Here is a 72,089-nt window from a genome sequence, read left to right as displayed (position 1 = left end):
TTTGATTATAACGTGCCTTGGTGTGGTTTTCTTTATAATTTTCCTCCTTGGAATTTGTTGAGTTTCTTGGATCTGTGCGCTCAGAGTTTTCATCAGATTTGGGAAAAATTTGGCCATTTTTCTTTAAATATTTTCTACCCTCTCCCTACCTTGCTTCTAGGATTTCAATTCTAAATATGCATCATCTCCTGACATTGTACCTCAGGTCATTCATGCTCCGTTCCCTTTTCTTTCAACCCTTTTCCTCTCTGTACGTCATTTCTATAGTTTCTATTGGTCTGTTCTTTTCTTTTGCAGTTTCTACTCAGTTTATCTAGCCCATTTATTCTTCCTTTTGGGTACCTATTTTTTTTATCTCCTGATGTTTGATTTGGGTCTTTTTCATATTATCCGTTTCTCTTTTCATCACATTCTGTTTCTCCCTACTCTTGTGCTAATATGAAGTAAATTTATAATAACCAATTTTAGTTATTCTATCACCTCTGTAATTTCTAGTTCTATTTATTGACATTTTTCTTGTGATTACAGGTCATGTTTCTGCCTTTGTGAATTTCTAGTAATTTTTACTGAACACTGGACATTGAGACCTTACATAAATAGGTGCCATATTTTGTTGGGTTCCTTTTAATAGTGTTGGGCTTTCTTCTGGCAAACAGTTAAGTTGCTTTGAATCAGTCTGACTCTTTTGAGGCTTATTTTTAAATTTCGTGAAGGAGACTCAGAACATCCTTTAGCCTAGTGCTAATTTAGCCTCACTACTACTTAACTACTAAGGTACCCTTCTGAGGATTCTCTCCAATGCCCCACACAACACAAGGTCTTTCCTCTCTGACTGGTGAAAATGATCCCACTGAAAATCATCCCAGTCTCATGTGAGCTTTAGGAATTATTTGGCTTATTGCTTTGCAGTGGTCCTTCCCCCTGCCTGGGGTAGTTGCCTCTCTCACATGCATTTATCAGTACTCAGACTAAGGTCAAGAGGCCTCTGAAAATTTCTGAATCAATCTTTCTCTCTCCCTCCTCCTCTCTCTCTGTCTCACTGTTTCTCTTCCTTCCTCCCCCCACCAAAAAAGATTCTAGCCGCCTTAGCCTCTCTGAACTCCTATCTCTATTTCCTCCATTCAGTGAGACCAACAGGCTTTGTTTGAGTTTTCCCTCCCCTCACTGAAAACTGAAAACTGAAAATTGCTTCCAGATGGCAAGCCAAAATAGGGCAATAAGGTTCACCTTGTTTGTTTTTCCTTCTCTCAGGATCCCCAGTGCCTGTTATCCAATATTTTGAAAACATCATTTTCCAACTTTCTAGTTCTTAAAGGTAGGAGAATAATTCAGTCCTTGTTAATCTATCATGGCCAGAAGAAGTAGTTTTCTCCTGAAGACTTTATTTAAATATCAAACCACTCGTTGGACACCTCTATCTGTAAATCTAATAGGTGTATCAAATTTAACATGTACAAAGTTTAACTCTGATCTCCTATGCATGCCCCACATCATGTCCCTCTTTCAATATCCCCTGTCTTCAAAAATATATCCAGATTCTTATCCTACCACAACCATCTGATTTCACTCTTGTTTGCCATCACTCTTTGCCTAAATTATTATACTAGTACCTGCATGAAGCAGGCTTTACTGCATAAAAAAGATCCTTCCAAATCTCAGTGGCTTCCAACATAATTTACTTCTTGCTCATAAATCTACAAGTCTGCTGTGACTTTCCTGTGCTTGGCTGAGCTTTGCTGGGTCATCTTGTCTTGGCTCTAGGCTGCTGGTCAAGTTCCTATCTGCTCCATGTCTCTCATTCTGGTGCCCAGGCTAAAGGAACACCTGCTACTTGGGCTACACTTTTAATAAAGCACAACAGGGCTGAAGAAAACCAGCTGTGTCTTTTAAAGCCTCATCTCTAGATTGGCATACGGTAACTTTTCACTCACATTTCATTGGCTAAATCAAGCTCAATGAGCAAATCCAGTTTTAGTGGGTGGGTAAAATTTACTCTACCTAATGTAGAGGATAGGAATGTGAATATTTGTTGAATTGGTCTACGGCAGCCTCTTAGTTGGTCTTCCTGTTCTTTCTCGGGCCCTTTCCAGTCTGTTCTTAACATAAGATTCAGAGTGATCTTTTTAAAACATTCCAGGTCCCCTCTTTCCTAAAAACCCATCAATAGCTACACATTTCACTCAGAGTCCACACAATGGCCTATAATGTCTTGATCAGTCGAGCACCCAGTCACCTTCTAATTTCATTTTCTACCATTGCCTCCTCACTTTCTCAGTCCCTGTAACATAGGCCTCCTTGCTAACCTGGAATACTCCGCACATATTACTTTCTCACATCATCTCACACCTGTTAGGATGTCATCATCAAAACAACAAGAGATAATAAATGGTGCTAAGAATGTGAAGAAAAGGGAAGCCTTCTACACTGTCAGTGGAAATGTAAATTGGCACAGACATTATGGAAAACAGTAGGGAGGTTCCTCGTAAAATTAAAAATAGATCTGCCACAGGATCCAGCAATTCCTCTTCTGGATGTTTATCTGAAGAAAACAAAAACACTGATTCAAAAAAATACCTGCACCTTTATGTTCATAGTGGCATTATTTATAATAGCCAAGACATGGGAAAAACCTGTGTCCATCCATAGATGAATGGATAAAGAAGTAGTGATATGTGTGTGTGTGTGTGTGTGTGTGTGTGTAAAAATATTATTCAGCCACAAGAAACAAGGAAATCCTGCCACTTGTAACAACATGGATGAAGCTTGAAGGCATTATGGGGATTTTTTTTTGACTTTTTTTTTTTAATAAATTTTTGTTTAACGTTTATTTATTTTTGAGACAGACAATGAACAGGGGAGGGGCAGAGAGAGGGAGACACAGAATCGGAAGCAGGCTCCAGGCTCCAAGCCATCAGCCCAGAGCCCGACGCAGGGCTCGAACTCACAGACCCGACCGTGAGATCGTGACCTGAGTCGAAGTCGGACGCTTAACCGACTGAGCCACCCAGGCGCCCCTAAAGGCATTATGTTAGTGAAGTAAGTCAGGCAGAGAAAGAAAAATACTGTATTATCTCCATTGGAGAAAGGGGAGGGTCAAGGTACAAACTCCCAGTTAAAGGACAAATACTAGGGATGTAATTAATATACAATATGATGTAATTAATATACAATGTATTAATATACAATTGCTGAATGATGTACAGGAAAGTTTTAAGACAGTAAATCCTAAGAATTCTCATTACAAGAGAATTTTTTTCTTTTATTTTTTCCTCTCTCTATTGTATCTATATGAGATGATGGGTGCTAACTAAATTATTACTACAATTATTTCACAATATATGTAGATTGAGCCATCATGCATACACCTTAAATTTATACAGTGATGTACCTCAATTATTTCTCAATAAAACTGGAAAGATAATTTGCCTCTCAGAGCCTTTGTGCTTATATTGCCCTCTATCTAAAACATTATTCCCCCAGATGTCTCACATGCCTCTCATCTTTACTCAAATATAACCCTCTTGGTGAGCCTTCCCAGAATGCCTTATTTATCATTTCAAAGCATTCAATGCTCCCTAGCCATCATTTCTGCATTATTTTTCTCCATAGGACTTATTATACTTTACATTGTTTATTACCTGTCTCTTCCCACTAAAATGTGAACTCCAGGAAGGTAGGTCATTTTTATATGTTTTATTCATTTCTGTATCCTCTGGAATAGTGCTTTACACATAATAGGCACTCAATAAATATTTATGGATTGAATTAACAGTAAACTAGCATGAGTAACAATGCTCTATTATTATAAATAAATTGTCTTAATAGGGAGAACCATTCTACCAGGAAAAGTTTAATGTTCAATCTGCATCTATCCTTTGAATTCAGAGACCACATCTAGACTGATGAAGAAGTTCAGGAATCCCAGGGTAGCATTTTAAAAAATAACAACAACAACAGAACTTTAAGGAGTTTTTAATTATAAAGAATATCTTTGAGGACCTTATTGCAAATTTAAAACTTGTACAAACAGGAATTATACAATCTAGGAACCTCTAGAAAGAGTACACATTAGGGCATTTGATCATTTAGAGGAGGTCAACCCCTATTCATTTTGGGTATACACACACACACACACACACACACACATATATATATATATTCAATATATATGATAATTCAATATATATGATAAACTGACTTTTCATCAATTTTAATATGCCTCTCTCCTATGCATATGGAATATAAAAGATGCATATTAAAATTGAAGAAAACTCAGTTTTATGGTCTCTGAAGGGAGTCTATAGAAAGTAAACTTTGAGGACCAATGAAATAAGGTATACAAAAAATGCTTTGCAAAGTTTAAAGGAAATTAAGTTTTAAAAATGCAAAATACATTTTTTCATGTTTATTATGATACAAAAAGTAAGTCAGGGCGTCGGGTTTACCATGGCACCTGTGCTGTCAGGACAGTAAAAGTTTCGGTGCCCACCAAGAGGACACATAGACTACCTTGGCCACTGCCATAGAGGGCACTGATAGCGATGGAGGCGTGGAGAAGGGAAAGGAAGAGAAGGGAGCTAAGGTACATAGTTAATTAGGGATAGAAAAATGCTGCATGTCTCTAAGCTAGTGCTCCTCCAACTTTAGTGGGCAAAGGAACCACCAGTTCTTGCTACAAACCCAGATTCCCCCTCCAGTGACACCAATCATGTTGAGTATGGGCTGGGGTCCAGCAAACTGCATTGAACAGGCACCACAGGCTATTGTGGTGGTGAGGCTGGGGTATCAGACTTCAGAAAGCACTGCTTTCAGGCTCAATTCACCCTCTCCCATGCTCCTGTTTCCCACCTTCATTTTAGATGTGTTCTTAATAATGGCCAGAAGGTGGCATGCATAACACCTAACTCCAGAAATGTAGAACCAAATATTCTCACAAGAATTGAAGAGTTACATCATCCAGAATACACACCTCTGTTCCCAATGGAGACAACACAAAAAGACAAACGTTTACAAAAATGAGCAGCAGAAAGAAGGTATACACCACAACTACTATCTCCACTTGACCACTAACACCACATGAGATAATACACATTCTGAGAATCTTTTTCATTTTGAAATTGTAGTGTGTAACTCTTGGAGCACCTGGGTGTCTCAGTCAGTTAAGCATCCAACTCTGGGATTTCAGCTCAGGTCATGGTATCACAGTTCTTGAGACTGAGCCCCGCGTAGGGCTCCGTACTGACAGCACAGAGCCTGCTTGGGGTTTCTCTCTCTCTCCTCTCTCTCTCTCTCTCTCCCCCTCTCTCTCTGCTCCTCCCCTGCTTGTGCTCTCTCTCTCTCTCTCAAAATAAATAAACATTTTTTTAAAGAAATTGTCGTGTGTAAAAGTATTGGCTTACAGATTATTCTGGATTTTTTAAAAAGATGCCTGTTGTTTGATTGGTTGCTTGCTTTGAGCCTAAATGACCGTCAACTGACAAATGGATAAAGAAAATGTGGTTTATACATACAATGGAATACTACTTGGCAATGAGAAAGAATGAAATCATGCCATTTGCAGCAACGTGGATGGAACTGGAAGGTATGCTGAGTGAAATAAGTCAGTCAGAGAAAGACAGATATCCTATGTTTTCATTCATATGTGGATCTTGAGGAACCCAAGAGAAGACCATGGGGGAAGGGAAGGGGAAAAAAAAAAAGTTGCAAAGAGAAGGAGGGAGGCAAACCATAAGAGACTCTTAAGTACAGAAAACAGTCTGAGGGTTGATGGAGGGGTGAGGGAGAGGGAAAAATGGGTGATGGGCATTGAGGAGGGCACTTGTTGGAATCAGCACTGGGTATTGTATGCAAGCGATGAACCACAGGAATCTATCCCCAAAAACCAAGAGCACACTTTACACACTGTATGTTGGCCAATTTGACAATAAATTATATTAAATATATATGTATAAATATAATGTATAAATTATATATGTACATATATGTATAAATATGTATATATGTATAAATATAATGTATAAATTATATATGTACATATATGTATAGATGTATATGTATACATATATGTATATATGTATAAATTGTATATGTATACATATATGTATATATGTGTATATACATATATATAAATTCAATATGTTAAAAAATAAAATTTAAAAAACTTCTTAATTTTAAAAAATTTTAAAAAAATTAAAATAAAGGAGCTAGATTTGCTAACAACTATATAAGGCTAAAAAATAAATAAATAAATAAATAAATAAATAATAAATAAATAAATAATAACATAAAATACTCTAACCTACTCAGTTTTCCCTTTGAAAATGGCAGTAATAAACTCTCAAGGCATTTTATTTCAGCAGTTCCCATAATGTAATCTTTACTAGGCTCCTCCCCTCGTAGCAGATAAGCCTCCCAGTTCAAGGCTGTGAAGAAGTGATTTTTCAATCATCAGAGAACTTCCTCCTAAGTCTGCCAAAGACAGAAGGGACAGCATCCTGAGAAGACCAAAATAAAGAGACCGTCCCAAATTGTTCTCTTCTTCCCGGTAGTCTCTGGGGATTGGGGAGGTGAGGTGTGGGGGGGGGGGGGTGGTGATAATGGGTTCTGTGTGCTCTAAAGAGCAAGGCACATACAAGCAGTTTACCTGTATCTCATTATATTGTAATTCTCTGTTGTTAGCCCTGAACCTCTGGTAAACATTGTTGGGGGCTCAGCTAGCTGTGGTATATTCCCAAAGGGGTGTGTGTCTTTAGCTAGGCCTGGGTGAGAATGGCGGCAGGTGTCAACATCTTCCCTGAGGGCAAGGGTGGTGCTGGCAATGATGATTAGTGAGATCCTCAAGAGACAGAGGATTTAAGGCCTGGGCACCTGGTCCCATAGTCCCTTCCCCCACAGTTGAATTGTTTAAATCAGGTGAAAGGTTATTTTGTGTGGAACAACAACAACAAAAAATTACTCTTTAACTAGATATCCAAATATTCCAACTTTTGACACAAGCTGCTTTGTAAACGCTGATTGCAGTGACTTTCTTCATAATACATAATTAAAATAAGATGCATCAAAATCTTTTCCTTTTCTTTACAATCCCAAATATGGGCTTTCTTTTGAGAGGAAAACTCTATTTTCCTTGTGGAAAATTAAGGAGTTCCTGTAAGAAATTGGAATGACATACCAGAAGGGATATCCTTAAAGGGGGATTAAAGAGGAAGTTCTTCACAAACCTAGACTGCAAGATGGATTATAATGCAGCCAGTGTTACAATTGCAGTCATGCATCAAAGACTAAATGTATATTCTTTAGCTTGTCAAAACTGAGCGGAAGTAGAGCCAGGGACACAATGGAAGCCAAATGAAACTTGCCAGCATGACTGACTGGTTTGCTTACTTGGAGCCCATTGAAATGTAGACTAAAAATACTTTCTCTTTCCTTCCCAGACTCCTTCCTTCCCCAAAACCCTCCTTCCAGTTCTGCCTTCATTTTGTCACTTTCTACTCTTGCTCCTGTCCAATTGTGCCACCTCACCTCTTTGAAACTTACATTTTTGTCTTTAATTTCTTATTCCAACTCATTTCTTGTATGTCTTTCATGCTTTTCCTTTATCCTGATACCCTCTCTTCACTAAGTTTTTTTTTCCTACTTCCATAAAGATTACTCTAAAGCTGTCTACAACAATTAAGTAAATATTGTCTTACTTATTGTTGATGTCTTGTGGAAATTACATATGTATCTTTACAAGGACAAGATCTTTAATTATTTGTTTGTGGTAAAATGCATCCAGTGCTATATGCACTAGGTATTCATTGAGAAGATCAGGGAGAGCAATTTTACTTAGACCACATTATCTCCTGAGACCCTTCAAATATTCTATCTTGTGCCACTATACCTATGGTGCATATGGGTTAACAGCATTGGCAGTACCTGGGAGCTTCTTAGATCTGCAGGGTTTCAAGCCCCACCCATTCTTGTTGAATCAGAAGATTCCCAGGTGATTCATACATGCAATAAGGTTCGAGAAGCACTACGTTAGAGAACATACAGAAACCTTCGAGGCTTCTTTTCTGCCAGATGATTGTAAATGTCCAGAATTTCGTAATTAAATCCTACTAGCTTAGTATAACAGAGCACAGAACTAAAGGCTATCTTGGTGGCTTCAAAGACTTAATGTCATGTAATATACATGACATTACAATCGAAGACGATGACTCAGACACAAAGGAGAGTAAAACATGTTAAATGCTTAGTACTATTGCAGTAGGGGATCATGAATAATTGGATGTTGTTCTCAATAAAAGGTACCCGTTTTATAGCCCTGTACAAGTGTGCATAAACAACATACATATCTCCCTAGTCTTTATTTGGATGTCTGACTAGTTAGAGAAGTTAGACATGTATAACCAGTTTAGTCATAACAATCATGTTCAGAAAACAGTCTCTAGACTTCCACCTAATTCCTCCTCTACGTAAGACCTCCCGTGAGCTGGTAGGAGTCCAAATTCTTGTGGTGCCATTGTGAATCACTTTGCTTGATTCATATATGTATCTTCATGTAATGGCTTTTAATAATAAGGGATATTTGGAGATGAAAAGATTAGAGTAACCGAGCCCATTCCATTGGTAGGTTGCCATTTTTTATAAGGATTTACTTTACTGGTATACCATGTTTTCATTACTGGTTTTTTTGTATTCTTTTTGGCTTAGATTCTGAGTCCTGTATTCATGAAAAATCAAACGAAGTCCTTCAGCTATGCTGCTTTGTAATTAGGAAGCACAATGTGAATGCTTGTTATCATTCTCCAGTCACACACTTGCCTAGTGGGTAAAGGGTAGAATTCAGTCCATAATTTGGTGATCCAGGCTTTATTGTCAGGTAAGTTGACTGAAAGATTATAGTTTTGATTAACTAGAAAACTACTCTGCTCTTTTTGAAATAACTATTCAAAAAACTATTCAAAAATTATGGGAAACACATAGGGTGTTAAAAATGCAGAATTTGCATCAACCTTTAAGAAATTTTGTAAATGGGGGACCTGGGCGCTGAGTCAGTTAAGTGGCTGACATCAGCCCAGGTCATGATCTCACGGTTCATGGATGCAAGCCCACATTGGGCTCCCTCCAGTCTCAGAGACTGGAGCCTGCTTCAGATTCTGTGTCTTCCTCTTTCTCTGCCCCTATCCCTCTCATGCTCTGTCTCTCAAAAACCAACAAAAGTTAAAAAAAATTGTTTTTTAAAGAAAAAATTTCATAAAGAACCAATGGCACCTGGGTGGCTCATTCGGTTAAGCATCTGACTCTTGATTTTGGCTCAGGTCATAATCTCAGGGTTCGTGAGATTGAGCCCCATGTCAGGATCTGTGGTGACAGCACAGGCCCCTCTTGGAATTCTCTCTCTGCCCCTCCCCTAATTGCACACCCATGCGTGCTCTCTCTCTCTCTCTCAAAATAAATAAACAAACATTTTTTTTTAAAAAAAGAAATGTTGTGGGGCACCTGAGTGGCTCAGTCGGTTAAGCATCTGGCTTCGGCTCAGGTCATGATCTCACGGTTTGTGAGTTCGAGCCCCGCGTTGGGCTCTGTGCTGACAGCTCAGAGCCTGGAGCCTGCTTCATATTCTGTGTCTCCCTCTCTCTCTGCCCCTCCCCCACTCATGCTCTGTCTCTGTGTCTCTCAAAAATAAATAAACATTAAAAAAATTTTCTAAGAAAAATAGAAATTTTGTAAAGAAACAGAAGTATGATTCTCTTTACAAGGAAATATAGGAGCTTCCTTACTCACTAATAATTTGACCCTCTGTGATAGGCATTGGAGAGAGGACCTGTAAGGGGTAAGCCAGCACCAAAATTCCAATACATAACTCCTTTCGAATCCAGAGAGGGAAAGAATTGAGGCAACATCTTTTTACCATCGTTCTGTCTTTGAGAGTGAGAAAAGCAATTACAGAACATGAGGTATTAGAGACATGACATGAGGCCTTCTTGGAGAGGTTTAAGACATCTCTACCTCAAAAGGAGAACAATCTAATTCAGGAGATGCCAGGACACCATTCCAAGAAATAAGGACTCTCAATCAGTGCACATTGCAGGAGAGAGAGCTAAAAGGTTCTCAGCAGCCCCACCAAAAGCAGTTTTCCTGCAGGCACAGACCATAAAGGCATGAACTTTAAGGATATTAGTGTTTATTAATCTGGCTATTTCTGGTATCTTATTTGGCAAATAACGCATACTTAACGAATAAGGAAAAGACCCAAGACATTAAGACCTAAGATCACAGTAGATGCAAGTAAATTAAAAAGTTAAAAATTTTTAAAAGATGAAAGTGAAAGAAAATAGTACTGCTTTACAACAAAATAGCAGATGTATTTAGTAAGGATACCTAAAGGGTACGCACATTCATTTGTTTTATCTTGTCCTACTTTATTCTTCCATGTTTATGCCTAGCAAATATTTTAAACAGTTAAATACACATACTATGTATGTTTCATGTTCAGAGAAAAAATATATTGATATTGATTGGGTAATTACTGATACTAACATAAAATGCTACCAATGGCTATCTTGTAGGAGGTAGAAGGAGTGATACTTTGAAAGTTGGGGAGGGCTTTGGTTTATTCACATCTGTTGAATTTGTATGTACAAATAAGACTTTTTATTGGAAGGAAACCTCCACTCCCTAGCTTCATGTATTTAAGTAAATACACTATACTAAAATTCCTTGCATTTCTCCCTCTCTGGCAGGCTCCTTCCTAAGTATTATCGGATAGGTGAATTAGAACAAGACACTGAGACAGTTCTCGGGCCCTTTCTCAATCTTTTCAGAGCTGGTCTGTCAACCAGAAGCATGTATTTCTTTATTGTCTCTGCTGCCTGTGGCACCCTGCTTTACACCCATTCCCCCACAAACAGAAGTAAAAAACATACGGGAGACCAAGGATTTTGCCTGTCTTATTCACCACTGTGTCTCCAGCATCTAGAACACCATCAGCACTCACAGAGTGCACACTAAATAAATACTTTTTTGACTAGGTCAGTAAATTCCTCTACTCTTTACTATGCGGTGAATTGCCTGCCCTGCAAAAGAGGCTGGCAACTGTCCAGCAGTGCTGAAGACGAGCCCACTCACCGAATTCAGAGATGAACTTGAAAAGTCCGCTACGGCTGCACCAAGCCTTGTGTTTGTGTTCGATCCCTTGCTGCTTAGCACGACAGTTGCCATGTGATACCTACCTGCTGACCACTGAGCTCAACTCTTACTTGACTCCAAGTTCAAGAGGAGAGGAAAGATATTGTTTGGTGGGTATACTCAAATCACAATACTTTTATCATGAAAACTTTTGCTTTGAAATGGACTTAATTAGGGAGCTATATTACTTTTTAAAAGCAATGTCAACTACACTGTGTGCTTCTACAACTCTCTAACATGCATGAGTAAAGAGCCTGCGTCCAATAAGCAAATATACACGTCACTAAATGCACTGTGGAAAGGGGGCCCATGAGGAATGAGAGCACCACCTCCTTCTCACTTACCCCTCCAGGCTCTCAGAGTATCCGTGGTCCAATAAAACATCTTGACCCTGAGACAGCAGGTGTGAAAGGATACTGGGTTAACAGAAAGAAACACTAAGCTCCACCTAAATAAGGCCAACATACTTTTGCTTTTTCTGTATTTTCACAAAGCCAGTGACTCTCCAGCATATTTCAGAGGATCAGAGACCTCCACATGTATCTCTGTAAGGCCACTTGCCCAATCTAGAACTACCCACTAAGGACCAATGGGGCAGAGTTGAGCTTCTCTAGGCTTTTTACAAATGCCTCCTAGACTGGGTTGCAGAAGTCTGGGGTCAGCTGCTGTAAATACATGCTTATCAATTAATAACCAGCTCTACACAATGCCTTGCAAAACTACACCTGCTAAGTGGCCACACATACACATACTTATTTGTTTAGGCCACTGCTGACCTCGAAGATTGTTCATAGACTTAAAAACACAGAGAGGGTAGGGCACAGACACTTTTGAGGATGGTTTGGAAGTTTCTTACAAAACTAAACATACGCTTACCATATGATCCAGCAATCGAGCTCCTTGATATTTACCCAAAGGAGCTGAAACGTTTGGTCTACACAAAAATCTGCACATGGATTTTTATAGCAGTTTTACTCACAATTTCCAACATCTGAAAGCAATCAAGATGTCCTTCAGTAGGTGAATGGATAAAAAAACAAAAAACAAAAAACTGCGGTATATCCAGGCAATAGAATATTATTCAGCTAAAAGGAAATGAACTATAAAGCCATGAAAAGACATGGAGGAAACTGTAATTCATATTATTAAGTAAAAGAAGGTAATCTAAAATTACATATTATATGATTCCAACTGTATTATTTCTGGAAAAGGCAAAAGTATGGAGACAGTAAAAGATCAGTGGTTACCATGGTGGGGATCATGGGTGGGAGTGAGAAGAACAGATGACTTTTTTGTAATATTTATATTTGAGAGAGAGAACTCAAGCAGGGGAAGGGCAGAGAGAGAGAGAGAGAGAGATGGAGACAGAAACTGAAGCAGGCTCCAGATTCCAAGCTGTCAGCACAGAGCCCTATGTGGGGCTCGAATTCATGAGCCACGTAGCACAGAGCAGTGAAACTATTTAGAGCAGTGAAACTATTCTGCAGGATACTACAAATGGTGGATATATGCCATAATATATTTGTCCAAACCTATAGAATGTACACCACCAAGAATGAACTTCAATGTATGGATTCTGCGTGATTATGTACATTTATCAGTTGTAATGAATGTACCATTCTGGTGAGGGATACTGATAATGGGTGAGATTATGCATGTGTTGGGGCAGAGATATATGGGAAATCTCTGTACCTTTCCCTTAATTTTGCTATGAACCTGAAATTGCTCTAAAAATTAAGTCAAGAAAGGAAGGAAGGAAGGAAGGAAGGAAGGAAGGAAGGAAGGAAGGAAGGAAGGAAAGAAGGAAGGAAAGAAGGAAGGAAAGAAGGAAGGAAGGAAGGAACGAAGGTCATATTCTTCAAGAAAATAATAAGTGAAAGAGAGGTACATTCCTGTCAGGGAATTATTGGCACTATTTTCCCTTCTACTTAGTGTTCTAAGGCAGCAGGGCCATATATTGCAAAAAACATTCAAACCAACAGAAATGTCAAGAGGAGAGAACGGATGTGCTGAAATAGGGCAGGGGTGCTAAATATACCTCCTTCCCTTCCCTGCTGGTTCAAGACACTTCTGTCTTCTTGCCAGATCTTAGCACTCAGGTTGGATTCATACCCTTCCCAAATCTTAAAGCCTAGAAATACATCTTCCAACAAAATCTTAACTCATGACAAAATAACTACAGTCAAGCAAGTTGGAAGTGGCATAGAATGCATTTCAAGTTGGATATTGGCTGAACATTAAAATCAATAGTTTAAAGGCCCAGAATAATTTTTATCAGTTAAGACTTGGCTATAACTTGAGAGTCATTAACTTATTAAATTCTTAACATTTCCGAGACTATAAAAGCAATACAGCCTGGCTATATATTTCAATTAACATTCAGAGCACTTACCACCACATAGGGTCAAAACATTTTTAAGAGATTGATAAAATGCCTGTGTTGCCTGCTAGAGCAGAGGAGGAAACAAAGCAAGGGGGGAGAAAAGACAAAAACAAAACTGCAAAACAAAACCAGAACTCCAATCACTTGCTATGCTTCTAGATAACAGACCTCCCTCAAGATTCTTGTAGAATTCTTAGTTGATCTGAGTCCCTTGATATATGGTGCCCCTACAGAAAAGGTTTAAGTGAGACATCTGTTTGTTCTATATATGCCACTGAATGCCTTCCACATATTCTCTCTTGAAACTCAGAGAACAAGTCACAGAGTCTCCCTCAGGGACAAGACTGCCAACTAGGCCAACTTCCTGAGGAGACGTTTATTTTTAATTTGATGGAAACATTGTAAAGGGAGACTTATTTTGTTGTTTTTTATTTGTTTGTTTTGAGGAGACACCTAAGATAGCAAGAAATTGCCTTAGAATTCAGTCAAGGCTAGACTTTGTCAGAACAGGAATCTGCCCAGTTCTCTGCTTACTCGCTGTCTAGCATGGGGAAGTAAGATTAACCCAACACTATTTAGTAAGGCATTGTTCTAAGTGTTTTGCTTGGATTAACCCACCTAACCCTCAAAAAGATCTCATGAGATGGGACCCTATAAGATGAAGTAACAGAAACAATAAGTAACATGCTTAAGATCAGCATCACAGAGGTGACAAAATAAAGAATGGAGATTAAACCCAGGTAGCCCTGTGGCTAGAGACTATACTCCCAACCACTTCATTGGTGGTTTTTAAAATTTTTAAATATAGCCTACTACAAGAAATATTTTTACTATAACCCACAGAAAGTAAGAAATATGTTCTATAATACAAGCCAGTACATGCACATACATATGTGTATTAGATATATAAATATATATATGTAACCATTCTTTTATGAAAACCATTTTCATATTTTATGAAACCATTCTTACTCTTACTTCATGTGATGCATTGATATTTTCTACTATATTTTATTTTTTAGAGCTGCTGATCACTCACCACCAAACCAATTTCAGGATCCACTGCGTGTCATGACCTCAAGTTTGAAAAACAAGGCACTACCTTTTTTTTTTACAACCATAGGAATTTTGTGAGGATTACATAGGCACATGTGTGCAGAACATTTAGCACAAGGCCTAGTACATACTGTATGCTCGACACATGGTAGTAATTTTTATTGAACTTGTAAGCTAGCTGTAATTCTAGGAGGCAGAGACACTGAGGGGAAAACCATGACTGGGCTTCAGTGAGTATCTATCCCTGGCAGTGAGATAGGGAATTTCCCCAGTATTTTTAACTTGCTCTGTAATGGAAGTCCACATTGGCAAGAATGCTGACTGGTGGCCAACCCTGGGTTTCCTCTTCTCCACTAGAAGGGCTAATTTACATTTTGCTATGCCTTTCTGCTGGAACCTGCAGTAAACCTAAGTCACTGATCTATGTTTACATCCAGCACTATTCTGGACGCTAGGGGCTGCACAAAATTGGTCTTCGTAAAGGAGTCTAGCTGAGAAGATGCATTCACTTCCTACTGATGCTTTATAAATTACCACGTAGTGGCTGAAAGCAACACAATTTGATAACCTTCCAGTTCTAGAGGTCAGAAATCTGAACTGGGTCTCACCATGCTGAAAACAAGGTGTTGACAGGGCTATTCGTCTCTGGAGTCTCTAGGGGAGAATCTATTTCCATACATTTTCTAGCTCCTTTTTAGAGGCTATTTATATTCCTTGGCTCCTAGCCCCTGGCCCCCTACACCACCTTAAAGCCTGCAACAGCAGGCTGAAACTTCACATCAAACCATTCTGACTTTGACAATGACTTGTTATCTCATCTCCTTCTCTGAATCTTCTGCCTTCTTCCACCTTTTAAGGACCCTAGCGATTGATTACATTGGATCCACCTAAATAATCCAGAATAATCTCTCTATTGCCATGCAAGGTAAACTTCAGAGGTTCTGGAGATTAGGATGTGGACATTTGGAGGAGTAGGAGGGGCAACTACTGCCTCACTTGGGAGACAAACTACCGACAGCAAGATATAACAACAACATAATGACACATAATGTTTATTGAGCATTTACTAGGCATTGTGCTGAGTGCTTGACTTGTCTTGACTCATTTCCTTGTAGAGAAACCAAGACTCCAAGAGATAATGCAAATTGACTCAATTCGTACAGATAATGTCAAACTCTGACTTCAAACACCATGCTATTAACCCCTTCCCTACATATAACTAAATATTAAATATGTATATGTTTAGTGGTTAGCAACCTCTCCCCATCATGAACTCTTTTTACTCTTCCCCGCCCCCCCCCCCCCAGGGACCTTATTCTGGAAGATTTTGTATATTAAATGTTTTCTTCGTTAATCAAAGACAATTGATGTTACTTGTAACATCTGATAGCTCTGAGCTAACCTCTTTGCCTCTTTTTGGATTCATATAGTTCCAGACAAAATAATGCAACACAGTATTTGTTTAATATGTTTTGGCATCATTTTGGAATACTGAAGATGGGAACTCAAATAACCGTCTTTGTAGATGCTTTGGAGTTCAGAGAAGAAGGAAATCAATGGGGATGAAGAGCTGCCAGAAGAAATGGGGTCTGACTTAAGTCTCCAAGAAGCAGAAATTTAACAGACAGAGAATGGAGAATATGTATGATACCTAGGAAATGGGGAAAAGTCCAGGTAAAGATGAGATGTAGGCAGCTTGTTAGGGCGAACTGGAAAAAGAGACTAAAGGAGAATGTATAAAGCACCGATGCTTTGAAAGACATGTAAATAAGGAAAAATTTAACCAGGCAGGAAAATGCAGAGGCTGAAAAGCTTCTGAGCAGTAGCAATTCCTGGGCTTAGAGAGGTTAATCAGTTAGAACAAAGAACAAGAAAGAAGGAATTAAGAAACTGGCAATTGTATTTTAATTTACCTTTCAGGAGGGATATTGGATGTCTGGAAGGCATGGAAGGGGGTGGGGACTAAGTTTTCATATATCCCCTTTTGATTCTTCTAAATTTGTATATAATACACAAGTATTAGCTAGCAAAACACACACACACACACACACACACACATATATGTACACACACATACAGTATGTGTATAATCTATATCTGAAATGTATTGATATGGGTATATAAGAGCATCTTTACAGACTCAAAGTGCCATACAGTAAAACCAGGCTTCTACTCTCAGTACACTTAAGAGCTCAGGATAAACCACTTGTCATTCTGCCCCTCCCCGCCCCTGAGTAAAACTACTTCAGCAATTTTCTCATTGGCTTAAAAAATTGCTCCTTGTTTTTTTGTTTTTTTGTTTTTGTTCTTGTTTTTTAGGGGTTTTTTTGTTTGTTTACCAACCTCATTCTAAGCACTAACTCAAGGTTGGGCTAGTGCCCAGGTATTTTGCATTACTTTTACATGTTTGCCCAACATGCATGAGAACCTACTTCAGAACTGACTCAGAAATCTCACAGGATCATGTCATTTACCCCCACGATCCATGATCAGTAATAGAGTCATAAGGTCTACACATTCTGACCTGCCTCAAAGATAGTGCCTGCCAGCTGGTCTCATGCTCACACCTTAGACTCCACTTCATCAACAGTGGATTGGCATCAATACTTGTCTATTAAATTACTATGCAATTTAGGGGTACCTGGATGGCTCGCTCAGTCGGTTAAGGGTCCTAGTTCAGCTCAGGTCATGATCTCACGGCTTGTGGGTTTGAGCCCCACATCAGGCTCTGTGCTGACAGCTGAGAGCCTGGAGCCTGCTTTGGATTGTGTCTCCCTCCCTCTCTGCCCCTTCCCTGCTTGTGCTCTTGTCTCTATCTCTCTCAAAAATAAAAATAAACATTAAATAACTAAATAAATTACTATGCAATTGAAAGGAATTTTTTTTATTGCATAGATCAACAGGTACCCTATTGTGATCTTGTTTTAAAGAGCTAATGAAATAACTCCACCACTGTTTTTGTGGGAAGATATCGAACCTTTACACTTTATGAATAACCCATGCTTTCTTGGAGTATTGGAAGGCTCAATAGTCAAAGTAAGCACCCTATGATGCTGAGGCAGCCAACCTGCTGCATTTGTGCTACAAGCAGTAATGAAGGCATCTGAAGGCTTTGGAACACTTTAAATGTTTGGGGACTTAGGCAAAGAGTTGAATTAGAAAACAATTCCTTAATCAGGTTGTGATTTACCTGCACTCAAAGCCATTGTATTAAACTCTTGCTAAGAGCTTAGATATTACACAGGAGATTGTATGAACAAAAGACTTACAGCAGGCATAGGAGAGGTAATAAACCAAAATTGACTGGCACAGCTAGATCCCAAAGCCAGTTGGGTTACTCTCTGCACATTTTACCAACTTCCATCTGTAAGAGTACATGCTTTATTGTGTGAATGAAAGTGTTACATCAATTACCTAATCCCCCTGCCTTATGTTAGTCAGTGCAGAAACCTTTATTGAGGTCCCCACAGGAGAGAAATTTTAGAAACTATGTTAACAGGAAAAGATACAAGGGTGAATAATTGCTAAGGCTCTAAGAACTGTTGTCTCTTCTCTTGGAACTCCTTGAAGGCAGGAAATACTGTGTTTTTCTATATGTGCCTAGCACAGTGCTTGCCTTCAAATGACACTAAACTAGAATAAACAAAATCTTAAAGCAGAGGCATGATTCAAAACTAAAGTAAATGTGTCACAATTCAGGAAGCACTTCCACATCTCTTACCTCATTCACTCCTCTCCTAACCCTTATGAATAAGGACAGCAAGTTCAGAAAGGATAGGCAATGTGAATACTAAAATAGAGACTGAGCTTGAAATTGAGCACAATACTATTAACATGTTTTTATATGTGTGATTAAGGTCACACACACATTATACAGAATTAGAGCCCGTGACCATCCACCCATATATATAGATATTACAAACTCATATTATGGAACTCAACTCTTAAAACATTTTATTGTCCCAGAGTATAGTAGAGTACCGACTTGAATCACTACGGTTTTTGCTCCCTTGCATCCTGCAGGCCTATGAGTGGTCCTGAAAGGCATGGTTTTCACTCTTGGACTTTGTAGTCCTCTCTTAATGTACAAAAAGTTTCTGGGAACAGCTTTTCTCCTATCTATAATACCAAAAAATGGTTCCTTCCTTTGAACTGCACCTTCAGATCACCTCTTTACATGTTTTCCCAATCATTTATACTCCACAAAATAATAGTGATTCAATTTGTCATTCATTACCTATCTAGCAATCTCCATGTTTTAGCTTGAATATTACTGAATCTCCTGAAGTATTTCTTTTTTTTTTTTAAGTTTTTAAATGTTTATTTATTTTTGAGAGAGAGAGACAGAGACAGAGAATGAGCAGGGGAGGGGCAGAGAAAGAGGGAGACACAGAATCCCAAGCAGGCTCCAGGCTCTGAGCTGTCAGCACAGAGTCTGACATGAGGCTCAAACCCACAAACCACGAGATCATGACCTGAGCAGAAGTCAGACGTTTAACTGACCGAGCCACCCAGGCGCTCCTATGTTAAATAACTAACGTAATCACAGGCATTTAGTTTCAGATGCACCATTTGAGTACTCACTAAGTAGAAATATACACAATGCATTTATTCTATAGAATTCATCAACTAATCACAAAGAAAATACGAAGACAGATGCAGGGCCTCCTGGGTGCCTCAGTCAGTTGAGTATGGGGACTCTTGATTTCAGCTCGGGTCATGATCCCAGGCTCAGTTGAGATCAAGCTGAGCTGCATTGGGCTCCCCACTGGGCATGGAGCCTGCTTAGGATTCTCTCTCTCCCTCTGCCTCTGCCCCTCCCTCACTTGCACTCTCGCTCTCATGCTCTCTCTCAAAAAAGAAATAATAAAATAAAATAAAATAAAATAAAGATGGAAATTTATGGTATTTAGCTCTTTTTTATGTTTATGTCCTTGTTTTACTGTAGCTCTAAGATATTTATCAAAGACTTAATTAATAAGAGCTCTCTGATGCAATGAACTTGAATTAGACTATCTCGGTCACTCCCAGCTCTATCATCTTCTACTTGTAATACTTGAGGCCAGGAACTCTACTCTAAGGCTCAGTTTTTCCATCTTTAAGTTGGGAACTATTGAGTAAAACACTTATCACCCCTACCCCTATTCCAGTATTTCCTTCTAGGAGAAGAGTTCTTTCATTGGAATCACATACCTGGCCTCTTGCCACACCATTTATTCCCAGTACTGCTTCCTAGGGGAATAAGAGTATCTTACCTGACTGGTGAGTTTAGGAACATAGATGCTCATCTCCTTTCTTCCTTTTCTCTTTGGAATCTTCCTGCGTTCAGAGAGAATAGATTCTGCCTTACTCCTACGTGTAACACTGCCTAAAAAGGGGACAGGCCTCAGTTTGTTCTTCCTATGATTAAGTGGGTACAAGATTAGCAAACCCACTTGCCCAATATCTCTACATAATGTTCTCCAAATTTAGTAAAAGTAGGCAATTTGGCCTCCATCCCCACTGCTCTTTTACTTGCTTCTCAGTTGGCCTTGAACTTTGAGTAAAGAATATCATTTATTAGCCCCATGATAACTCAATAGGGATAATGGTTATAACATAAGATTGTCTTAATGATATTGTATTTTGTAGAATGTAAGACATTTTTAATGTATAAGTAGGCAGTACTGAAATTTTAATACTTCTTTTATCTATTTATTTCATAGTAAATTTTTAAGATTCATTTATTCATTCAATGAGATGACAGAGTTTTGACTAAATCTGCTGGGAGGAATAAGCTTAAGTCAATATCTAATTATGCTTAAAGTAAAATATCTTCCATCCAATGTTTTCATCTGTACATGGTTTATTTTTTTAATAGTTAATAAAATTTTAATTTTCTAAGTAGGTGACAGAAAATACTACTGCACTGGATACAGTCTAGAGTTTAGATAATTATTGAAATACTGGCTGCAAAGATTTTTTTAAAATCTGGTACTTTTTTCATAACTTTACCTCCACCAACTACAAGGATTTTTAAATGTGAACTTATAACTTTGAATAGACAAAAGCCTGAAATGAGCACATCAGATAATTCTGCATGCTTTTAACCAAAGAATTGCAGCCTTTGACTGGCTATAACAACATCTTTCCACAGCTTAAAGTGATAGTAGGTGAGTTATTATCACATTCATTCATTGTCCTAAGCACTGGTAAACAAAACAGACATGGCCGTTGTCTTCACAGAGCTCACATTTGAAACAAGAGCACGACCACATACTATACTTGTGGTGAGCGCAGAATAATGTATAAAGAAGTGGAATCACTATGTTGTACATCCAAAACTAATGTAACATGGTGTGTCAACTATAAGCAAATAAAAAAAAAATTATTTTAAAAAAGAGCATGGCTACATAGTTTTCAAATCACTTTTCAATTTTTCAAAAACCAGGCTTAATAGTCATCTTACAAAGTTGCTAATTCCCACTTAAACTAAAACTGGCTAGGTTCTAAACGCTTCATTTTGAAAAGGGAAACAAATATCTATTGGATACGACCTTATACACATAATCCTGATTTGATTCTTGTAACACCTTTAAGAAAGGTTCATTGAAATCACATGTTGCCAAAGAGGTCTTGCACACTGGTCAATGAGGAAGAATTTTAACTCAAAGCCATCAGATTCCAAAAGCCCTTCTTTTTCCTGCTAAAATGAATCAGTTAATGTCAATTATATCCCAAGTCAGAGTTGTTATTATAACGAGAAAGATTTTTTTTAATTTTTTTAACTTTTAATGTTTATTTATTTTTGAGAGAGACAGAGACAGAATACGAGTGAGTTGGGGCATAGAGAGGGAGCCACAGAATCTGAAGCAGGCTCCAGGCTCCAAGCTGTCAGCCTCGGAGCTGGAACTCATGAGCTACGAGATCATGACCTGAGCCGAAGTCAGATGCTCAACCGACTGAGTCACCCAGGCGCCCCGAGAAAGATTTTTAAAGGATAAAAATGGTGACCATAAAGACTTCAGTCATCAGCTTTGTAGGAAACGATGTAGGGAGCCTATTTATCTCTTGGTGTCCCTTATTATATACCAAAGATCCATTCACATCATCGACACTCAATAAATGTTGGATTAAATTGTTAATAGGTAAAAAGAAAAAGCAAATTATACTCAATAGAATTGGTTCCATAAATTCTACGTTATTCCTAACAGTAAGCTATTATTAAAGAGATACGCCGACATTTTTATAATTGTTAGACTGAACTGTTTTAAAAGATATTCTTGCTCACATATAAAATAACTCTTCATATAATAGTGTGCTGAGCTTTACCAAATCATTCACACTCCGTCTCTCAGTAGTCTAGTACCACTTTGTGAGAGCAGTTGAATAGATTCAGGATACAGCAATATAATTTTCTTTTTTTTTTTTTTTCAACGTTTATTTATTTTTGGGACAGAGAGAGACAGAGCATGAACGGGGGAGGGGCAGAGAGAGAGGGAGACACAGAATCGGAAACAGGCTCCAGGCTCTGAGCCATCAGCCCAGAGCCTGACGCGGGGCTCGAACTCACGGACCGCGAGATCGTGACCTGGCTGAAGTCGGACGCTTAACCGACTGCGCCACCCAGGCGCCCCTAATTTTCTTGATTCAGATCCAGGCTGTGCCACTTAAGTAATTAACATCTCTGTACCTCAGTTTCCACATCTTTAAAATGAGAATAACAACGGCATCTAATGCTCACAATGCTATATTAAATGAGTTATTATATATAAATTATTTGGAAAAGTTCCTGACACATAGCAAACATTAAATAAGTGTTCTGTTATGGCTATTGTTCTTGTTTTAGAAATTTGGCACCTGATGTCTACATCCCCATAATCCACAAAGGATTTGAAAGATGAGATTGTGGAGATCATGGCCAAAGTCTCTTCTTCAGGAGTTCTGGAGCACCAACACCATAGACAAGACACTAGAGAAGTCACAGGAGTCAGCTCTCTGACTGAAATGCAGATAGTGAGGACTCCTGGCTGGGTATAACTGCTGTATGTACTTATCAAGGTTCTCTGGCCAAAGACCACCACGATCACATCTGCAGTTCTAGAAAGCTGGGTATATTGACTCATTGCAAGGAGAAAGAAATGTGTATCATGGGGAACCATAGGACATCTCAGTAAAAAGATGTTAGAAAAAAACATTATAGAATTTGGCCTTGTGTTAGGTGATTTGTTGGGGTAGGGGGGCGGTATTCAGGAAAACAGTCATCTTCCCCACCTTGGATGCTATCTGCAAGTGGGGGCTATTGTCTGATTGAGTATCTCAATAATTCTTATCCATGAGAGGAATGAAGTTGAGCTAAAGTAATTAGTAAAAAAAAGGAGTGGTCACTCATTATTAACCAGGAAAAGAGGATGTTTACTCTCTTTTGTGGTTTCGACGATGCTCTATGTCTGTTTAGACATAATCATGAAGTGGTCCTATGTTGGTCTTGCTCCACTGAGTCACAAAGCAGTGTTGTCTGAGGTTGATCTTTAGTGAAAGTGCTTATACTCAACACGAGAACTTTACAGGTTCACTGTGAGTGCCAGGCCAGCTCCCAGTAATAGGGGCTGCCTTTCTCTTTCTCAAAAGAGAGGAGAATGTTTTGCTTGAAGGGCAGGGCTGGCCAGGAAAAGAACAACTATTACTATTATTATTTACACGTATTGACAGGTTTGTAGTTTATAAAGTCCTTTTATATTCATTGTATAACTTGAGCCTCTCAGAACAATCCTGGGAGATAAGTAGAACCTGGGCCCCCATGCTGCACAACTCCAGGGGGCCCATTCATAATATATTCCATTGACTGGTACCTCTCCAATGTGAAGTGTCCCCTAGAGTTGTGTCATATGAATACATCTGCCCTATTCCTTTTTGCAATTATAAAAACTGAGTCAGAGAAACTTCTTGAGTGTTCTCTATTTCCCAATAAACCCTAGAGTTCTCTCTGGCAACCTGTTCAGCTGCTGTTATTAGATCCTTGATTCAGTCATAGTTTCCATTTCCTCACAATTTCTTCAGCCTGCTCTGTACAACCTAGACTACGCTGGCTACTAAATAAGAAAAGTTCTGCCTTCTGCCCTCTTCCTCTACAACTTTGTGCCTGCCCAAAACAGGATGCTAGAAAGTTTACTGAACTTACAACCAACCTCTTTCACAGTCACTTCCTAGAGGGGGAAAAAAAAAGTGTGTGTGTGTGTGTGTTGCCTAAAGAGTTAATATATCATAGTATACGTTGCTTACAATATCAGAATGGCAGATGGAAAACATGATTTTGAGTTCTGAAGAAATTTTAAAAAGCAGAATATCCTGTTAAATTCAGGGGCTGAAATTTTTGAATGCAAACTGAACTGCTAAAAACATATCTTTCCACAGTTCTGAAAACCAGACAAGGAAAATGTCAAAGGAAAATGGAATTTCCCATGAAATGTCCACTTACAGTGAATTTTTGTCCAGCATTGTATTTCTGCAGCTGGGAATTTCCCTCTTGCTATTAAAGTTCTCTCCTGAGACATTATATAAAGTGAAACTGAAAATAGAATATTCTACTGACATATCAAGCAGTTCTCGGAAAGACTACGGGCTCTGATTCAGATTTGTTGAGGAAATCCTGTCACAGTAACTCGCAAGCCCTGTGACTCTGGGCAGTTCATCTAACCTCTCTTTCATTAAGTTACCGTGCATGCTTCTCTCCTCTATGACCTGAGAGTACCCTGGACTTCCCTATGAGAACATTTTATTTTCAGGTTTCTGTCCCACTTAGAACACTAGAAGCATCTAGAGGGTAGGCACCATATGTACTTTTTTTACCCTTGTACTTCCAGGACCTAACGTTATGGCACATAAAATATTTGTAAAATGTATTTGTTGCCTTAGGGAAAATGAACTGGAGACCTGGAGAATCAGGAAGGTTTACTTTTCTTTTACATACCTCTTTATAAATTTTGAATATTTTACCATGCCGACTTGGTACACGTATTTATTTTTAATGAAAAATAATATTTACATGAAAAGAAAAAAGGGAGAAAATGTTTCTTGCCAACAAATGTTGGTAAAGGAATAGTAGCCACTCAGTACTGTTCAGTTGCCTTTCTTGTTTAAGCATGGGATCAAAGTCGGTGATTTTAGGCAAATTATTTTCTCTATATTCTTCTACATAATAAACCATATGTATAATTTGAGGACTAAAATGTAAATTTACGTGGATGTAATTTTTATTTTATTATGAAAAAGTGACAGACCAGCCAGTTCTGTCTTAAATCCAGAACATTCCAGTTTGAGGTTAGGTGTAGGAGGACAGTGAGGGGAAAGATGAATTGCATCTTTTGCCTAGTGCTCCAGTCAGCTAATCAGAGCCTTGAAAGTATAGTATGACTTTTCCTTCTTTGCCACTGTTCTTTGTGTATTTGGCTTCTATCAGGGCACCTTATGGAACAAGATAGCTGAGGCATGATATAGCTACTCTTGAGTCTCTTTTCCAAATACTATGAAATAGCACCAAAATCCCTAACTCCACCCACTAGCAATTTGCACTTTTTAGTAACCAATTTTCCCTGCATGGAATACTTCCAAAGATTTTCGTCGCTGATCATCTTACTCTGAATGACCACAATAAACCCTTTAGTCTTTCTAAAGGGCTTCTGTTTCTTTAGCCATACATATAAGATCATGCTGATGTCAAAAGATTTGAGTCAGAATTTATACACTAATTGAATATTTTCTGCCAAGTCATGCTTTATATTTTCACTTTTAAAAACAGAACGATAAAATAAAATGAAGTCTTAACAACATGATCTGTTTCAGTGAGCAAATAAAACAAGCAATTTTCCCAGGCTATAATCTAAAATGTAAAAGATACTTTCTGTACAGCATGATCTAGAGGTTTGTGGGTTTGAGCCCTGCATTGGACTCTGAGCTGGTAGTGCAGAGCCTGCTCTGGATTTTTCTCTCTCTCCATCTCTGCCCCTTCTCCACTTCCACACTCTCTCCTCCCCTCTCTCAAAATAAATAAATAAACTTAAAATAAGATATTTTCTATATAGTAATTTATCTGGTTAATTAATAAAGAGAGGTCTCTAGTAGTTAACCTCTAGATTCTGACCTTGTTTTGTTCTGGTCTACGTTTTTGTTGAACTAAAAACACAGAAGGGAATGAACATAGCATCTACTGAAGATATGCCATACACTAACCAGTTTGTATACATTATCATACTTCATATTTTAAAAATGTGTTACAGCAATAATTTCACAAAGGGAGAGAATAAGTCTTAAAGAATTTAAACAGGCTACCCAAAGTTACACAGTTCATAAATAAAGAAGCAGAGAACTGAGTCAGATATGTATAATTCCAAACATCAAGTTTCCTGGAAAAGATTGCCAATATGGCAAAGTACACATTTAAGAGAATCATGGAAGGGCAGAAGAATTGACCTACAAAGATATGATAAAACAATATGATTAAACTTAAAAATTGAACATGGGTCTACAAATGAGATATTACTATACACTTATTAGATAGCCAAAATAAAAAAATAGAGAAAATACAAAATGCTGGTAAGGATGAAGAAAAATGGAGTCTCTCTTATAGCACTGGTGTGAATGTTAAATGGCATAGTCACTTGAAAAGTAGTGTGGCAGTTTCTTTAAAAATACTCAGAAATAAAAATATATATCCAAACAAGAACCAGTACATAATTATTCATAGCAGCTTTATTTGTAATAGCTAAAACCTGGAAAAGTGAAAATGTCCTTCAATAGGTGAATGGTTAAAGAACTTTGGTATACCTATACTATGAAATACTGTTCAGCAATAAAAAATCATCAACTACTGATACAAGAAAAAGTTGGATGGATCTCAAGGGCATTATGTTTAGTGAACAAAGCCAGTCTCAAAATATCACATAGGTATCAATAACATAACATTTGTGAAATGACAAAATTATAGATATGGAAAGCAGATTAGTGGTTACCAGGCTTTAAGGATGGAAGTGTATGGGGAAAGGGAGGCGGGGGTGTGGGGGGTGTGGGAGGGAGATCTTTGTGGTAACGGAATAGTTCTGTATTTTGACTGAGGTGGTGGTACAGGAATCCATGTATGTGATAAAATGACACAGAGCAACGTACATACACTGGATGAATGTTTAATTTTTGGGTTTGATATTACATTGTAATTATGTAAGGTGTAATCATTGGGGGAAACTGGGTGAAGGATACTGGGACCACTCTGTATCATCTTTGCCACTCCCTATGGATCTATTTTTATCCCAAATAAAAAAAAAGTCTTTAAAAATTGTATCTGTTAGTGTCCTGGGGCTGCCATAACAAAGGACCATAAACTTGGTGGCCCAGACCACAGAAATGTATTGTCTCACAATTCTGGAGGCTAGAAGTCAATATGTTAACAGAGCTGGTTCCTTCTGAGGACTATGAGAAAGAATTTGTTCCAAGACTGTCTTCCTTTGGCATTCCTTGGCTTATATATAGCTTTCTTCCTGTGTCTTCACAATATCTTCACTTTATATATGTCTGTCTGTGTCAAAATTTCCCTGTCTTATAAGGGTCATATTGGATTAGAGCCCATCCTAATGACCTCATCTTAACTGATCAGCTGCAAAGATGCTATTTCCAAATATGGTTACATTCACAGCTACTGGGGGCTAAGACTTCTACATCTTTTGGGGGAATACAATTCAACCCCTAACTCTGTGGTTAAAAGAATCTACTGCACAAATGCAGGAGAGAAAACCTGGCCTAAAGGCAGTTTATATCAAAAGGGAAGCAAAGAAACAAGTTAACAAACAAAAATCTCCAGTTTTAGTTGACCACAGGTCCAACCTAAATTAATAGTTTAATAAGACTGCTTTTAAAAAATAAATATTGTTTTTCATCGGACTAATAGATTCAGATCACAGACAGGCATAGCCACATGCCCCTCTCACCTATGAAACTTCATATGGAATTTTCTAATCTATATGGATTTTGGAGAATACTGATGAAGTGAAGTAGATTCATAGGAAAACCACCATGAGTCTGAAAACCAAACTGAGGTAAATGAGATACATTAAGATACCAAAAACTAAAGATGACAAAACTGTTTTCCAAGTATTCATTTTTTAAAATCCCTCACATCACCTTAAAAAGTGGTATCCCTGTGGGGCGCCTGGGTAGCTCAGTCAGTTAAGCCACCAACTTCAGCCCAGGTCATGATCTCATGGTTCTTGAGTTCAGGTTCTGCATCGGGCTCCTTGCTGACATCTCAGAGCATGGGGCCTGCTTCGGCTTCTGAGTCTCCCTCTCTCTCTGCTCCCCCCCCCCCCAGCCCACGCTCTGTTCCCTCTCTCTCTTTTTCTCTCTCAAAAATGAAAACAAACAACAAAAAACATTAAAAAAAAGTGGCAGCCCATTTGTGTTTGTTTAATGAATGACAAAACTCAAATTGTCTAGGTAGAAGAATTAGGGTTATTCAATACAGCATAAACAGCTAATATGAAGACCAGAACTTCGTAAAACTCAATGTTAGAGAATTTTAATAATAGAAACTTATAACTAACAAAAACATCTTGTTCAAAATGTAGTTTATTCCCTACTGCCAGGAAACGCTCAAAAGAAGCTGGACAACTCTTTCCTAGGTGTTGTTTAGAACTTTTTTCTTTTTTTAAACTTTTCAGCACTTTCACAGAAAGGTATGTTAACTTTTTAGGAATTTGTAAAAATCATTTCACTTTTCTCTGACTGCTAAATGATAAAGATGCAAGTTTAGATTGAAAAATGTTTGAGAAAACTATTATCTATATTAACTATACTTATAGGTTGACTTTAATGTTCTTTATTAATAATTCTAGTGTGAGAAATGCTTACTTTTTTCCAATTGAGATGAAAATTTTGTTTAACTTAGCTTAATTACCAGAAAAAGCATCATCTTCAACAATTTTAAAATTACATGATTGAGCACAATTAGAATGCTAAATGAGAAACATGATTATGCTCATTAACTGCAAAAACGTGTATTTTTCTGACTTCATAATTACAGACTCCATGTCATTACAGAGTTTATCAGGTTTGTTTTTGAGATTTTTGGGGGGGAAGATATACTAAACGTGCCCTAAATGTCAGATTTCCCATGCAAAACTTACTAGGTGCTTTCAGACTGAAAAAATTAGAAAAAAATTGTATATGAGTTGTTTGAAATTCTTGGATTTAAGTGGTTTATTTTTCAATTTTCCATCTTTTTTCTAATTAAAGAGATATTAGAGATTTAAACTGCTATTTCCTAAAATAGCACTTGCAGTATAAATAACCTTAATTCTCAGTTAATGGCAAAACAATTCTTAATGTGATTTTACAGAATTTTGAACAGATGAATTCAACAGACAGATGTGATACTTGTCTTCTCATCTAATTTGCATAATTTTTTTTCACTTAGTTGATGTAATTCAGCATCAGTATTCTTTAAGTTTTCTGTCTTTAGCCAATTAATTATGGAAATTAATTTAACAATATACATGACTAAGAATACATTTTTAAACCACATAATGGTGAACACTATCATGAAAGCTAAAGGCGTGTGGTCATGACAAATAAATTGAACCCAAATATTTAGAAGTTTTGCAAGAAAAAGAATCTTAGCATTTAAGATTAAGCACTGAACTCCAGCAATCAACAGGCCAACATTGTAGCATCTATCTCAAAAGAAAATGAAAGCCACTGCATGGAGGAACAGCACTCTTACTGTTTGTAGGGAAAAAATTGGTACAACCTCAGTGAAGACAAATTCAACAGAAACCAAAATTACACATAGGCTTAACTCTTTGATCCAGCAATTCAGCTTCTAGGAATTACATATGTAGATATTTGTGAATGATATTTGTGAAGATTATTTATTGCAGCATTATTTGTAATAGCAAATATGTGGGAACAATCTGAGTATCCACCAATGGGGAATAAATTATGGTATAGACACTAGCCATTAAAAACAAAGGATAAGGAAACATCTTATGTATTTGCATGGAAAGATATCCAAGATAGATTGTTAAGTAAAAAACAAGCAAGGTGAACATAGTGTGAAACTAATTACATAAAGTGAGAGACAGAATACATATCCACATATATAGTTATTTTATGTTGAAACCTATTAACTTTTTGTTGAAGGATAACGATATACAAAAAAGTGCATGTTAAGTGTAACCCCAAAGAATGTTCATAAAGTGAACACACCCATGTAACTGGCACCTAGAGTCCACGTCCTAGATCCAGAAACAGAACACTACAACCAACCCAGAAACCTCATTATGCCCCTTCTAGTCACTACACTTCTCCCTACGAGAGTAGGAGTAGTGATCAGTATCCTGATTTCTAAAAGCACAGATTAGTTTTATTTTTATACTTAACAGAAATGGACTCATACAATCTATTCTTTTGTTTTTTTCATCCAACATTATATTTGTGTGATTAACTTGTTGTACATTGTTCAATCTCATTGCTGTTTAGTGTTCCACTGCATCAATATGCCGCGATTTATTTACCCATTCTACTGTTTATGCGTATTTAGGTAATTTCCAGTGTGCGCTGTTATAGATAGCACTTCTATGAACACTAGCATTTGTGTGTCCACATAATTAAAGGGAACCGCTGAGTCATAGAATCTGCACAGCTGCAATTTTAACAGAAACTGCTCTACAGTTTGCAAAACTGGTTGTACCACTGACACCCGCACTAGCAGTATACGAGTTCCAACTGCTATAAGTCTCCACCCACATTTAGTATATTCTATCTTTTTGATTTTAGCTAGTATTTGTATAGCGGTATCACACTGCGGTTTTAACTTACAGTTCCCTGATGACTAACAGTGTTGAAAGAGCCTCAACTCTTTTTGCTATTTGCTTTTTGCTTTTAAGATACTCTCTTTTGTGAGCTGTCTGGGTCTTCTGTCCAGTTTTCCATGGGATTATGTTTTATACTCTTAAATGTTGAACCACATGATTACTTTTTAAAATTTTTTTTAATGTTTATTTTTGAGACAGAGGGAGACAGAGTGCGAGTGGGGGAGGGGCAGAGAGAGAGGGAGACACAGAATCCAAAGCAGGCTCCAGGCTCTGAGCTGTCAGCACAGAGCCCGACACAGGGCTCGAACCCACGAACCGTGAGATCATGACCAGAGCCAAAGTCGGACGCTTAACCAACAGGCGTATTCCAGGTGCCCCTATATTACCTATTTTTTAAGCAATGTAACTAAAATATAAATTTTATAGAGTTCTATGCTTCATACTCTCTCCTTCTTGGACATTTGTAAACTACTAGCATTGCAAAAGCTCTGAAGTCATTCTTTTCACCATCACTGAACAGTCTGTAGAAATGTTTTTGTATAATTTTTATTTCTCAACAAATTGCTGCCTTTTCACTTGGAGTTTTGTAAGTTCTTTTTCCAATTTTATCACATATTTCATTTATCAAACATCTATAATATAATTTCCCCAAAACTCAAAATTAGATAATCTGTAAATTCAATTTTTTTAACTAGAGTCTTTCTCTTGGGGAGTCTGTCATCTCCCGCTCCAACAAAAAATGATTGCTAATTCTGCCACATCCTGGGCTTACCTTCCTTTTCTCTTGATCCTGTTTTCCAGATCCCATGTCTTTCTCTTTGATTTAGTCCCATGTTTTGTTGGAGCACATCCTCCAGTAGCTTTCTTTATTAAAAAAAAAAAAAAAAAAAAAAAAGTCGATGGAAGGAAAGGAAACATTTGTATCCTTGTATATGTGGAAACATTTTTTATTCTGCCTTTATACTTGATAGTTCGGCTGACTATAGAATTGTAGGTTGGAAGTTACTGTCTTTCAGACTTTGAAGAAATTTCACTTCACTGTGTTTTAGCATTAGTGTTATTGCTGAGAAATCTAATGTCATTCTAATTCCCATCACTTTATCCTTGTTTCTTCTTTTTGAAAACCTTTAGAATCTTCTATTTATTCTCAGGGTTTTGACCTTGTTAATAACGTGCTTACATGTAGGGTTTTTTTTTTCATTCACTGTGGGTACTTGGTGGCCCTTTCCATTTGGAGACCCGTGTCCTTTGATCCTGCCAAAATTTCTTGAATTATTATTTTGATCATGTCCTCCCTTCCTATTTTTTGTTCTTTTTTTCTGGAATTCTTAGTTTGTTAACTGACTGGAAAAAAATGAATGAATGAATGAATGAACGGGAAAAGGTTTCTGAGCACTTTTTGTAGAAAAAAACACAAAGCATCAGACCATATCTTTAAAGCTAAGCATTTTATTTTAAATGACCAAAATTTTAAAACACGGTGTTTTCAGGGCATGTGGGTGCTTCAGTCTGTTAAGCATCAGACTCTTGTTGATTTCAGCTCAGGTCATGATTTCAAGGTGGTAAGATAGAGCGCTGGGTCCAGGGAGCCTGCTTAGGGTTCTGTCTCTCTCTCCCCCTCTCCCTCTGTCCCTTTCCAGCCTGACCTCTCTCAAGAATCAAAAACAAACAAACAAAAAACAACAACAAAAACACAGTGTTTCATTACAACTTCCCAGTATTGTAGTAACATTGCTACTCTCATCTCAGGCAACACAAAAATACAGGAAACACTGGTTCTCTACAGGCAGAAACCCCCTATTCAAGTCAGGTATTCCTTATTACTGTGGCCTTAGAATTCATTAAAAAAGACTAGTATGGGGGGCGCCTGGGTGGCTCAGTCGGTTGAACGCCCGACTTGGGCTCAGGTCATGATCTCCCGGTCCGTGAGTTCGAGCCCCGCATAGGGCCCTGTGCTGACAGCTCAGAGCCTGGAGCCTGCTTGGGATTCTATGTCTCCCTCTCTCTCTGCCCCTCCCCCACTCATGCTCTGTCTCTGTCAAAACTACATTAAAAAAAATAAAAATAAAAATAAATGACTAGTATGGGGCCACCTAGGGGCCTCAGTCCGTACAGCATGGGGACTCTTGATTTCTGTTCAGGTCATGATCCCAGGGTCATGCGATTAGGTCCTGAGTGGGCTTCGTGCTGAGGGAGGAGCCTGCTTAAGATTCTCTCTTTCTCTCTCCTCCCCCTCTCCCCCTCCCACCTTCCCCTACTTGCTGTCTCTCCAGAAAAATAAAAATAATAATAAAAATAAAGTAAAATGCCTAGTATGGACTTGGTATTGTATATAATATTTGCACTTGCACTCTACAAGAGCGTCATCCCAGTAGAAAAGGTGTTTCGTTCTAAGGTAAAAAAAGAAAAGATTTCTGGTTGCTTTGGGTTGACATTCAACGTTAATTGCGTTCCTCCCAGATGTGTGAGAAGGAAATTTTTGCAGTCTTACCTGGAATCAGAGGGATCGACTCTTCTCCGTTATTTTTCACCCTCTATATAGTTATGGACAGCAAAGGAGAGAAAAGTAGGTCCCTAGCAGAAGAGCACGGAACAGGAGCTCAACCCGCGATTTGTTGACCGAGTTCAACCGCGACAAGCTCTCTCACCCACCTGTCCCTCCTGACGCACCTGGAAGCAACACTGGAAGTGAGGGTAGGCAGGTGCATTTACACCCCCATGGGGTTCTCCCCACTCACTGAGGGGCGCTGGGCGGTCACCGCCACGCCTCCTCCCCACCCAAAGCGTTTCCTGTGCAGGCGCAGAGCGAGGAACCCAGGGCCCTCCGTCCCACACCCTGCCGCCTGGGAGTGAGAAGAAAAGCTCGTAGAAACGAGATAGAAGGGGCCAGCCAGATGGCCGAGGCTGGATCCTCTCCTTGCATTCTTTTGGCTTCTATAATCGTTTGCCTCCTGTGTCCACCACCTGGCCGAAGCACCGGTGATAAGGCTCCCTCCCCTTTTTCTCGGGTCTCTCAACCCCCTACCATCCCAGCCATAAAAGGAGGCCGATGCCAAGGTTCGGGGGCTCAGCCTTTGGAGGTGACTCCGCTGGGAGGGCACACCAGTGGCCAACACACAGTTTTTTGTTGTTGTTGTTTCTGATTCCCCGAGTGCGCCTGGCTTGTTTGTCTCTTCCCGGGCACCGAGTATTTGCTGCAACATATGGGGTCGGGCCACTCCCCCAAGACGCCATCTCAGAGGAGATTCCTCCCTGGTTTGAGAGCCCACAGACCCACCGGACGGCAGGCTACTGAAAGGAACTTTTTGCCCTCAGAGAAAACTTTTCCAAACCTGGGAGCTGGGGGGAAAGAAGACAAATAGCCTCTCCGGCTCCCTTCCCCGCCCCAACCCCCCGCCCGCGCCCCTGCGGGTGTCGCCCAGAGCAGCGGGGATCCCGGGGCCCGGGGCGGGGGGGCCTCACCCCGCCTCAGTGTCCGCCGCTGACGTCGCCCGAGAAGTTCGGGGAGGGAGGAGCTCGGACCGCCGGGCTCGGGCGGCTGGCGCGCCTAGGAGGGCCAGGTCGGGCGAGGAAGCTCCTCCTCGACGCGTCGCCGCAGCCCAAGTTGACCCCGGCCCCCGGGAAAGTCCGCTCCAGCTCCAAAAAGCAGCGGCTGGCGTGGGCCGCGCGGGCGATGGGCTGCCTCGTGACCTAGTCCCTGGCGGCTGGGAGGGCCCGGCCGCTCCAGCTCGGGCACGGGGGGCGGGTCCCGGCGCCCGAGCGCGGCCGAGGAGCCCCGGAAGCCTCCGAAGCGGCGGGCACACCCAGAGCCGGCCGGCGGCCCGAGCGCCCGCGCCGCTCGCGACCATGAGCCGGGAGGCCATCTGCAGCGCCCTGCCCACCATTCCCTACCACAAGCTCGCCGACCTGCGCTACCTGAGCCGCGGCGCGTCGGGCACCGTGTCGTCCGCCCGCCACGCAGACTGGCGTGTCCAGGTGGCCGTGAAGCACCTGCACATCCACACCCCGGTGCTCGACAGGTAGGGAGCCCGCGCGCAGCCCCGAACCCCGGACTCTGGAGCCCACACGGCGGTGACACTTGGGGTCGGCCCCACCTCTTCGTCGCCTCTGGGCAGTCCTTCGAGGCTTGGGGCCCGCGTGGTGGGGAGAACTGTGCTGTGTGGAGAAGCTGCAGCCGTCGCATTCCTCTGCTGCTCACCTCTTCCCTCCACCGCCCTCTCCTCCTTCCCTCTTACTCTGGGCTTCGTCCCTCCCCACGCCAAAGTCTGTTCAGCGTGGGTTTGCTCTTGTTCTTGTTTTGTTTGCGGTTTACTACGTGTGGTCGTGAAAGTTTAGATACCAAACTCGACTTGGCTTAGTTTCTCTTCTGACTCCGGCGGGAAGGCCTGTCCCCAGGGGGTGTGAATTATTTGGCTAACAGTAAACCGAATCAGAAGACTATTACACGGCCAGAAATTTTGAATGCCTCTCACATCCTGGAACCATTTACATGCACTGTCTAGGTTTCAGAGGGGAAGGCTGGCATTAGTTTCTATTAACAGGAAAACATTTCAACCCTATACCATTGACCTGTGAGCGAAGGGACTGGTCAGTAGGGTCTAGTCGTTAGTCTTGTGTACTCTCCCTTCCAGTAGGGATATAACTGAGTCCCGCAATCAGTGAGTTAACATCCATGATTGCAACATTCGCCTCACCTCCCGTGTATCTAATGTCAGAATTCATCATGCTAGATGCCTGATTGGTCCGAGGGGGTTAGTATCCAGTGTCAGATAAATTCCTCAGTTCAGCTCTGCCAAAGTTACTGTACTTTCATCTGCCTGTGGCTTTTCTTTGCTGTGTTGCTATCAGGCTTGGATGGGCCACTCTCACAGTAGATTCGAGACTGTTCTCGCCTTTTGTATATCCTAAGCCAGGTCTAGTGATTAATAAGATGTGGTGTCTGTTTCAACGGGGCCTTGAGTTCTGTGGGGCAAGTGCTGGGCACACGTGGGTATATACATGTAGTCGACTTTGAAGAGTGGTCGTTGGTTAGAAGGGGTGAATCGAGTTTAGAATCAGCCATGTAGATTACGGATATCTGGCCCTAGTGGACCCTTGTGGTATTTTAAAGCAAAGTGATCTTCCCATCTTGGATGCAGCTGCTCAGGATTTTCGTTTATCCAAATTTTGTGCTATTTGAGAGCAAAGGAATGAAGAGGGAGTTCCCTTTCTATTCTTTTTAACAATTTTCATAACCTAAAATTCTTCAGTAGGAAATTCTGTTGTCAAAGAAGCCATAAGGACCAGTTAAACCCTCTGGCATTACTGCATCACGTTCTTTCTCACACTTGTTGCCTATGATGTTAACATTAGCAGTATTTATGTAATCTGAGCATAGGGCTGGGCTATGCAGTTGACTCACAGGGTGTCCATTTCCTCACTTACAAAGTGGGAATAATAAATACATGTACTTCTTGAGCTCTGGCGTGGAAAATGTTTGCATTGTTCTCTGAGACCACCTGGAAGAAAAACGTGTATTTGCAGTTACGTGTTCTCATTTTAATGATCGGTGGTGAGTCATTCTCCCAAGCCTGACTTCTGCTCAATGAGTGGGCCTTCCCCAACAATCTCCTAACTCCGTATGTGTAGATGAGTCTGATTGGTTGTTCAAACATCCTGTGTGGATCACATAACTGTTTTGTGACTCAAATTTTGATCTGGGTGATATTGGTGATGTACCTATAAAAGCTGTATTTTTATTTTACATTTTTGTTTTTTTTTTTAATAAAAACCTACTTTTGACCTTTTTTCTGTTTTGCCACTCACTCAATCTTCCTGAAATCTGACTTCAAAAACTTGATTCTTTCTTTTCTCTGATCAAACACCAGAATGGAAAGAACACAGGCTTTGGAGTCCTACAATTGTGATTCAAATCTGACTCCAACTCTGCCACTTAATGTTGGCCTATTAGAAAATTATTTATCTGAGCCTCAGTGCCCTCATATGTAAGGTGGTGATATAAAACCAGGTTTAGAGGGTTGGTCTTTAGATGATAGTCCATAAACAGTGGCTGACACATAATAGGATGATAGTAGAAGGAAGAATGCCTGATACTCTTAATGGGAGAATGAACAAGTGTATTAAGTATCACTGAGACTTCCCCAGCATGCTCGTGCTCCTTCGCGCGCATGTGCTCTCTCTCTCTCTCTCTCTCTCTCTCTCTCTCTCGTTTTTTTTTCAATGTATCCAAAAATCTTTAAGTCCATCCTCTGTCTCCCTGCAAGAGTGCTGAACAATATGTTGTTCTTGTTGATCTACGTCTCTTGAGGCAAACACAGAACTGTTTAACTTTAGGGAAGATAAGTTTAATTAGGATAAGCTTCATAAACTGATATAACTGGTTGCCTTACGGTTGGGGTCTTAAGAAGGGGGCTGAAGGAGTTGGAGGCTGAAGAACAGGGAGAAGTAAAGTTTTTTTACTTTATGATAACTTGTAACTCTTGAATTTTAAAATATGTAAGTAGATTACCAAAGTTTTGCTTTATTTTGCTTTTTGTTTTTAAAGCAAGCCTTGTAGTCTGGTCTGGAATGTCTGTTGTTTTCTTATTTCAACAGCCATTCATCTAGGGCTTGGGTGGTTTAAGCACTAACTAATCATCATTGCTTACTTAATAAGCTTCTCCTGGAGATGTTTTTATTATTGCTGCTACCAACATACATCCATCCAGGGTAAAAACGGTGACATTTCCAATTCCTTTGCCTTTTTTTTTTTTCTTTCTTCTTCTTTTTTTTTTTTTTTTTTTTTTAATATAGCCACCTTAGTCAGTCACCACAGCCTGGGCATTCTATTCAGCTAGTGTTTTTCTTCCCATTTTCACTGTGACCTGTATAGTTTCAGACTCTCATTGCTTCACATCTTCATTAGTATTATAATAATCTAATATTATAGAATATTAGAATATTCTGCCCCTTTGTGCTGATCCTACATCTTTTTGCCAACTTAATCATCCTAAAAGTTTGTTCTGCTGATGCCATTACCCTGCTCGAAAACCTGCAGTCATGATTTGGTGACTACCAAATAAAGTGTAAACACCCTCACCTGGCTTTAGGCTCTGAGATGAGGCTGTAGCCTACCCTATTCACCTTCATTCCTTTCACATGCTCTGTTACATATCCTGATTCATATGAAACAATTTGCCATTTTCCAAACACAATCTTCACTGCAACTCCCTTGAATACGTTTGATACATATCTATTACATATCTACCAGGTGCCAGGCCCTGTTTCAGGTCCTGGGGACACACAGGTGAAAAAAAAAAGTCCCTCCCCTCTTGGAGACCACATCCATCTTGACTGCCCATTTACCAGTAGTTGGTAGTCTATCCATCCTTAAAGTACAGTTGAAATCCCTCTCTAAAGACTGACAACTCCTCTAGCCCTCAGTTTACTCTTTTTCCGAGTTTCCTATAGTTATTTGCTTACTTACTTATTTGTTTTTGGCAGCACTTACCACATTCTACCTTATATTTCAAGTATGTATTCTCTTTCTTTTATATGCTTTCCTTTTTTTAAGTTTATTGAGGAATTGACAAATGTTATTATATATATTTAAAGTATACAACATGATTTGATGAACATATACATAACATATACATATTACCAAGATCAACATAATTAACATATCCAAAGAAGACCTACAAATGGCCAATAGGTATATATGAAAAGGTATTCAACATCACTAATCATCAGGGAAATGCAAACCAAAACCACAATGAGTATTTGTTTTTCTTAAAAGATTTCTGGGCAGCTTGAGGACACAGACCATGTTTATCTTTATATTCTCCATAATGCTGAGCATAGTCCTTTATTCATAATAAATGTTCAATACTTATTTATTTGTTTTGTGAATGAATAGGCAAATCAGCCTGAGATCCAGAGTTACCCAGGGATCTGTTACAAGCATTTACTTGTTCTAAGTGTTCTTTTCCTGAATTCCATTGTATAATTTCTAAGTATTTTTGACCTTTATGCAACTATTATCATCTAGTCATTTAAATCTACATCTAGTCATTTAAATTATATTGTTTGAATATCTGGAAAAAATTTACATGGTATGCAACCGTAAAATTTAATATAATACTGTAATACAACGTAAACTTTAATTCAAACAGCAATCATGCTAATATAGACATTATAAACTTACTAAAATATTGTGTCCTTTCCCTTTCCTAGGAAAGTATAATAATAATAATCTGTGTATAGCACGTTTTTTTCTGTCAGTGGCTTAGAGAAGTTATTCTGATTTGTAAACAGACCTGTGAAATATATTGGACAGGTGTTATCCCTTCTTTAAATATAAAGAAACAAAGGGACAGAGAAGTTGCATAATTTACATGAGGTCAATTAATGAAAAAAAATCTAGGCTTAATTAATACTATAGATATGATTATTGTGTTTTTTTCATTACCATGAAATAATTATGCATTTTCTTTTTAGCGAAAGAAATGATGTTTTAAGAGAAGCTGAAATTTTACACAAAGCTAGATTTAGTTACATTCTTCCAATTTTGGGAATTTGCAATGAGCCTGAATTTTTGGGAATAGTTACGGAATACATGCCAAATGGATCATTAAATGAACTCCTACATAGGGTAAGTATTGTGTATTTTCAGTAGCTATAATTCTGTTATTCAAGTTATCTAGTGTTTTGGCTTTACATATGATCAGATTATTTAGAGAAATATAGATGCATCAAAGTAAGAATAATGGAATACAATTACAGTAGTAAAGTTACACAATTTATGTCTTCTTTTGTTTTGTTAAAAATACCATAGAGTCAGGTCATGCATTCTACGGGACCTAGATTATTTTGCTTAGGTTACTGAGTTTGAGGTTTAAACTGAATTCCAGTATCCACATGTGTATATACAGAGAAAGGAGTAGGAGAGAGAAGAGATAAACCTTGCACACTATATAATACCCTGTTAGGTAAGCCAGATTTTATTTTATGTTAAAAACAATTTAAGATTCAGATTAAGTATTAATAATACCAGCCTATTAAGTTCTGAATAGGCCAAATAAATCTGTCTCTGAGTACCAAATATATTAGTTTTTCCAATAATAGACAATGGCATGTGCCATTTACCTTTCTATCAAGGTACCAGTTACTCAGGCTTTGATTGCAAATCCCATCAGTGAGCCAACTAGATGGGCAAATCCTACCAGTAAGCAAATTTGGATCCTTAATCTCAAACTATGTGTATTCATCTATTTTTGTTTGCTTGATCTTATATTATTAATATTATCTGCGTGAAGCCTGCTTAACATTGTCTCTCTCTCCCTCTGGCCCTCTCCCCCACTGGCACCCCCCTCTCTCTCTAAGGGGAAAAAATACATATATATACATGTGTATATACATATACGTATGTATATGTGTGTATATGTGTATATATATATACATATATATATATATATATATATATACACATATATATATATATATTCTGATATTTTCTTCCCACACCCCAGTACCCATTAGATACTCTGGTACCCAAATTTGGAGCCCATTAGAAATTATAGAGCCTCCTTCAGTGGACTGCCAACTCCTAGAAGGAATCAGAACATATAGAGTGAGTGCTCTTCTATTTCCATCTCCATGATCAAAACCCTCCATATGATACCGTACTGCACAGAGGCCTTGTAACTCCTTTGAACTACATAATTTTCAGAAAAAAATGACCTTTTATAGATTAAAAGATTCAGTTACTCACCAAGATGGGGGTCTGTGTATACCAAAGGAAGTGATGTTTTATGTCTCTTTTGGTTTCCTGTGTTGTATTATTAGGGTGGGATTTACCTTGAAAGTATTCTTCCCACAACCTCAAAAAAGATTGTTGAAAAAAATCAAAGTGCAATGTAAAACCGAGTATTTTGAGCCTGTCAATGAGTGGATTAACATGTGATGTCTAATCAATGAGCTATAAGCTTACCCATTTGTAGAAAAAATTCTCAAGAACAGATTTGAGCTTTTAGTAAAAGCATACTTGTTCATGTCATTTAAAATGTATTCAGTAGCTTGGTGCCTGATGATTCATTGTCAGATCTTCCCAAATTACCAAATTTTTCTGAGTTTATTCATTTTCCTTGGAAGCTACACTAACTTTTATGTTCTAAAGTTCAGATTAATATCACTTGTAAGTACAAGGAAATATAAAAGATTCTATTTTAAATATGTATTATATATGCTTAGAAATGGAGATGATCTTTGTCTCTTTCACAAAAGCAAAATGTCCAAAGGCTAATTTTTCGTTAGAATACAAAAATTATATAAGAAGCATGAGATATTAATATGTAGTAAATATAATATGGTCCTAATTTTAGTCAATGTAATGATAATTATAATAAAGTATGATTTCATCACAATAGGAAAGTTAACATATAAATTCTGTATTAATGGTTTGTTAGGTACTAGAAGCAAATTTTGTTGGTGTGTGTTTGTGTGGGTACATGTAGGTTACTTGATGTAAACCATAGAATGAAGAGATAGGTGTGAGTATATGTGTTCAGGTATTACACAGAAAAAAATTGAAACTGTGTTAAATGAAGAAAGAAGAGCCTATACCAAGTAGTTATATTACTGACATAAACCAAAAGGAAATACCAGTATTATAAGGCCATTATTTTCTCTAAAAACTGAGGGAAATAAGATACAAGAATGTTAAATAATAATTGATAGCATGATACTATGAAATAAAAATGAGTATATGTTTTGACCTGAGTTTATGCTGTATTTCCACATGGAATATTTAATTTTCTAAGTGGAAATGTAATGAATATGGTCACTTATTTTGGTTTTATTTTCATACATATGAAGAAAATGGAATATCCTGTTGTTGCTTGGCCACTGAGATTTCGCATTCTGCATGAAATTGCACTGGGTGTAAACTACCTGCACAATATGAATCCTCCTCTACTTCATCATGACTTGAAGACTCAAAATATCTTATTGGATAATGAATTTCATGTTAAGGTAATTTGGAAAAAAGTTTATCTGCATCCTTGAGTTTACTAGTGTTGAAGACTTTTTAGGATTTTTTTCATCCTACCTAGCTGATTTAATATCTCACTTTTCCATAGCCCGCAATTCTTTTCTTCAGTGCCCCTTCTTCCTGTTGCAGTGGCTTAGTTCTTTCTAGACTCCAGAGGTAGATAGAATTATGGTACGAAATACAAAGTCATTATGTCCTTAATTGAAATTGTCATGTAAACCTTTTTTTTTGTTTTGATTTTGAAGTTCTTACAGATTCATGTATGTAGTTCTATGTCACTTTATCACATGTGTGACCACCATAACAATCAAGATACAGCACTGTTCTGTCACCACAAAGCTATCATTCCTGCTACCCCTTTATATTCATACTCACCCTCTTCTACTATCCCTAACCACGGACAACCACTAATCTGTTTTCCATCTCTATGATTTTGTCATTTTGAGAATGCTGTATAAATGCAGTCATGCAGTATGTGATTTTTGAGATTGGCTTTGTTTACTTAGCATAACACATTTGAGATCCATCCAAGTTGTTGCTTATATCAGTAATTGGTTCTTTTTTATTGATGAATGGTATTTCATAGTAGGGGTATACCAAAGTTGTTCAACCATTTACCTACTGAAAGATACTTGCATTGATTCCAGTCATTGGAAATTACAATAAAACTCCTATGAACAATCCTGTGCAATTTTTTGAATGAACATAAGTTTTCATTCCTCTAGATAAATGCCCAAGAGTGCAACGGCTGGGGGGTTTGTTTAGTTTTTTAGGAAACTACCAAACTGTTTTCCAGAATGACCATACATCCTACCAGCAATGTATGATTGACTCAGCTTTTCCACATTCTCACCAGCATTTGGTATTGTCACAATTTTTTATTTTTGCATTGTAATAGGTATTCCGTGATAACTTACCATAGTTTTAATTTGCACTTTTCTGATGGTTAGTGATATTGAACACTTTCTCATTTGCTTATTTGCTCTCTCTATATCCTTTTCAGTGAAATGCCTCTTCATGTCTTAAGCCGTTTTCTATTTGAATTTTTTGGCTTTTTACTATTGGGTTTTGAGAGTTCTTTAGGTTTTTTAGAGGGAAGTCCTTCATCAGATATGTAGTTTGAAAATATTTTCTCCCAGTTGATGGTTTGTTCTTTTCATCCTTTGAACAGGGTCTTTCTCAAAGGAAGTTTTAATTTTGATGAAGTCCAGTTTATCAATTTTTCCCCTTTATGACAATGCTTTTCTGTCATATCTAAGTAGCCTTCATCAAGCCATAGGTATTGAAGGTTTTTTTCTATGTTACCTTCTAAAAGTTTTAGAGTTCTATGCTTTATATTTAAATCTAGGATCTAGTTTGAATTTTTTGTATAAAGCATGAGATTTAGGTGCCTAAAGGCACCACATGTAGTGATTCCATAGTTTACATCTAACTGATGACAGCAAATAAAAAGTAGTTGCTAAGTAGCTAATACTAAATGTAACTTGCTTTGTTTTTATGTTATTTTGCTATACCTCTTACGATAATATATATAATTGAAGATCATTGTAAATATCAAAAAAATGTTCAAAGAAAAAAAGTAACAGGGAAGTTGGAACCATAGAAAAATTAATACAAAAAGTGTGAGAAAAGTTAAAGGAAAAACTAAACCTCTGTTAAAGGCATTTCCTCTCCCTAGAATAAAATGGGAGCAGAAAGGAAACAGAAGCTAGGTGCTGCCTCAGTACTACTAAAAAAAAAAAGAAACTAATCTGTTACAACAGTTATAAAACCATGCGGGTAGAAGTGCCTTAATGGTCAGCTAGTCCCCTGAATCCTCACTGTGATAGTCCCTTATCTCCCAAGGCAAATATCCTATAACAGGGAGTCTTAATATCCATCCTTAAATGACTGTGACATTTTCTTATATGATCTATCAAAACACCTTCCGTTTGTTTCCGTCCATTGGTCCTAGTTTAACTCTTTGTGATAACCTGAGTAAGTCCAATTCTACTTCCACGTGACAGCCCTTTCAATGTTTGAAGATGACTCTAATCCCCCTGCCCCCTGCCCCTGACTTGTGTTTTGTTCTCCTTTCTAAACATCCTTAGTTCTTTCAACCAATTTCCTTATTACATGGATTTTAATCACAGGTGCTGTCTAGATGCTTCTGTAGGTAAATCTCAATTTTTATCCTCACAAAGAAAATACTCCTGATGTGACCAATGAATGTACTTTTCGATGGAAGTGTCATTTCCCAGGTCCCTAAATAGCATTAACAACAAGTCCTGAGAGGTTCTTTTTTTTCAGGTATTGTTGCTTAAGCCATATCACATACTTTGCAGAATACTTTTGAACATCATCACATTTTGTCTTGTTAGATTTGATTGATTACTTCAGCCTCTTAAGATCTATTTCAGTTTTACTTTTCTAGTCCAAGCGTTTTAATTTTATTTCCCAGATTGGTGTCACCCTCAGATTTAATTAGCTAGTTTTTGTGTCTTTAATGATTATGTATTAACCAGTACACATCAGATCAGAGCTGCACAACATGCTGCTAGGACTCACGCTCTAGGTCACTATCAATCTTTAATTAGCACTTTTGGAGAATAATCATTAATTTTGTTTGGAATACTTCTAAGAGAGTTGTTATACAGCCCATATTTCTCCATTTTGTCCTTAAGAATATTATCAGAGTCCTTAGTGGACTGCTTCCCCAGGTATCCTCCTGGCTTATTCCCTCACCTTCTTCACAGTGGCTTTCCCTGACAACTCACCCAATTTCTCTATGTTTGTACCTTGATTTATGCTCCTTCATATTATTTTCACCACCTGTCATAATATTTTTGTTAATGTATTTATTGACTGTCTCCCCCAATTAGAATAGAAACTCCATTAAGACTGAAATTTAGTCTATTTTATTAACTGCCACCTGCTCAGTACATGCCATATTGAAGTATTAACTATGTATTTGTTGAATAAACAAACGAGTGAATTCTAGATCTGCTCTGTATACCAGATAGGCCTGATAACTTAATAGTCAAACATGTTACTTTGAATAACAAAGTGTTTTGTAATATACAACTGTTTTAACATTTATGCTTTGACAGTCGTACTGCTGTCAAAAAAGGAAATGAAATTGGTCATTGTTTTATTCAGTAAATATTTATGGAGCAACAGTAGTATGGCAAGCATTGTGCCAAGCACTTGGGATATATCAGATTAGATTTGAAATTGACCACCAATCAATATAATTTGTTTTTCATGACTTCTTGCTGGATCTTCCATTAATTACTCATAACATACCCCTTTTATTAAATTTTCTAAATTTTTTTAAACAAGGAGTAAGCACAGTCTCTACCAGTATGTAGATTTGCAAAATCAACATTTTCTTTCCTTTTTATTTTTTTATTTTTTTTAATTTTATTTTTTATTTTTTAAAATTTAAATCCAAATTAATTAGCATATAGTGAAACAATGATTTCAGGAGTAGATTCCTTAATGCCCCTTACCCATTTAACCCATCCCGCATCCCACAACCCCTCCAACAACCCTCACTTTGTTCTTCATATTTATGAGTCTCTTCTGTTTTGTCCCCCTCCCTCTTTTTATATTATTTTTGTTTCCCCTCCCTTGTGTTCGTCTGTTTTGTCTCTTAAAGTCCTCATATGAGTGAAGTCCTACGATTTTTGTCTTTCTCTTACTAATTTCACTTAGCATAATACCTTCCAGTTCCATCCACAGCGTTGCAAATGGCAAGATTTCATTCTTTTTGATTGCTGAGTATTTCTTTCCTTTTTGAAAGTCAGAATGACATTTAGTTTTCTCATATACTATCCATTCTGTCCCACAAAGAGCACTAATAGCACCATGGAGGTATTTGCAAGTACCGTAAAACCTTGGTTTGTGAGTAACTTGTCCTGCGAGTGTTCCACAAGATGAGCTAACATTTCTAATAAATTTTAACTTGATAAATGAGCAGTGTCTTGCAATATGATTAATACATTACATTGAACGTCGCATGATCACAGCTTAGCCAATGGTTCTTGAAATTTGCTTTGATATACAAGTGCTTTGGGTTATAAGCATGTTTCCAGAATGAATTATGCTTGCAAACCAAAGTTTTGCTATTCTCAATAACCTGAAATATATATATAATAATCTGAGATTTGCCCTTCTTGACCTTTTCAACATCCTTGAACTTGAGTTTCTTCATCTCAGTCTGGAAACTAAATAGAGAAAACAGAAGCAAAGTACTAGGTAATGATTCCTACTTTCTTCTTTTCACTGATCAATAGGGTATCCTTTCTTGGTCTTTCTTTGATATGAATAGAATTTAAAATAGTTTGACTTTGTTTAGTTTTGTAATTTTTATTAATTTTAGTACAGAGAGCTGTGACCTTTCTAATACTATTCTTATAAATTAGTAGCATTCTTTTACATGTATCCTATATGTCTCTATTTTTTACTTTATAAATGTTCCTTAAAAGTCACAGTTCGGGGGTGCCTGGGTGTGTCAGTTGGTTGAGCATCCGACCCTTGGTTTTGGCTCAGGTCACAATCCCAGGGTGGTGGGATCAAGTACCACATCAAGCTTTGTGCTGAGAATGGAGCCTGCTTGATATTCTGTCTCTCTCTTTCCCTCACTCCCTCCCTCTCTCTGCCCCTCTCCACCCCTCTCCCCTGCTGGCTCACTCTCATGCTGGTGCGCGCTCGCTCTCTCTCTCTCTTCCCCTCCCCCTTCTCCCTCTCCCTCTCAAATAAAAAAAAAATTCAAAGTTCATCACTGACTCATAAAAAAGTAAGTTATTTAACCTACCTATCATCTTGGAAAGGCATTTAAATGAAGTACGTATCTTTAAAAATACTCAATAAAATTAAATGGATGTTTACACCTTGCTACCATTTTCTGAAGTAAGTTTTTTCATTGGAATGCTGGCCAGAAGCATAATAGCTGAAAGAAAAATATTTACTACTGATTTAGATCAACTGAGACTTTTCTACTTTAAAAAGAATACATTAAGTTTGGTTATCTGTCAGGTGTTCATTAGTGTATCGTATATACAAATGAACCAGTGATAGGCTTCTTTGAAATGAAAATATTTATATGTACCATACTTGCTTTCTCTGCTATTCTGTCAGTCTTATGTAGAAAACAGAATACTTCAGGATTAATCTTCAAAACATTTTGCTGCTGCTGATTTTATAGTTTTATAGATAATGGATAGTATATGTAAATGAAAGTAGCTATTCTAGTAGGGTGGTAGGATTGTGGATGATTTTTATAGTAGTGTGTTTTAATTTCCTCTAATTTTTAAAATAACCTTCTTATTTAAAAAGAAAGCCTTTAGCTTTGAAATGCATGTTAAAATCTTGCATAGTATTGGAAAGTTCTTATTCTCTGTCTTCATGGCTGAATGATTGATTTATTAAGACCTTCAAGAAATCATTCCTTCCCTCACATTGTTCACTTTTTTCCTGTTGAAGATCCAGATTTATTGCATCATGCCTTTTGTAATGGTATTGTTTGTAATAGAGAAAGGGGAGAAGTATAGCTCCACGTGAAAACCAAACTAAATCAGCTCAGAGAGAGAATTCTGATTTAGGTTTTTAGGTCAGGTTCGAAAAGAGGAAGATGAAGATCTTAGGTGAAAAAGCGCATAAGGAGGCAAGCTCAGGAATACATTTTCTGTAACGCTGTGTTCAAACCAACATTTATCCCAGGAGTTTGCAAATTATGGTTCACGTATAAGGTGAGACAACATCTCAGATTTTTTTTTAGAATTTTTCACTTGTGGCACAAAAATAAACTCTACTTATAGTAATGCTTATTACTCTAGCAAATGTGCAACTGGAGTGCTGTTTTTGCTCTTAGAAGGTAGGTGGGAAGAGCAGACTGTATTGAATAAGAGCAGCCTATATACAAAACACTAATATTAACACATACAGATCACTTGTTGTGTGCCAGATATTGTTCTGAGGGCTTTGCTTAGAATAAGGCATTTAATTTTCTCAAACCTATGATACAGTGTTGTTATCCCCACTGCACATGTGTGCAGATGGGTCATCTGAGGCAGGGAAATTTAAAAACTTGCTCGAGTTCACACATAGTTAATTAAATGGTAGTACTGGAATCTAAATCTAAATAACCTAGGCTCCAGAACCCGTGTTCTGAACCCACATGGTATATTGCCTTTCAGTCAATCCAGCGTAGCTCTTCATGTATTGGCACCATATTTTCTCTGGATCTTTTCTACTTTTTTTTTCCTTAGACTTACCCTTTTATTTTAATAATGTATGGAAAAATTCATATAGTCTACCCCCTCCCTTTTTAGAGTGGAGCCATAATTTTTTTTAATAACGAATTTAAACACTGAACAAATTGTTTCTTCTATTAAAACTGGTAAAAATGGAAGAGTTAAGTAATTGAAACACAAATGATGTGCTGGATAGAGCTCATTTCCCTCTGTTGATCCTAAATTATGCAGTGTGAAGGTCTAAGTAATTCAAATTAAATGTTTTTAGAGTCCTATACCCTTTTGTCCATAAAATACTATTTCTGTTATTATAGTTTGTCTTCCATTTTTTTAATTTTTTTTTTTTAACTTTTATTAGTCTTTGAGAGACAGAGAGAGACAGAGCATGAGCGGGGAAGGGGCAGAGAGAGGGAGACACAGAATCCGAAGCAGGCTTCAGGCTCTGAGCTGTCAGCACAGAGCCCGATGTGGGGCTCAAACTCACAAACAGATCATGACCTGAGCCGAAGTCGGATGCTCAACCGACTGAGCCACCTAGGTGCCCCTTTTGTCTTCCATTTTTAAAAAAAAATAAGGAACCTTTTAAATAGAAAGTTATAAGGTGTTGTAGAATATCTGCATAAAATTTACTGGTGAAGCAAAACTTTAAAGGATATATCAAAAGCACAGAATGTCATCCATAATTCTTCAAGCAGTCCTTGTCATGGACATAAATATGCTTTATATGCTAAATAGACTCTTGCCAACAGATGTGATTCTTTTAGCAGTAAGCATAAATCATATAATAATGACCTATACTATATCGAAATTTTACTTCACAATTGAAGCTTACTATTTTTAGGGCATTATAAATAAGAACATATAAATCTGAGTTGCAAACAATACCCAGTGGCAATGATATTAGATACCAGTAGTTTAGCAGTTCTTTGGGGTGTGGGTGAATTTTGAAAGCACATGCTATAAAACTACTTGTCTTAAAAAGTAGTGTTTGGTGTATATGCTCATTCAGAATTTAAGGCACAAAATATTCCTGCTTAATTTTTCAAAACTCATTCTCCATTTTAAAATCTGTAATATTATGCTGAACTTCAAGTCAGTATCTATTGCTTCTAGAGTTATTGGGCTCAGCACTCTAGAATTAATAAAGAAACTGATAGAATATATAGAAAGAAAATATTAATATAGAACATTTCCTCTAGTGTCATATCTCAATACAGTGAATATAGACAAAGAGAGTCAATTCTTGTTTTTTTAAAGAAAAAAAATTTTAAATTCAGTTATTTACTCTTTTCCCTTACAGATTGCAGATTTTGGTTTATCAAAATGGCGTATGATGTCCCTCTCACAATCACGAAGTAGTAAATCTTCACCAGAAGGAGGGACAATTATCTATATGCCACCTGAGAACTATGAACCTGGACAAAAATCAAGGGCCAGTGTCAAGCATGATATATATAGGTATAATTTGTTACTTTTGCTCAGAGTTAACTTTGTATAAAAATAAGATTAATCAGAATTTCAAAGCTACATTTTAAAATGTGATTTTTACTCTTCTCTCATAAGTGTGGCAAAAATAGAGACCACAGTGATTAATATTTTTCAAATAAAAGATTCCTTGCTTTAACCTACTTTTACATCCTTGAAAAAAATTTAAGGCACATTTTTTGTCCTGTGAATTTATAATATAGTACTCAAAGGTTTTTTTTTTTTAATCATATCTGACATTGATGGAGGAGGGAAGGAAACAGTGTGGTCAACACTTAACACTACAAAAGGAGATAGTATTTAGACCAAAAAAAGTCAATAGAGTAGGGCTACATAAAACCATCTTTTTTATTGCTGTTTATTTTGTGTGAATAATAGAATCATGTAATTAGAGGTCTTTAAAGAATCATCCACAACAAATTATCCTTTCCTATAACTTCAAATTTTTATTATACTAATTTGCTAATTTTTCAAATTGGATTAATTCCCTTTCAAAACAAACCTGTATATAAATATTCATGGTCTTGGTTGTATTGGTAGTTCTTTATACAGTATTTCACTACCTTGTCCCTTTCAAAAATGATCTCTCCGTAGTCAGCTTTTAAAATCAGTGCTATTTTAGTTTATTATGCATAGTTTATAATGTACTGTATGTATATTTTTATCTTAAACAGTTATGCAGTTATCACATGGGAAGTCTTATCCAGAAAACAGCCTTTTGAAGGTAAGTATACTTTTTTATTTTTTAATTTTTTTTTAACGTTTATTTATTTTTGAGACAGAGAGAGACAGAGCATGAATGGGGGAGGGTCAGAGAGAGGGAGACACAGAATCTGAAACAGGCTCCAGGCTCTGAGCTGTCAGCACAGAGCCCGACGTGGGGCTCAAACTCACGGACCGCGAGATCATGACCTGAGCTGAAGTCGGCCGCTTAACTAACTGAGCCACCCAGGCGCCCCTGTACTTTTTTTAAATCTTAAAAAAAAATTTTTTTTTTTAATGTTTATTTTTGAGAGAGAGAGAGACAGGGAGACAGGGTGTGAGTGGGGAAGGGGCAGAGAGAAGGAGACACAGAACTCGAAGCAGGCTCTAGGCTTTGAGCTGTCAGCCCAGAGCCTAACATGGGGCTTGAACTCACAAACTGCAAGATCATGACCTGAGCCAAAGTCAGATGCTTAACTGACTGAGCTACCCAGGTTCCCCTCACTTCCTTGTTCTAGATGACATCATGTTGCTAGGCCACATTCAGAACTATCTAAATAAAGCCTATCTTATTTTGAATCTGCCTACCATTCATTTTGTGGAAACATACTATAAAAGCATAATAGCTTATCAATTCTGAATCCACTGTATATTGGAAACTATACTGGATTAAGGGTCAGAAAAAGGTAGATTATAATTCTTGTTCTGATAGTAATTAGCTCTGTGATCGTGCCACTAAATCTCAAGTCCTCTTTTTTTTCATTTGCAAAATGAAATTTTTGAATATTTATTTTTGATTCAGTCCAGTTCTCAAATTCTTTATTTGAAAATTCATGCTTCTTCTGTAATAACCAGCAATCATTAAAGAATAATTTCAAAGTTTTCTGATAATATTGTCCATTTCTTTATTCTGATTCTTCTATTCTGTTCGTAAGGGTCAGTTTGATGTGTAACAACCTCAGAATCTCAGTAGCTTACTAAATAAATGTATATTTCTCATTCACATATGATGTGAGTGGCCATGCTTGGCTATACTAGGTTCTACTCAGTTCTACTTGTGCTCTGCTGTATTCACATTCCATTGGCCAGATCAGATACATGACCAAGCTTAAAATTAATGAGGTGAGGTGAAGCTATAAACTCCACCACAGGAGGCAGACAAATCTCAGTGACTGGAATATATATTTGTACATATATATTTCTTTAACAGGAAGGGGGGGGGTAATGCATTATTCCCAACAGTTTAAGTTTCCCTCATATTTAAGTAATCTATTAGATCATAATATATTTCTAATAAATGAAATATATTTGTTTTGACAGAAGTCACCAATCCTTTGCAGATCATGTATAGTGTGTCACAAGGACATCGACCTGACACTAATGAAGAAAATTTACCATTGGATATACCTCATCGAGCACTCATGATCTCTCTAATAGAAAGTGGATGGGCACAAAATCCAGATGAAAGACCATCTTTCCTAAGTGAGTGTACAGGTTTAATTTGGACATTTGGAATTAGAAAAATAGTGACTATACTATGAATAAAACATTCCTTGAAAAATTACACAAGTTAGATGGCAAACTTAAAGGTTTTTTTTTTTTTTTTAATTCAGGTGCTGTTTTTATTTTATGAGATGAGATTAGAGAGATAAGGAGAAGCTGTTGGGCTACCACCAAAAGGTTATAAATCTACTCCAAGTACAATAGAATAGCATTAATATGTGTGTTGTATGGAAATGGCATGATCTAATTTAAGTTTTGAAGAGAGCACTCTTGTTGCTGTGTGGAAAATTGACTGAAGAAGGGCAGGAGTGGATGCAAAGAGACCAGCTAAGAGACTGTCAAGAGTTTACTAATTAAGGTGGTAATCCTAGATAGAAAAATTAGATAGATAGAATTAAGATTTATTTCAGAGGTAGAATGGATCATCATCTAAATGTAAACATAGAAAATTTGTATGACCTTATGGTGAGCAAAGAACTCTCTATATGACATCAAAAACAAGATACATGAAAAAAAGGATAATTGGACTTGGAAAAAATTGAAAATTTTTGCACTTCAAGAGATGTGATTAAGATAAAGTGAAAAATAAGCCACAGACTAGGAATCATCTTTTAACTATAAAAGCGATGAAATATATTTTTTACTCACAATTTGTGTTCACTGCTTATCATTACTATATTTAAAAAATCAAAAGTTGCTTGTAATGGGTTCACATTTATTTCCCAGAGCTATCTGGGAGGGTCAATATCTCCCTTGTCCCCAGTGCCACTTGCAAATACTCATTTCTTTTCCATTCTCTAAAACTTCTAGCTCCTATGAAGATCATACCATTAGGCAATACTTACTGTTCTATAGACTTCCTGGTTTTTCTTTATTGTTCTTTGAAGACTTTGACTTTTGGCTTAATGATTTCTCTACCCTGCATTGATCAGTACTTAAAGGAGCCCTCTGCAGATCACAGAGCTGTCTCTCTGTGTTACCTCTCCCCTCTCTGGTACTGTCCTCTGAACTCTATCTGCCTTGGTCTACCCAGACTCTCAGCCCCCTCTCCTCAATTGACTTCCCACTCAGTTGAGAACTAAGGTCCCACCTTACTTTCCCTATCAGCTGCAGCTGGAAACTCTCTCTAGGCAGCAAGCCTGGGCAGTCCTAGGGCTCACCTTATTTGTTTCCCACCTCAGAGATCTCTGTCCTTTGTTGCCCAGTATCTAGTGTATTGAAAACCACTGTTTCGTGTATTTTGTTTGGTTTTTTTTTTTTTTTGGTCATTTTAGGGCAGGACGGTAAATCCTACCCTATTGCTCCAGAAGTGGAAGTTACTGGTTTCTCTTTAAATTAGTGGCCAAAACTACACACTAAACACTACTTAGCAATTCTATTATGCTTCTCAAAATACATCTTTAGTATTCCATTCTCAGAGATCAACTGTTCTTAAGGTGTGGTACAAGGACCCCTGGGGTGGTTGGTTCCTGAGACTTTCACAGGGATTCACAAAATCAAAACTGTTTTCAGAATAAGAAATACTAAGATATTAATTTCCCTTTTTATTCTCATTCTCTCATGAGTACACGGTGGATTTTTTCAGAAGCTAAATCAGGTATGATGGTTTCACTGCTCCAGCAATTAATGGAATGTGTTCTCATACACTCCGATGTTTTAAAATTTTCTCAGTTATAATTTGTAATATAAGAAGTATCAATAGATATGACCCGCATATACAAAAACTGGGATACTCAATAATTTTAAAGAGTCCTGAGACCTAAAAGTTTGAGATTTGCTGTCTTAATCAGTGATTATATTGTATTACTGTCGGAGACACACAAGTCCCATTTTTTTATGTTTCCAAAGTGAAGATGAAATTCCATTTCAATCCCCAAAAAAGCAAAGTATAGGGAGAATATTTTCTAACTTCTATGTGTCCCTCAGCAGTCTTCCTCAGACTTTATCTTGTTAATTTTGGAGAAAAACTGAGCATGCTTACCTGGTCCCTTCTCAGTTTTTTTTTTCCTTCTTTTAGAAGTCAGCCTATCTAAAGGATACATACATTTTCTGCTCCCCCATGTGGAAGTAGATATAGACTCTGGCTGAGTAAAGCTGTGAATTCTTTCCAAGCCCTTTGGCTACAGATCTAAAGGTAATTTCCCTATTAATCTTTATGGGTCATAAAGGTGATACTTTAATCATCATTTATCATTTTTTTGTGGCTTTTCTTGGTAGATTCTGAGCTTAGGAAAAAAAGACAGGGTTAATACCTTAGCCTCCCTTCTTTTAATTTTTTTTTTTTATTTTAGAGAGAGAGAGAGTGCAAGTGGAGAGAGGGGCGAGGGAGAGAGAATCTTAAACAGGCTCCACAGTCAGCATGGAGCCCTATGCAGGGTTCCATCCCACGACCCTGGGATCAAGACCTCAGCTGAAATCAAGAGTGAGACGCTCAACCAACTGAGCTAACCAGGTGCCCCATAGCATCCCTTCTTAAACCTCCTTCGTCCCATGCTCCATCTTCCCTTTAACAGATCACCTGTTCTCGCACTGCACTAAGAAATAGAAACCATAGGAGAGTACTACCTCACAGTTCCACTACCGTATCCACAAACTTCGTTGTACTTGTATCCATCTTTCCTGCCTTATCTCTTTTCCAGTGGAAAAAAGTGTCCATATATATACTTAACACAAATGTAAACGTATCACTTGTGCTCTGGATACAATTCCCAAGCCCTCTTCAGCTTCTCGTCCTTATATTCTGTCTCTGTTCTTGAGTGTCCATCTCAGCCTATCTAGTGGGTCATTCAGCTGTCATACAGATATATTCCATTATTATCTCCTATCTTTATACAGGAAAGAAAATCTTAACCCCATATCATCTTTCAGTGTCACCTCATTTTTCTGCCCCCATTGAAATCTAAACACCTTGTAGGAATTACCCATACTTGTTTTCCCTGCTTCTTTCCATCTAATTCAGTTTTTGACAAACTTACATCAGTCTTCTGTTTTCATATCTCCACGAAAGCTACACTGTTGGAGTTACCAAGGATGGTAATGTTAGAAAATCCTGCTTATCTTACTTGGCTTCTCACCAGATTAGACATTCCCTCCTTGAAACTTTCTTTCTGGTGGCTTCAAGACAGAAGAAGCTACACTCTCAGCATCCTCTCTTTCTCAGTCTCTTTCACTTCCTCTACTCAATTTCTAACTGTTGGAATGCTTCAGAGCTCTAACATGGATCCTTTACTACCTATTTACTATCTATACTCTCCCCCTAGGTGATCCAGTCCAGACCAAAGCTTTATATACCATCCGTTAGTGATGCTCAGTTTCATATCCGGAGCCCTGGCCTCTCCCTTTGGCAACAAGTTTATATGTTGTTGTTGTTGTTGTTGTTGTTGTTGTTGTAGTGGTAGTGATTATGATTGTTTCTATTTCTTGGCTATTATGAATAATGCTGCTGTGGCTGCTCATATGCAAGTCTTTGTGTGAACATGTTTTCATTTCTCTTACATTGGTACTATGAGTTGAGTTGCTGAGTTGCATGGTAAATTTATCTTTCATTTTTCAGAAACTCCCAAATGTTTTCCAAAATGGTTGCATCATGTTATATTCCCATTTTTGAAATGGTTTATTTGCCTTATTATTGTCAGAGCTCTTTATTTATTCTAGGTATAAGTCTTAGCCAGATCTATGATATGCAAAAAATATTCTCCCAGTCTGGGGCTTGTCTTTTCATTTTTCTTAATAGCAGCTTTTTGAAGTGCAAAACTTTTCAGTTTTTTTTGAAGTGCATTTACAATTCTTTATGGACCCTGTTTTTAATGTCATATCTAAAAATTAATTTCCTAACCAAAGGTCATGAAGATTTTCTCCTGTATTTACATTTAAGTGCACAATACGGTTCAAGTTAATTCTATGTATGGCATGAGGTAAGAGTCTAAATTATTTATCTTTTTTTCATGTGAATATCCAGCTGTCCTAGCACCACTTGTTGAAAAGATGATCCTTTTCCCATTGAATTGCCTCAGCAACTTGGTCAAAAAGCAATTGACTGTAACTATAAAGGTTTATTTTTAGACTCTCAAGTGTATTCCATGATCTATATTTCTATCTATATGCATATGTAAAGGCTCTTAACAGAGTTGAGTGTCATCAGTTTGGGGAAAAATTGACCTAGGGCCTTATCAGGTAAATATTAGCATTTATATTTTTCAATTTAATGATTAGATCTGAACTCAATATTTTTTTTCTCATGTAGAATGTTTAATAGAACTTGAACCAGTTCTGAGGACATTTGAAGAGATAACTTTTCTTGAAGCTGTTATTCAACTAAAGAAAACAAAGGTAAATTGCTAAATGAAATAATGGAAATTGAACTTTAAATAATCATATATAATTCATGGAGATTTTCAGCTTAGTTAAATTCCATTTTTATGTATCTACTTTTCACAAATACAGGCTACAGTATTAGGGCGATAGAGTTACCAGAGACTATGAATGCTGTTTTCTCTGTCACCAAAGAGCTTTTCCATTTCATTCAAATGGCCAATTCTAGATTTCAGAGACATTTCTAGAACTCCCATATATCAAATGTAAATTTAAAATGTGTAATGAATACCAGTTATGTACAATGAACTGCCCTAAGTCACTAGAGTTTTTTTAACCTATATTTCTTCCCTAATGTTGTAATATATACAGATTAAAGAAGTCTGGGTTCTTTCACTTCTTTTTATTCAATGTTCTTGGGCTTTTTTTAGATTTATAAAAAGTTAAGCTATAGAATTGTATTAATTGAGACTAAAATGTGTATTTTTTATTGCTTTATTTTGGTTTGTTTTCCCACTCAAACACTCCATGTTACATAAATCAAAGTAACCGTTGCTAAGAATTACTTAGAACAATTGTCTTATTGACTCATTCTGGCTTTTGTAGATCAGAACAATTGAAGGGCCCTATTACTGAAACGTTTTCTTAATAGTATAGATTTGAGGGATGCCTGGGTGGCTCAGTTGGTTGAGTATCCAACTCTTGATTTCATCTCAGGTCATGATCTCATGGCTCATGGGTTCTAGCCCCACATTGGGCTCTGTGCTAATGTGTGGAGCCTGCTTGAGATTCTCTGTCTCCCTCTCTCTCTCTCTCTCTCTCAAAAATAAATAAACATTTTTTAAAATTTATCAAAATGTATTAAAAAGTAACCATACAGTACTTTAGGAACAAAGTAAGTATAGTTGAGCTCAGCAAGTGCTGAGTTTCATTAAATTGCATTTGAGATATAATAATAAAAATAATCAGCTATTAACCAAAGTCTTAAGTTGTGAACAAACATAGTCTACAATTTATGTATCACTACATGACCTTGATTGCTTCTTGCAATTTGCTGTATCTTTGACATAACCTTGGTTTAAAAGGGAAATGTGTGAAGAAAACGACTACCTTTAACCAAACTGAAAATTGAAGATAGCAGTATCAGTGCCTCTTTTTAAGGCACTAAAGAACTGTGTTTTAATTCTTTTGATAGCTTTTCAGTGACCTTCCTACTTCTCAGTAGGTACAATCTTTTTTAGCACATTCCAGTGTCTCCACTTCTTAGTAGCTACAGACTTCTGTAATACTTATTTTTGCTTTATCTTTTCAGTTCTCTTTGTCTCCTTCCAGCTTTTTCTTCTGCCAAGCAAAGGTGAATAGAGGAATTGGTTCTCTTGGTTGTAAAGTGGAAGAGAACCATATCAGTTTTTTTTTTTCTTGTCCCCAAACTACTTAAATACTATGACCTATATTCAAAATGGTTAATTTGGGGGTGTGGCTCAGTCAGTTAAGTGTCCAACTCTTGGTTTCAGCTCAGGTCTGGATCTCTGTTTGTGAGTTTGAGCCCTACATCCAGCTCTGCATGGTAGCATGGAGCCTGCTTGGGATATATTCATTCATTCATTCATTCATTCTCTCTCTCTGTCTCTCTCTCTGCCCCGCCCCCACTCACACTGTCTCTGTCTTTCTCTAAACAAATAAATTTTTAAAAATTAAATAAACCTTAAATTTTAGAAGAAATTTTGTTTTTCTAATAAAATAGTTTACATATTTTCAAATACCTGAATACCCTTTGATGATAGCATTGCTAAATTACTAAAAAAGCATTACTTTCTTTGGCGTTTTTAAATAGCTATATTGCTTTCACTCAAAATTTTTTTAAAAAGAAATTATCAATTCTGTGAAACTAGTAAGGAAAGAATATCATTTCTATTTGATGGATGAGGTAACTGAGGTATAGGAAAGTTACATAATACCCTATGCAGCTAGTTAATGGCAGGGCCAACAATAGAATACAAATTTAATAAGATTTTTCATCAAGAAACTTCTGAAAACAAAGACCACCAGTTAAGGTGACTCGTTTGAGGTTCCTACATTTTTTTCATTTCTTTGAACCAGGTCCCGTAGTTTATGTTTTCACAGATAGCCTTTCTTATAAATTAAATAATAACAACTGAACCAAAAGGAGTTTCTCCTTAATATTCCATTTCATTTCCTTCTAGGGATTGACTTACTAGTTCATAAATAACTTGAATTATCATAACTAATTAGTTATGAAAAATAATGTTACTAATTCAAGGATATTGCATTATCAAAAATGTTTCAGTAAATTTAAAATCACAGAAAAGCGTTGTATAACAGAGACAGACCCAAAGAATAACTCTAAAAGTTCACATAAAAATGTATTTAACAAGTGTTCATTGGACTACTTTGTGCAAAGTGCTATGGTAGGTAGATTATATATACAGATGAATAGTTGCTTTTCTTCTAAAATTCCTTACCCGGTAATGGAGAAGACCGTAATAAGTATGAATAATGGAGGGCTGGGAGCAGTTGGCATTATGTTGGTTTGGAGAAAAAAAAGCATACTGATAGGTTTGTTTTTTAAATCACTCATTAGTGATGGCAGTTAATCCAAGATTGCTTTATAGAGATGGGAATAAATCACTAAATGAGTTTAATAGAGAGGTATAGCATGTATGTAACTCATCTGCTTAATAGCTAGTAGCATTTATTGAAGGCTAACTAAGTAATCTTAGGGCTTTTTTGTTTATAATCCTCCTTACAGTATTCCTGAAAAATAGGTATTCTTATCTCCAGTTTGCAGATAAGTAAACTGAGATTAAGTCTCACACCTAAAATCCATTGGTTAGGTATCCTGAGATTCTAAAACCAGACCTGATTGGCTACGTAGCCCCCATCATTCCATTAGTACCCTCTGCATCCTTTACTTACTCCAGCCCTCAGTTTCTTATCTGTAAAATAATACTGTACTTACAAGCACAGTGCTTAAAATATAGTAAATGCTTAAGAATTATGGATAGATACATACACATACATAAATTGAAATGTATTAAGTACCTAGTTTGTATCAGACACTTTATATTCATTACCTCACTTAATCTCTAAAACGATCCTGCATGTAGGTATTAGTCAATCTTTAAAGATAAATGTGCTCAAGGTAACCAATTAATATGAGGCAGGATTCAAAGTTTGTTTCTCTATAAAGTTATTACTCCTATACTACACTGTCTCTACATTTAGATCATATATCCTCAAATGATGTAACTTTACTTTCCATTTGTTTTGTATAAACATAAATTATGTTAAGTAGATTGTATTTTATTCATAAAGCTTCCTAATCACTTCCAACTAAAGTACATGTATGCATTCATTCCAGTTACAGAGTACTTTGAGCACTATTCACTTATGCGACAAGAAGGAAATGGCGTCATCTCTGAACATACCTGTAACTCATGAGCCACAAGAGGTAAAATTATGTCGACAAACTCAAAATGTGAGAAGAATATGAAAAATCGTTAAGTCTTGGGTTGCCTGGGTGGCTCAGTCGGTTAAGCCTCTGACTTTGGCTCAGGTCATGATCTCACGGTTCATGGGTTCGAGCCCTGCGTTGGGCTCTGTGCTGACAGCTCAGAGCCTGGAGCCTGCTTCACATTCTGGATCCCCCTTTCCCTCTGCCCCTCCCATGTTCACACTCTATCTCTCTCTCTCTCAAAAATAAACATTTAAAAAAATTTTAAATTAAAAAACAAGTCATTAGTCTTAATTCCTTCCTTAATGTGTGGGAAGCTAAAGCTAGGGAGATTTTAGGATTTATTAGGTAGCCCATGGCAATCTCCGGTTTGAAATCCAGTGTTCCTAATTCTCATGCCATGTTCATCTCATTGAATCATACATAGTCCTTGCTTTTCTGTTTGCCATTAACTTTTGTCCTGTCATTGTTTTATACAATGAGCAGTATTCCTGTGTGGTATATAGACAAATCATTGATTATGGTTTTACCATTATATTTATCCAAATGTAAACTATCCAATGTACACCCTTATCCTTACCTCCTACAGTGATTACTGGAAGGAAAATGCCATTTGCATGACCATCTAAAAGGAAAGATTTCTTCAGTAGCATTCATTCATATTTCAAGTTAATAATTTCTCCTAAGAATATATAAAGCTTATTATTTTATATATGTGTTTCTTTAATTTTGTAAGGTATAAATTGTAATAGTTTTGTTCTTTTTTATAGTAAACCAAAAGCAACAACTATTTAGAAATTAAAACCGTATAACTTTTAAAATGATTTTCTATTAATCTAAATCATTTATCCTCTGTTTACTTTAGGAATCGTGTGGATCCTCTCAGCTCCATAAAACTAGTGGTTCTACTGGAGCCTCAAAGTCCCTGTCAGCGTCTCAAGACAGTGATTTTTTACCTAGTATGTAAACTTTTCAATCAGTATTGCTGGCAAGGTTTCCTTTTTTTTTTTTTTTTTTTAAGATCATATCATTGGTAAGCAGTCATGGTTTATATGGAACATGTCTTTCATTTGCAGTCGTGACTCGTTTTTTTTTAAGTGTCAGAATCTAAAGATGTGAAAATAGTACTGGGATGTTCTACAAATACATTAAAATATTGAAGGCATTGTGTTAGACTCTAAAAAACATATCTTCTAAGGGAAGAGTAATATTTCTAAATAACCATAGTAAACAGATAGAAAGTGATATGGATGTAGAGCTATGGTAATACACTGGAAAAGTAACAGTTTTTACAAAGTATTTCACAACAACCTTGTGAGGGAGATATTCCTCATTTTACAGATTTTTAAGATCAAGACTTCCTGGATCACATAGTTAGTAGCTGGCAAACCCAAGACTCGAAGCCAGGTCTTTTGATAAATATTTTCATGTCACTCCACTACACCATGTTGTCATCATGAAGAAATTGTTTCTGACTGAAGGTTGGACCTATAGTTATAAAGATGGGCCTTCCAGGCAAAAGGAACAACATAGAGGCACAGAAGCAAGAAAACACAAAGAACAGTGAGTAGTTGGGTTTAGCTGGTGAAGAGGATATGAATTAATAAAGATAAAAGATCAGTAGGGTAGAATCATACCATCACAATTTCTAACACTAGGCTAAGCTATTTGGGCTTTTTCTCTTGGGTGGGAAGCAACTATTGCAAATTTTTGAGCAAGGGTGTGACTTGATAAAAAACTTTTTGCTCTAGGAAGACTCATCCTGTCTAGAATATGTGGAATATTTTGGAAGGAAAAGGAGAATGGAAGTGGGGAAACCAATCAGTTAGACTTTTGGCCTGTTACTGCAGTACACGAGAGATTATGAGACCTCAGAGTAGAAGAAGGAAGAAATAGTGAAAGGGATGTTATGGAGAACACACTGAGGGGCTTTATAGCTCTTCACTTGTGGGAAGAAAGGATTTATAGATCTCCACTTGTAGGAAGGAAGACAAAAGAACTGAACAAGTTATCAAGCCTGGTGACTGGGAGAACATTGGTGCTATTAACAGAAATAGTTGAAACGGATTTTAGAGTTAGATGTGTAATTAAGTTTTTAGTATTTTGTTTTTAATTTGAGGTGCTTAGCAGCACACATGAGGGTGATGTCCAGTGGGCTGTTGAAAATTTAAGGCTCAACGAAGACAGAAAATTTAATTACATAGATTTGGGAAGAGAGGTGACAGTTGAGGCCCTGAGATTGAATAGGATTACCAGAGAAGGGTGTAGAAAAACACACATCATAAATAGATTTAGAGGACACATTTAACGTGCTGAAGGAGAAAGAAGACACAGAAGAATTATGTGATTATATGAAGAAGTAAAATTCCATAATTTATAATTTACATAAACACAAAAGTATGGTAAAAAAAAGTTTCATAAACCCTTTTTGTTCTAAAGTGTATTTACTTGTGGATTAGATTTATGAACCAGCTTTAATTCCAATGAAAATGTAAAGACATTGAATACTATACTCTGTATGATCCAGATGTTGATATATTAGCTAATAAGAATAGCTAAGGACTATTCTGCCCCTAACGAAGATACTGTGTTTTGTAGGAAAAACTCAAGACTTCTCTACGCTGTATCACTATCCAGTAAATCACAGTTGTGATAATCACATTTCTGTAGCTCAAAAGGTGACCTGTTGTGATCATAGGACCGCCCCATGCTCTTTAGCAGTAATAAATCCACTCTCAGCTGAGGGAAGTTCAGGTAAGTATACAACACTTTGTAAATGATGCCGTTTACTTCACAGCTATATGTTCAGTAGATTTGCAATACAGGAAGTTTTGTCTTTATTTCTTCAACATGATAAATATGTACCTTCTTAAGAAAGAAAGCACTTCCAATCCTGGAAGCTGTGAGTGCTGACATGTAATAATAGGCCCACATGGCATTCCATGAACACCTATCTAGTGAGGGACTGCCAGGAGGAGGTGTGACTTAATATGTTACTAAAGGTAGAGTTATTTTTGTTTTTTTAAAAATATGCAGGTATCTTATATTAAATATATAGATAGTTATAGAAATATAGATGTAGATATCTGCAACAGAGTGGGGCTTGCTCCTATGGATCTATAGCATATAAAAAGGCTTTTTCTGGGAAGGGAACTGAAGGGAAAAGAAGAGAGAACGCAAATATCTGTATGTTTCCTGAAAATTAACAGCATCCCCCAAAGTACTTGTATTTCATATTAGCCTAATCACAGTAAAATTGGGTTTTATTCCTTACTATTTCTTTTTTCATCCAATTTTTTTCATAGCTGTCTATCTGTCCTCAACTCATTTGTCATCCCTTGCTCTCCTACAGAGCGATTACAGCCTGGCGTAGCCCAACAGTGGATCCAGAGCAAAAGGGAAGACATTGTGAGCCAGATGACAGAAGCCTGCCTTAACCAGTCGCTGGATGCTCTTCTGTCCAGGGACTTGATCATGAAGGAGGACTATGAACTCATTAGTACCAAACCTACAAGAACCTCAAAAGTCAGACAGTTACTGGACACCACTGACATTCAAGGAGAAGAATTTGCCAGAGTTATAGTACAAAAGTTGAAAGATAACAAGCAAATGGGTCTTCAGCCTTACCCGGAAATACTTGTGGTTTCTCTATCACAATCTTTAAATTTATGTCAAAATAAAAGCTTGTAAGTGACTCTCTTTCAAGAAGAAAAGTTATTCTGTGAGAGTATTTTATATTTCTGTTGCCTTTATCATATTGTTTTTACAAAATCCACATGAGTATTAGAAGCTTTAATGGAGTTTCTTCCTCAGGTAAATATTAGTCTTCTCCTGTGACATTACAGTTGTTTTTTTTTTTAATTAATATAGTAGAAGGTTTGCATTTTGCTAGATAGTTCGATTTGTCTCTTTGGTTAATTGAAATTAGTTTTCAAATATAATGTCATTCTTGTACATAACAATGTCTTACGGTATCATGCATTTCTCATGGAAGCCATTTTCATATTCACTTTCTTTTGGATTATTTATTACTTGTCTCAGATACAGTTTGGCTTTTTGAAATGTAACCTTTAAATTAGAGATAGTACAGCATTTCTCATGCGTAGTCCCAGGTTCAAATCCTCTCCAAAAAAGTTGTTCATTAAACTTTATTATCCAGATTACATTTTTAAATCTTATTCATTGGAATCTCTTTAAAAAAATATTTCGAAGGTAAAATACAAAATATATGAAGAAAAAAATTATCTTTCAGCATGTTTCCACCCTCATTTCTAACCACAACCAGCAACCAAGGTAACCAAAGTTAACAACATAATGTATCCTTCTTTACCCTTCTTCCTACTCCTATGTAAAGTATATGCTCATTTGGGAAAGGGTCTTTCATTAGTATTATCATTTTAATACGTTATACGGCACTAATTTTTGCACTTAATAGTACATCATGTGTAGCCTTCCAGATCATACATAAATCTAACTCATCCTTTTTAATTGCTGCATAATATCAAGGCTGCATCTTTATCTTATTAATCTGTTCACCAGATTTAACCAAAACAATAAAGATAGAGCATGAGTTATTTTTATGTTTAACTGCTTATGTCACTAAATGAAAACTTACAAGGAATAATCTCTCTTCTGAAAATGTTTATTACCAATGTCAGCAAAAAGTGTGATGCAGGATAAATTCAAAAGTACAGACTTTCAAGAGGTATCAGACCCACAGTATTATAAAAAAGAATAAGGGGGCGCCTGGGTGGCGCAGTCGGTTAAGCGTCCGACTTCAGCCAGGTCACGATCTCGCGGCCCGTGAGTTCGAGCCCCGCGTCGGGCTCTGGGCTGATGGCTCGGAGCCTGGAGCCTGTTTCCTATTCTGTGTCTCCCTCTCTCTCTGCCCCTTCCCCGTTCGTGCTCTGTCTCTCTCTGTCCCAGAAATAAATAAACGTTGAAAAAAAAAATTTAATAAAAAAAAAAAAAAAGAGAGTAAAAATGATCAGAAGGTCCTCATGGGGCTATGTGCCATCATTGCAGAGCCCACTTCAGATCCTCTGTCCGTCCCCCTCTCTCTCTGCCCCTCCCTTCTTCCCTCTCTTTCCCTGTTAACATCTTTTTTAAATGACCAGAAGGTATTGGGGCAATTAAATATTTTATTAAGATTATACAATGAGTGTTTTAATCTCCATTTGGAGCTTGATACTAACTGGTGGTGCCTCATTACTGTATCTCTGAGAAATATGAAAATTACTAGGGAAACATGGAAACCAATTAAGTATATGAGTTATCTATCTCCTATTTTTAAATGTTAGGATAAGGATTTAATTTGGGAAATAAGTTGAGAAAATGAGATTGTTTTAGGTAGTACATAGATACAGCACCAAATAACATTTGAGTCATATGGTACAGAAGTTCTTTCAGTTCTTCCTTGAGCCTTCTAATTAAAGGAGAATGTCACAGTTGTGCTGTCTTAATCCCCCTTAAGAAAAAGAATAGGCTTCAGTCTCAGAACTTCAGAAACAGTATTTAGCAAGAATTTTACAGTTTTTTTTTTAAAAATTGTATTTTATTTGAAAATGATCCACATATCACAAATGGTACTAATTGTGTATGTATAATATATAAAGTTTCATTTTATAATCAAGACAATCCAAAATACTGAATTATAGGTAGAATGTGAGTTCTATCTATTCTACTATCTACTATTCTATCATTGAAGCATAGTAGAAGGATGATAGATTCAGTCACTTAAGGAAGGGACCTAATAATCTGTAATTATCTCTTTTTTAACTAGATAGTACTTAGATAATCTGAAAGTGGCATTCCTTGCAGTGTATTTTTTTTTTGTACTTTGGTTTTTGTTTTTTTTTTTAATGTTTATTTTTGAGAGAGACATTCCTTGGTACTTTTTTTTAATTTAATTTTTTATTTTTTAAAGTTTACATCCAAATTAGCATATAGTGCAACAATGATTTCAGGAGTAGATTCCTTAATGCCCCTTACCCATTTAGCCCGTCCCCCCTCCCACAACCCCTCCAGTAATCCTCAGTTTGTTCTCGACGTTTATGAGTCTCTTCTGTTTTGTCCCCTTCCCTGTTTTTATATTATTTTTGTTTCCCTTATGTTCATCTGTTTTAAAACAGTCTTACCCACAAATGTAGTCCACAGAACAGCTGCATTCACATGACCTGGAACTTGAGAGAAAGGCAAATTCACGGCCCTTCTCTCAGACCTGAACTAATCTCAGGTAGTAAGGTTCAGAAATCTATGTCAATAAACCATCCAGACCATTATGTGTGTGCTAAAGTTCCAGACCCTTTGTTTTTAGGAAACAAAATAGAACTATGCATAAGATAATTTCCCTTTAGTTCACAGATCAGTTTTCCTTGTGTCTGCCACACTTGTCTTCAGGAGGTGTAGTCTCAGAACTGAGGTGCGATTAGGAAATTTAACTTTTGCGGTTTTTTGCATCCACTTGAATTCCCAAAACAATATTAGACATGTTTTGCATGTTGGAAAGATTGCTTAAATATGATAATCAGATCAGTTGATTGAATCTATCACTCAGCTCTTTAAAGAAGTACTTTAGAAGGGATCAGACACTTGAATTACGACAGCAGAAGAGCAGAGCTGATGTGGGGAAAGCCAAGAAGCAAGACTGGATGCGTTGAAAGTTATACTAGAGAAACTGGCATCACGGTGAAAAGACCAGGGCGTGGCAGCAGCTGGAGGTACCCAGCAGCAGCTGGTTTCTATCTCCCTTCTGTCGGTAATCCTCTGTTCACCCTCCCCCACCCCAACTCAATTTCCTAATTTATGATGAAAAACTGACCAATTGGGAGAACAGGAGAATCAGTAATCTTTCATGTGTAGCCATCCTCAAAACCTCTCACTGGTTTCAGAAATGCGTTTTTTCTCTATACTCTCATCTCTCAAGCCCAGTTCCCAAACAACCTCCTGCTTTTCCTCCCCTTCCCTGGACTTTTTTTCTTTTCAAAGTCACACACCCAGATTTCTTTTAGAAACAAAATTCTTTTATTTGATCTGTCCCTTCTCAACCTTTTCCTGGAAAATTATGCTGCCTTTAATCTTGTTACCAATTTCACTCTTAATCTTTTAAAATTTGATGTCCTAGAATTAATGTCTAGGTTGAAAGGAATAATTATGCAAGGTTATGCCTCAAATTCCTCAAATAAAGACTTTAGATAGATAAGTATCTCATGATCAAAAACTTGTATTGATGAGGGGGGAAACATTTACCTATTCAGGCAATATGCTTCATCTCCAGACAGGTCACTTCTTTCCTACAGTGATTTAAAAATCTATTTCCCTATTGTTTATATCTATTGGTCATGGTTCCAAACATTGGGATAGTATATAGAGTACATCTATTCCCTTACCCATATGGCAACTCTTTATATATTTCCAGGTAACTTCTGTTCCTGATGGCTTTTTTTGTACTTTAAAATAATCCCTTCCTTCAATGGCTATTTAAGAGGTATGATCTGTATTTCTTTTAACATATGGTACCCACAACTGCATCTGTTACTTCTAATCCATTTAGGTCTTACCAGCACAGTTGGGATATCTCCTCCCTTGTAACTAATATATTAAAAGCCCATTTTTTAACACTCACATGATGCTGAGTTGATACTTAACTATGAGCTAAAAACCCTGTCTTTTGTAACTATGCTGTTTTGCCTTCTTCTTTTCTGTACTCAAAGTTGAGTTGGGTTTGGGGCCCATATATAAGGCTATGCCTTTATCCCTCTTCATTTTTCTAAATTCATTCCTAGTTCCACCCACTCAGTATAGTTTTGATTCCTAAATCTGGAATCTCCCAGCTTGTCATCCACAAATTTGACAAAGTTGCTGTTTGTAATTTCCTCCAAGTTACTAATTAAAATGTTGAATGGTACTGGGCCAAGGAAGAGTCTTCAGAATGCCACAGGCTTCCTCCCTTAACTTGACAAAGCTCAACTAATCATCACTATTTAGGTACAACTATGCACCTACTCACTAATGAATATAATGGAAATATCCTTAAAGTGTTACACATTATCATAAAAGACTATGTAATCTACATGTTTAACCAAAATAGTATCTATTTCCAGGTCAGTTTTTAGAGCATTGGCTTATTTTTTCATCTAAAATGTGTTTCAATGTAAGCATACTTTTGTTGGGTGTTTGGGGGATGAGTACATTAAATATTAAAAAGGAACTTGTCTCCTGTCCTTACATAGAAACAATATGGTATTGTTCAGGCTCTGCTTATGAAATCTAGGTGCAAGGCACTGTGCCCACCAAAATCTCATGATTTAAGTAGACCAGCTGTATAAAGAATCCCCAAATTCAACATCTGAAGAAAATAAAAATTAAAGACTAACGAGAAGACAACCTTAAAATAGGTATAAGTAATACCCTTAGAGAGATTTGAGTGGGAATATCTTTAAAAGTAGAAGTTGCTATGACGTAGACACAAAGTAAAATCTAGAAAAATTTCAAGCTATGATCTTCAAAATAGTAACCCAGCAACTGTTTCTTCTTGAAAAACGTCCCACTTCTCACTCCCACTTCTCATTCCTAGGGAGTTTGTTGTGGTAGAAAACGGAGAGCTCTGAGAGATTTCCCCTAGGGAGGAGGAGGAGTCTGCAGGTGAAGATGAGAATGAGTGAGGCCAGTGTTATTGGAGGTGGTGACTGAGGACAAGGGAGCTGTGAGCTGAAGCCAAAGTAGTAGGCAGAGGCCAGAATCACACAGGACGTTGGGGAAGAGTTTGGGTGTCATGATATGTGTAATGGAAGCCACTAGATAAATTCAAGCAGAGAAATGACATGACGTCTTGTGGTTGATATGTTTGAAGATTACTAAAGATGACTGGAGAGGGGCTAGAGCGGGGAGAGCCATTTAAGAGACTGTTCAGTAGATGATGTCTTGACTACAGTGGATAGAAATGGCCTGATTTCAAAATTGAACTGCTAGAATTTAATATTTTTTTAAATTACTGCAAAGAAATGCTCTGTCATTCAATGCCAGACCACCTTTCTGAAATAGAAATGTATCATGTCACACCTGTTTAATCTTCAAGGGTCCCCCAAACATCCACAGGAGAGAGACCAATCTCCTGATGGCAAGAAACCATTTAAGTTAGCAGCTATGTAGCTTTTCAGGCTCCGCTTCTAGCATCACCCTCTCTATGCCCTAAACTTCAGCTACACCAGACTACTTTTTTGTTTGCGTTTTTGTTTTGTCATTGCCTGCGTGTGCTGTGAACTTTACCTGGAATACCACTTACTCTTCCTCTCATGCACCCCATGGACACTGAGTCATCATTCCCAACCATAAGGACACTCTCGTAAAATCCCAGACAGGTTAGTTGCTGCTTCCTTCATGAGCTCATTGCAGCCCAAGTGATTTTTTCATTGAGTTCTGATTTTTTGCAGCAGACTGAGAGCCCTGAGGGCAAGGACTAGGCTTTGTTATTTGTGTTCCTAGAACTATGCCTCCTGAGTTCTTTAACTGCTTTTCAAAATGAATAAATGAATGGGTGGATCATGCTGAAAATTGACTCATAGTGTGTTCTCTCAGTGACACCATTTCAAAACTTTCTCCTGGATATCCTTCAACCATTCTTTACGTTATTATGGTTTGAGTCAAAAGTTGTTTTTTTGTCATTCTCTCGTGTCATCTCATGAATAGCATCATTTTTTTTTTCTTTTCACCAACCCACAGGAATGTTCCAGTACAAAATGGCTGGTCATTTTTCTTTGTGCTATGGTAAACATGTCACACCCAGTAATGGAGAACCAGCAGAAGACAAGCAAGACAAGGACAAAGAAGAAAAAGTCCAAATTAAGCATAATATTGTACTAACTGGCATCTGTCTCATAGTGGGATATATGAGGCTCGGGCACACTTGTATCGCCCACAGAGGTTCTTAGGCTTTTCCTGAATGTTTGAGCTATTAGTAGACTTTTTTTGCTGTTTGGGGCTTCATATTATGGAAAGCTCCACCCAGTAGTCAAGGACAAGCTATGCATACATCTTGGAAGCATTTTGTGGATTTACTGTCTTCATCTGACTTTCGTCATCTTTACTCATTGAGCCAATAGGATAGACAGGCCATAAAGACAATCACATTTATGAAATTTGTTATCACACCTCTTTGGACAAATTGTGAGTCGTTTATGAGGAAGGGAAATGGATCGTGACTGCCTGCATATGTGAGTATATTACTTTTCCATTCAGACTCATAAAATCTTACTCTAATCAGGGAGACTTCATAGGCTATTTTAAAGCCCTGCCAACCTAATATTTCAAATTTAGCTGACGACTAGTCTATTTGTGGAAAATAGTAATTTATATTTCTGATAATACTAGATTTTTTAACTTGGGGTCTTCATCTCCCTGAAAGTTGCATTCATTAATTTCATATTGATTTTACAAATTTTATGAAAAATAACTCATAACTCCAGGTTCATCACCCAGTAACAGTTCATGAACCTGGGCTGATAGTTTAATTCTGTTCCCTTCTATTCAGTTATGAACCTTCTACACATTAGAAACTGTGGGGACATAGAAATGTGGTCTTCCACAATTAGCATATATATCCTAGTGAGAGCATAAGACATATAAAGAACAGCATAAGCAAAAATGACATTCCATCAGAAAAGTATAAACAAGTGCTGTAAAATTTCAAAAGTGAGGGAGCTCACATTTGCACTGGGGGTCAGGAGAAGTTTCTTAAAGAAGGTCACTATCAAGATAGACTTGCAACACTGGATTTTGGCAAACACAAGGGCATGTACAGTAGAGGATGCCATCTGTAGAAAACAGCCAAGCAAAGGTCTGAGGACAGGCAAACAAGAGAGGTCTTCTGTGGGAATGTCCTCCCCAAGGGGTGCAACAGGTGAACTCCACTTTTCCCACATATGCAGAAGAGAAGCCTGGTGAGATGCAGGGAGGCGCTGCAACCAAGTTCTACTTCAGGATCATTTTCCGAACTCATCAAGCCACTTTCACCATGGGTTGTAGATAGATAGGAAAATAAAAGTAGATAAAGTTTGAAAACTACCGTGTAAACGGAAAGTGTAGGATTTTTGTTTTTTTAAACAATGGACTTTTATCCTGTGGAGAGTCCTTCCTGAACCCTGATTCTTGTGAGGGCCCATGCCTCAGATGTGAGCAGCACGTTGTATTTCTCTCACTACACTCATTCTTTCTATAGGAACCATAGCATTTACTAACTGCATGAGTGTGAAGTAGGAAAGCTGAGTGAAGGATATCTTCATGTACGCGAAGATCTTGATGTCCATCTTAATTATATCGATGAATGGCTATTTTGTTTTTAAAGGTAAGACCAAAAGCTGGGCATATGTAATTAAATAAACAAACAAAAAACACCTATGAAGTAGCTAAACGAATACGAACTACTGTATTACATGAATATTAACCTACAATATAGTTCTCAGAGACTAAGCTAGACTGTTGAGGAAGCTCCAAGTTACGTTATGCAGTTTCACATGTAGCCACTATGAAATGTTCCAGCCCTGAGAAAAGTAAATTTATCTAGCTTTTCAGTTCTCGATAGCTTTTCATCATAATTGTCTCATTTAATCATCAAAGCCAACCTGTGTTACCTGATGGCCATTTTAGGAAATCCAAATATTGTTTATTCACAAAAGACATCTTAATAGTTTTGTTTTTCTTTTTTTAATTTTGACTACAGGGTCTGAATTTGGGATAGGCAAAATCAAAAATATTGTTAAGAAGACCAAATATAAGTCATAAATACTTAAGAATAGGAAATATCCACAGGCAACATTGTCAAAATACACAGCAACAAACAACAATGGTTATTAGAAACAATATTTTTAGAAATAATTTTTTTAAAATTAAGGAATCTTTGACAACATGATTTGAGAGAATGTCAAAAAGCACTAACAGTTGTGTGGGATCAAAAGGAATTTTTACTATTTCAGGCATAAAATAACTTAGCCATTTTACAGAAAAGAAAAAAAAGACCCAAGTTCTGATTGTAATCCTTTATCCTTTTGTTCATTCATATAAAAATTTGCAGTAAAATATTTAGCAATGCACTTTTATATGTTTGTATTTAGCTATATCCAGGTATATAAATATATGAATAATTGATACATATAAATCTTTAAAATATTAACTTATTAATATATCAAATAAAATAATGTATATATATTGTCCTATGTATATAAGTATGTATTTTTCAAAATGGTAATTGTATGTATGCCATAATAAAGTTACCATTTTGAAAAACTATAATAATTTTCTTAATAAGCAAACATAAATATATATTTTAAAGCAACCTAGGAATAAATAAGGTGAGTTTTGTTCCCATTTTATGGATCAGGAAGTGAGAATTGGGAAGACGAAGTGATTTCCCAAGGTTACCCAGGGAAGACACTCATGAAACCTCTCATTTGACAAATGCTGACTCTGGCCCAGGCATAGTGCTAAGCTTTAGCTAATCAAAGATCAATAGGCACATCCCTGTCCTTGAGGAGCCACATCCCATCTTGAGTGCAAGTCTTCAAAATCTTAGATATGTAGGAAAATTTTTAAAATGCTATAACAGACTATGGAAAAGGTACCCTAATATCAAGTCGGGAACCTTAGATTCCAATTTAACTCTAGCAGCACAGAGCCACTTGAGAAAAGTACTGAAATATACCAGCTTGCAATTTTCAGAGCCATTAAACGAGTGGCTCTCAGGTGAAATTCCTAAGGACCTGCCAGTACCAAAAATTCAATGAACATTAAGAATTGCTACTTACAGGTCTAAAGTCAACATTCACATCATTGTGTGATGAACATACCTTTTCTTATGAGCTTGCTATTTTTGTAAAGTACCTACTTTTTAAAAACCTTCTGGTAA

At 37.3% G+C, this 72,089-nt stretch overlaps 1 protein-coding gene across 2 annotated transcripts; it reads left to right on the top strand.

Annotated features, from left to right (window-relative positions):
- Window positions 1–34,284: 34,284 nt before the first annotated feature.
- On the top strand, window positions 34,285–63,351 carry RIPK2 (receptor interacting serine/threonine kinase 2). Of its 2 annotated transcripts, none has more exons than XM_045454320.1 (11): window positions 34,285–34,472; window positions 38,929–39,082; window positions 41,305–41,460; window positions 49,016–49,173; window positions 49,875–49,924; window positions 51,223–51,384; window positions 55,649–55,734; window positions 59,099–59,188; window positions 60,057–60,150; window positions 61,790–61,945; window positions 62,544–63,351. In XM_045454320.1, exons 1-11 carry the CDS (start codon window positions 34,300–34,302, stop codon window positions 62,879–62,881), a joined length of 1,617 nt encoding a protein of 538 aa, XP_045310276.1. In that variant the 5' UTR covers window positions 34,285–34,299; the 3' UTR covers window positions 62,882–63,351. The 2 variants fall into 2 exon arrangements, with proteins under 2 accessions (XP_045310276.1, XP_045310277.1); XM_045454321.1 differs by lacking the exon at window positions 34,285–34,472 and adding an exon at window positions 39,960–40,060 and having other exon boundaries at window positions 38,977–39,082.
- Window positions 63,352–72,089: the final 8,738 nt, after the last annotated feature.

The sequence above is a fragment of the Leopardus geoffroyi genome, chromosome C3 (genome assembly GCF_018350155.1).
Source record: "Leopardus geoffroyi isolate Oge1 chromosome C3, O.geoffroyi_Oge1_pat1.0, whole genome shotgun sequence".
NCBI lineage: Eukaryota > Metazoa > Chordata > Mammalia > Carnivora > Felidae > Leopardus > Leopardus geoffroyi.
The sequence above is the reverse complement of the archived record's forward strand: the minus strand, read 5'-3'. Positions and strand labels throughout refer to the sequence as shown.

Coding starts and splice junctions, on each gene's coding strand:
- RIPK2 (XM_045454320.1), top strand. CDS start 34,300: ATGAGCCGGGAGGCCATCTGCAGCGCCCTGCCCACCATTCCCTACCAC. Junction 51,385..55,648: donor TGAAAGACCATCTTTCCTAA/GTGAGTGTACAG, acceptor TTTCTCATGTAG/AATGTTTAATAGAACTTGAA. Junction 61,946..62,543: donor CTCAGCTGAGGGAAGTTCAG/GTAAGTATACAA, acceptor GCTCTCCTACAG/AGCGATTACAGCCTGGCGTA.